The following is a 55,569-nucleotide window of genomic DNA, read 5'->3' as shown; positions in this document are numbered from 1 at the left end:
CGTCTTCCCTGGACTGACCTATCCCCTCCCTACCTCCCCACCTACACCCTCTCCACCTATCTTCTTTACTCTCCATCTTCGGTCCGCCTCCCCCTCTCTCCCTATTTATTCCAGTTCCCTCCCCCCATCCCCCTCTCTGATGAAGGGTCTAGGCCCGAAACGTCAGCTTTTGTGCTCCTGAGATGCTGCTTGGCCTGCTGTGTTCATCCAGCCTCACATTTTATTAAACATTCCTCATGTTGCCTGAGTTTACTGGTATTTAACTGAACCATCCCAATTAGGAGGTTCTCAGATTCCATTAGCAGCCTGACCTGATTCACTGGTGTAGAGCTGGATGAACAAAGCAGGCCAAGCAGCATCAGAGGAGCAGGAAGGCTGACATTTCTGAAGAAGGGTCTAGGCCCAAAACATCAACTTTCCTGCTCCTCTGATGCTGCTTGGCCTGCTGTGTTCATCTATCTCTACATGTCATTATCTCAGATTCTTCAGCATTGGCAGTTCCTACTATCTCTGATTCACCGGTTTCAGCTGAGGTTGCAAATGGGCCTAGAATTGGAACTTCCTAACAAATTGTTGCCTCTTTTTAGGAGAGGGAAAGGAGGCTGTAATTTTGAACTGGAATCCCACATCTCACAATTAGCCTTTATGTCACTTTCCTGATCCAATTGATCTTTCATCATTTTTCCAATGATTTTAATCAAGATAAGACATTGGAGTCAGGAATGCCATTGATCTGAATGATGGGTTTTAATCAGCCCCCACAGGGGGCTAAGGACCATTTCTTTTCCCCAGGACCCCACAACACACCTGCCCTGTTAACAGATTTAACACCTGGAAATTGTCAAGAAATACAAAAATCAATAAGAAGGTGCTTCCACAGGTAAACAGAAGTAATGCGAGCTAAAGTGAGCATACGATCCTTGGAGAATTGTTAATGGGGTACACAGAAACATCAGATCTTTTGAACAAATATATTGCATCAGCATTCATGAAGGGGGACAGTAATCATTCTAAAGATACCATATCAGTTAGGTGCTGGTGGGAGGAATGGTCTTCTAACATTCTCTATTTTGAGTGCGAGCAGCAGCGGAGGTAAGATGGACCCGGAAGAGTGCAGCTAAGGTAATGCAGTTTATTTTTAAAATTACTTACCGGTAGCGGGCAGCGGTGTTTTTCTCTTTCACAGAAGGAGCGGGAGCAGCAGAGGAAGTGACGAGGACCAGAGGGGCAGCCGGGAAGGAAAGCAGTGACCATATATATCAGCAAGGCGGTGTAGGAGGGAGGGCTTCAGATATGTAGATAATTGGGATGCCTTCTGGGGAAGGTGGGACCTGTACAAGAAGGACGGGTTGCATCTGAACTGGAAGGGGACCAATGTCCTGGGTGGAAGGTTTGCTCGAGTAGTTCGAGAGGGTTTAAACTAGTATGGCAGGGGGGTGGGAACCTGAGCTGTGTACCGGAGGTGAGAGTTGATGCAGGTGAGGCAGTAGCAAGAGGTAGACCAGCTAGTGGGAAGGATTTTCCTGGGAAGGAACCAAGGGATCAGTTAAAGTGTGTTAGCTTTAACGCAAGGAGTATCAGGAATAGAAGTGATGAACTTAGAGCATGGATCAGTACCTGGTGCTATGATGTTGTGGCCATAACAGAGACATGGGTTTCTCGTGGGCAGGATTGGTTGCTGGGTATTCCAGGGTTTAGAACATTTAAAAAGAATAGGGAGGGGGGGAAAAGAGGAGGGGGTGTAGCACTACTAATCAGAGAGGGTTACAGTTACGGGGAGGAAAGGGGACAGGCAGACAGTGCAGAGATCCCCTTACCATCCCCTTACCCTTACCATCACAGCTACAGAAACTTCCATTGTTGAGGAAGATCTGCCTACTGAGTCAGTGTGGGTGGAAATTAGGAACAGCAAGGGAGTAGTCACCTCGTTAGGGGTTTACTACAGGCCCCCCAATAGCAGCAGGGAGATTGAAGAAAGCATAGGTCGACAGATTTTGGAAAAGTGTGGACGTAGTCAGGTTGTTGTAATGGGTGACTTTAACTTTCCTAATATTGATTGGAACCTCCTTCGAGCAGAAGATTTGAATGGAGCTTTTTTTGTAAGGTGTGTTCAGGAGGGTTTCCTAACGCAGTACGTTGACAGGCCGACGAGGGGAGAGGCCATTCCAGACTTGGTGCTCGGAAACGAGCCGGGGCAGGTATCAGATCTTGTGGTGGGAGAGCATTTTGGTGATAGTGACCATAACTGCCTCACATTCTACATAGCTATGGAGAAGGAGAGGATTAGGCAAAATGGGAGGTTATTTAATTGGGGAAGAGGAAACTAAGACGTGATTAGACATGAGTTAGGAAGCTTGGACTGGGAGCAATTGTTCCATGGTAAGGGCACTATAGACATGTGGAGACTGTTTAAGGAACAGTTGTTGCGAGTGATGAGTAAATACGTCCCTCTGAGACAGGCAAGAAGGCGTAAGATAAAGGAACCTTGGATGACGAGAGCGGTGGAGCTTCTTGTGAAAAGGAAGAAGGTAGCTTACATAAGGTGGAGGAAGCTAGGGTCAAGTTCAGCTAGAGAGGATTACACGCAGGCAAGGAAGGAGCTCAAAAATGGTCTGAGGAGAGCCAGGAGGGGGCACGAGAAAGGCTTGGCAGAACGAATTAGGGAAAACACAAAGGCATTTTACACTTATGTGAGGAATAAGAGAATGATCAAAGAAAGAGTAGGGCCGATCAGGGACAGCATAGGGAACTTGTGTGTGGAGTCTGAGGAGGTAGGGGAATCCCTTAATGAGTTTTTTGCTTCTGTCTTTACGAAAGAAACAAACTTTGTAGTGAATGAAACCTTTGAAGAGCAGGTGTGCATGCTGGAATGGATAGAGATAGCGGAAGCTGATGTGCTGAAAATTTTGTCAAACATTAAGATTGACAAGTCGCCAGGCCCGGACCAGATTTGTCCTCGGCTGCTTTGGGAAGCGAGAAATGAAATTGCTTCGCCTCTTGCGAAGATCTTTGCATCATCGCTCTCCACTGGAGTCGTACCTGAGGACTGGAGAGAGGCAAATGTAATTCCTCTCTTCAAGAAAGGAAATAGGGAAATCCCCGGCAATTACAGACCAGTAAGTCTCACGTCTGTCGTCTGCAAGGTGTTAGAAAGGATTCTGAGGGATAGGATTTATGGCCATATGGAAGAGCATGGCTTGATCGAATACAGTCAACACGGCTTTGTGAGGGGTAGGTCATGCCTCACAAACCTTATCGAGTTTTTTGAGGTTGTGGCTAGAAAAGTTGATGAGGGTCGAGCTGTGGATGTGGTGTATATGGACTTTAGTAAGGCATTTGACAAGGTTCCCCATGGTAGGCTCATTCAGAAGGTCAGGAGGAATGGGATACAGGGGATCTTAGCTGCATGGATACAGAATTGGCTGGCCAACAGAAGACAGCGAGTGGTAGTAGAAGGAAAATATTCTGCCTGGAAGTCAGTGGTGAGTGGGGTTCCACAGGGCTCTGTCCTTGGGCCTCTATTGTTTGTAATTTTTATTAATGACTTGGATGAGGGGATTGAAGGATGGGTCAGCAAGTTTGCAGACGACACAAAGGTCGGAGGTGTTGTTGACAGTATAGAGGGCTGTTGTAGGCTGCAGCGGGACATTGACAGGATGCAGAGATGGGCTGAGAGGTGGCAGATGGAGTTCAACCTGGATAAATGCGAGGTGATGCATTTTGGAAGGTCGAATTTGAAAGCTGAGTACAGGATTAAGGATAGGATTCTTGGCAGTGTGGAGGAACAGAGGGATCTTGGTGTGCAGATACATAGATCCCTTAAAATGGCTACCCAAGTGGACAGGGTTGTTAAGAGAGCATATGGTGTTTTGGCTTTCATTAACAGGGGGATTGAGTTTAAGAGTCGTGAGATCTTGTTGCAGCTCTATAAAACTTTGGTTAGACCGCACTTGGAATACTACGTCCAGTTCTGGTCGCCGTATTATAGGAAAGATGTGGGTGCTTTGGAGAGGGTTCAGAAGAGGTTTACCAGGATGCTGCCTGGACTGGAGGGCTTATCTTATGAAGAGAGGTTGACTGAGCTCGGTCTCTTTTCATTGGAGAAAAGGAGGAGGAGAGGGGACCTAATTGAGGTATACAAGATAATGAGAGGCATAGATAGAGTTGATAGCCAGAGACTATTTCCCAGGGCAGAAATGGCTAGCACGAGGGGTCATAGTTTTAAGCTGTTTGGTGGAAAGTATAGAGGGGATGTCAGAGGCCGGTTCTTTACACAGAGAGTTGTGAGAGCATGGAATGCGTTGCCAGCAGCAGTTGTGGAAGCAAGGTCATTGGGGTCATTTAAGAGGCTGCTGGACATGCATATGGTCACAGAAATTTGAGGGTGCATACATGAGGATCAATGGTCGGCACAACATTGTGGCCTGAAGGGCCTGTTCTGTGCTGTGCTGTTCTATGTTCTATGTTCTATTAGCTTGGGCTTGACAGGCTGAATGGCCTGTTTCAATGCTGTAAATCCATTGTAACAGTTTGAAAATTTCACAGAACCACATACCTCTCCATTTAGTTTCCACTTCCTTGTAATTTTTACAAACTTGCTGTTCTGTTTGATAGAGATGGACCTTCCACTGTGGTTTCTCTATTGAAAAATAAACCTCTCCTTATGCTTACATCCACCAGTTTATAGTGTTTCCCATTGACCACAAGTTGGACTGGAGCTGCCAGACTAACACTATTGTGAGAGACACAGGGCAGAAGCTGCATATTCTGAGACAAGTGCCTCATCTCCTGACCCTTCACAGCCTCCCTAAAACTGACAAGCTCCAGGTCAGGAGTGCAATGGAATAATCACTGCTCACCTGGAAGGAGCAGCTACAACACTGTCCAGCACAGAGCAATTCACTCGATTGAGGTTCCTGCTACTAGACTCCATTTCTCCTGCAGCACCTACTGCCCTGCAGCTGCAGAATGTACTGTCTACAGAATGAACTGTAACAAATCACTAAGGTTACTCCTTCCCTTACAACCTCTACCACTGAGGGGACCAGGGCAGCCGTGTCTTATGTAAAAACCATACCTTCACACTCCCCTCCCAGTCCCACAGCATCCTGGCCTGGGCACATATTGCTGCGGTCTTGTCAGTGTCATTGCCTTGGGACCCCTAAGACCATTGTGGGAGCACCTCCACTACCAGTAATGCAACAATTTCAATAGAAGGTCCTGCACCACCTTCTCAAGGCAGTTCGGGATGGGAGATAAGTGCTGACATTATCAGCATCGTCCATATCCTGAGACCAAATATTAAATCAGAACTGGAAATAGGAGAAGCTCATTGAGAAGATGATTTGAAACAAGTTAAACCACTTTCCCAAATCGCTCTGACCCATTTGGACATGCACATGAGCACATGAGAATGAGCACTGAACCCATTGCACTCCACCGAAACAATCATGCATAAGTGAGTAGTCTTGTATTAACAAGCTCATCGTGAAGTGAACCTGTGCTCTGACAGCCGCTATGCGAAATAGCAGGTTTTTCCACATTATATGGATACATCGCATTGCAAGACCATTCCTCTGATCTTTTGCAATATCTTTCATTGTGAAGTTTGATGATTAACATATTAAGTGTGATGTCTTCCAGAATGCAGAATCAAATTCCACTTTTATAAGTTTACACAAAGATATCCATTACCACCTTTGTCAAATGTTTGATTAACTTTCCAATTTATATAGATCATTGAACAAAATTAATGTGATAAGATGTATGTGGCTGACACTGTGCTCCATTCGAGCCAGCTCACTACAACCACAGAAATATGCAGTGCCCAGTTCAACAGCAGCACAGGTCTAAAGTGTCATTGTTACATTAGATCCTGTCTTTTTTCACTTTAAGTTTCACTGAGCATAATAATTTTATAAACTTCAGGTAAGTGTCAACTACCTTTCCTGGAATGAGCTGTCACATGCAGGCCAGTGCAGTTGAGGACAGCTAATTTCCTTCCCACATACCTGGCTGCAACAGAGGTGCACTCAAAACAACCTGATATCTGTACTGAAGTTTCCATTTCAGATGAAGCTTCTTATCTAAATTCAATTTCATGAACTGCCATTGTGCGATTTGAACTGGTGTCTCTGGATTATGCATTCGGCTCAGTAAGGGTGCACAGACATATGAAATGAGGCAGGAGGTTAGCACAAAATAATAGAGCTGATGCAGGTACAATGGGTGGAATGGCCATATTCAACACCTTAGTAATTCTGTGATCCTGGTTCTGTGATCCACTAATATAACCACATTAGCAATGTTCCCATATAAACAGTAAACGTTACAGTGACCATGGAAATCTCTAATTTGGTGTGTCTAGTTTTGGTTTTTTCTTAATATTCTTCTATCATTGTCAGGACACTTGTGAATTCAAACCATACTCCAGGCTTTAAATACATTGTAAAGGCTGACATTTCAGTGTGTTGAGAAAATGCTGCATTGTCAGGGAACAGTCTATAGAATGAATCTTTGCATTTCCGTTTCTCTCTGTTCTCTCATACGGATGAGAAAGATTCCACAGTATGATCTGATGGAGAGCTGTGGATTTCTCCAGGTGTCTGGTCAACATTTATCTTTCAACCAACAGCACAGAAATTAAATAAGCTCATTGCTTCATTCTCTACAAAACAGCATCAACTTCACTTCACAAATAACCATTGGCTGTCCAATGTTTAGGATTGTCAGACATGTGCAGGTTCTTCCTTTCAAATTTATGACAACCCTACACCATTGCAATCCACTCACTGTTTTATGAAATTATGGGAATTCTCCAGACCTTGGCTGAGGTACTCAAATGAAGCCAGCTGCAGCATCAACATTGTTCTCTTAAATGCCCAGCGAAAACTGTTTTTCATTTCAGGAATAAGATCTAATGTCCAATCAGCAGTTTCTGTCCCAATTATTTACCATAAGCAAAGAGAAATAATTGGTGAAAATAGAATAAAAATAGTGACTGAAGATAATTAACCCCTATATGGTCAGCTACTCTCTTACTTCTTGTTGCTTAATCGTGAAGCATTCCTCTGCTGAATCCTGACCAAATAGAACTATGTAAGACCTATGAGCAGAAGTAAGCAATTCAACCCCACAAGCCTCGAAATCTATCGATCTCCTCCTTAAATTAATTCAGTGCCCCGACATCCAATCCACTCTGGGATAGTTAATTCCATAGATTCACAAACCTTTGAAAGAAATAATTTCTTCTCATTTGCATACCCCTCAGCCGAAATCTGTTACCCCTCTTTCTGGATTGCTCCATGAGAGGAAACATCCTCTCTACATCTATTTTATCAATCCCTTTGGCATCTTGTACAACTCAAAGAGGTCTCCTCTCATTCTTCATAACTTTAGTGATTATAGGCCTACACTGCCGAATCACTCCTCGTAAGGAATGCTATCCTTCTTGCCCCATTCATTATTACACATTGGCTCAATTTCCAGCAATCAAAACATTGATTCAGCAAGTCAACCAGAACTGTAAAATCTGCACTTTGAGCTGGCGCTAAATTTACTCACAGTCGGCTTTTCCAAATTTACTTGTTTTTTTTGTCAGTGAGCAGGGTTACGGTCAGGGTTAGAGTTACATTTTGTGCAGGATAGTTTTCCAGGCACTGGAGAGCAACTGGACGGAGTGGTATCTGTCCATCCATGGTGGTCATGGGAAGGGACACGGCAAGATTAATTTGCCTGTGTTTGGAATGACTGAGACAAGGTATTAATATAACCTTGCAGTTCTCATTGAGAAATTCAGTGATAGGGAAAAAGAGAGTGAACAAGGAGGGAAAAATATGTGAGAAACACACTTAAGGACAGGGCAACTTGTTGTGATGACCTTGTTGATTATTGTAGTGTGGATCTTTGTGGCTTTCAAAATAAATACCAAACAGAGCAACATTTCCAGATCAGACCTAATTATATTTTAACTTCAAGGTCCAAATAATAACTCACTCGTTTGAAAATCTTCCAAATTTGAGATCATATTTTGGATGCAGTGGTAGCCATTTACAGGCTTGTTATAAATATTTAAATGTCATGTTACATTTTCAAGCAAAAATGTGTAGAAAAGAGTTATTTGCTGATTTAGTCACAACTATTCAATTGACTGTAACGGAGGTCACTATTTCCAGGTGAACATTGCGACGGAGATGTAATGACTTATTTGCTCCCTACCTCCCGAGATCAGAGCATCCAGGTGGCAGAGTCTGAGGGATTTCTGATTGTGCAATAGAATTGCTGCTAAATGAAGTGGTGAAATGAAGTGTTACAATTCAGGCAACTTCCCAATATTCTAAACGTTTGTTAGGTTAGTTTGTTAGAACCTCCAACCACAATTTACAAACATGCCCCATTTCTATTGCCAGTCCTCTGATGGGATTGTTAAACCTTCTGTCAGTTCTCTATTGAGCTTAAAACCCTTTGGGGTTTTTCACAGTAGAACCAACAACATTATGGTGAGGCAGTGGGAGAGATTTGATGGAAATTAAGACCACTTGTATTAAAGAATGAGAGGCTTGACTTGTGAGAAAAGCTTTAGGCCTGTCGTTACAACCAGCAGGGTTAAGAGATTTAGAGTCAGCCCACTGACCTGCACCAGAAATCTGTGAGAGCAGGAACCAGACGAGGGGAATAATCAATATACACACTGATTGTTAGAATGTGACTCATACTCCCTCTCAATTATCTGTTTTGTGGCACCACTTCTTAATTATAGTCAGTGATTACTTAGATGAAGGAATGAAGAGTCATATTTCCAAGTTTTCTGCCAGCACCGTAAGGGGGTAATGGTGCATATGGTGATGTCCCTGAAGGAGTGATCCAGAGACCGAGGCAAATGCTCAGGAAACATAGACTCAAATCTCATTTTCTGAAATTTAAATTTGGTTGATTTGAATGAAATGGGGAATTGAAAACAAGTTTCCATTACAGTGACAATGAAGCTGTCATAGATTGCTGTTAAACCCACCTGGTTCCCTAATGTCCTTTAGGGAAAGATAACTGCCATCCCTACCAGATTATGTCAACATGTGACTCCAGGGTCACACCAATGGGGATGACTCGTAACTACCACTGAAATGACCAAGAAAGATGCTCCATTAGACCATGAGATACAGCAGCAGAATTCAGCCAGCAGGCCCATTGAACCTGCTTCATCATTCAGTTGTGGCTGACATATTTCTCAGTCCCATTCTCCTGCCTTCTCCCCATAACCTTTGACCCCCTTACTAATGAAGACCCTATCTTATCTCTGTCTTAAAGACACCGAGTGACTTTGCCTCCACAGTTTTCTACCAAAAATGAGCTCCACAGATACACCACCCTCAGGCTGAAGAAGTTTCTCCTCAGCTCATTTCTAAAGAGTTACCCCTCCAGTGTGAGGCCGTGCCCGTGGGTCCGAGTCTATCCTACTCATGGAATAATGTTTTAACCACATTGAATGTATCCAGGGCTCTTACTATCCTGTAAGTTTCAATCAGATCCCCCCCTCAATTTTCTGAACTCCATCGAGTACAAACTGAGAGTTCTCAACTGCTCCTTAAACAACAATTCCCGGGATCGTTCTTGAAAACCTCTTTTGGACCTCTCCAATGCCAGCATTTCCTTCCTTAGACACGGGGTCCAAAACTGTACGCAATATTCCAAACAAGGTTAGACTACAGCAATATACAGTGTCAGCAGTACTTTCCTGCTCTCGTGTTCTAACCCTCTCAGAATGAATGCTGACATTGTATTTGCCTTCCCAAACACCAAATGAACTTGCATGTTAAACTTTAAGAGAATCCTGAAATCTGACTCACAACACCTTTTTTGCTTAAGATTTCTGAAGATTTTCCACATTTAGAAAATAGTCTATGCCCTTATTCTTCCTATCACACTTCCCGGCATTGTATTCCATCTGCAACTCCTTTGCCCACTCTCCCAGCCTGTCCAAGTCCTCCTGCAGGCTACCTGCCTCCTCAAAAATACCTGTCCCTCCACCTGACTTCCAGTCATCTGCAAACTTAGCAACCATGTCCTCTGCTCCTTTGTCCAGATCATTCATGTAGAATATGGATAGTCGTGATCCCAATACTGACCCCTGTGGAACTCTACTTTTCACAGCAGCCACCCTGAGAAACAACACTTTATCCCTATTCTCCACCTTCTGCCAGTAAACCAATCCTCTATCCATATCAGTACCTTACTTCGAACATGATGGGCTCTAGTATTATTTACCAGCCTCCTGTGAAGCACCTTGGCAAAGGCCCTCTGGGACAAAGCATTTCGGGAATAGCAACATTGACTTTAACCTCAGCTCTACGTTCCTGCTACCCCCAAAAATCTTTAAATAGCCCATCTACCTCTGCATTAAAAATATTTAAAGATTATCCCACTGTCTTTTGAGGAAAGGAAATCCAAAGACTCACAATCTTCTGGGGAGAAAGAAAAATCCTCATCTTGGTCTCAAATAGGTGACCTCTTATTTTTAAACAATGTCTCCGAGTTCGAGATTCTCTCTCAGAGGAAATGTCCTTTGCAAGTCCACCCTGTCAAAATCTCTCCAAATGTTATATGTTTCAAATAGGAGGACGACCTTAGAGCAAAAATATAGACTGTGGGAGAATAACTCAAAGATGATGATGAATAAGAACATAGGAATAAATTATTGCTGCTGGTTAGATCTACAGCAGGCCTGATTGAGTACCAGGTCTTGTTGAGGAGGGCGAACAGTAACAAGTTAAGGGTGAGCTTAGTACTTTCTTTCCTCTAAGTCTGCTAGTTGTTAAAGGAGCAGATATGGCAGTCAATGGAGTGGCAGGCTCCTCCTGTCAGGTGCGGGAGATCAGCGAGTAGTCGACTATACCTGGGAGCTATGTCGGCAGGAAGTGTTTCCAGTTGCAGCTCCTCTCAGATGACATAGATTAGTTGGATCAGCAGGTGGACATACTGAGGAGTATACAGGAGACAGAGAGTGTGATCGATTGCAGCTTCAGTGATCACCTTGCAGATGCAGTCAGGTAGATAGGCAACAGCTAGGAGAGATAGGCAGGCAGTGCAGGAGTCTCCTTTGGCCATCCCCCTCACAAATAAGTCTACCATTTTGGATACCACTGGGGACGGCCAGCCTCTCAGGTGAAAATAGCAGCAGAAGTCAGGAATTTGGCACTACATCAGGCTCTGCACTAAATTCCAAGCAAGCAATTGTGATAAGGGACTCTAGTCTGGGACATAGACAGACATTTCTGCAGCCGTGAGTAAGATTCTAGGATGGCGTGTTGCCTCCCTGGTGCCAGGGTCAAGGACATCTCACAGCAATTGCAGAAAACTCTCAAAGGAAAGCTGGAGTGTCCAGAGGCCATTGTTGGTGCCAACAAGATAAGTAGAAAAAGGCATGAGGTCCTGCAGATTGAAGATAGGGTATTTGGCAGGAGGTTAACAAGCAGGAACTCAAGGGTAATAACCTCTGGATTACTGCCACTGCCACGTGCTGGTGAGAGTCGGAAAAGGAGGAAAGCACAGATTAATGCCTGGCTGAGGAGCTGGTGCAGAAAGCAGGGATCCAGATTTTTTGGATCATCAGGATCTCTTCTGAGGCAGAAGTGATCTGCACAAGATGGACAAGAGGATATGAGCGTTGAGCTCATATTGCTCTGAACCCTTACTGGAAGTTTGTCAAATCTTTAGTCTGTAATGTGCAGCTTTGTGAAGAAACTGAAGTCTGAAGACTGCCCTTGACCCGGCTTCTCTTCGACCAATCTGTCATGAACCCAAACGTGTGGACGTTGGCATCAAACCACACTACAAAAAAAACACTGGATTCTAACCACAAATCACTTCAAATCATCTTACTTTAATGGTGGAAGTAATTAGAAGTAGTTTGTGACATTTCTAGAGGATATATAAAATTGTGGCAATTGAACACAATGTAAACAAATAGCGACATCACCAACTTTGCACCTGTAAAGGGTTGAACTAAGTGTGTTTCAATGATGGAAAACTAGAACTAAGGAGGTTTGGTGATCCAGGTCGATAGATCATTAAACTGTAACAAACAAGCGATGGAGATAATGTAAAAGCCTTCTCGAACAGTGACCTTTCCATCGAGGGGTTTTGACTTATTTTTATTCATTCATGGGGTGTGGGCGTCACTGGCCGGGCCAGCGTTTATTGCCTGTCCCTAGTTGCCCTTGAGAAGGGGTGGTGGTGCTGGGCTGCCTTCTTGAGCTGCTGCAGTCCATATGCTGTGGGTTGACCCACAATGCCAGTAGGGAGGGATTTCCAGAATTTTGACCCAGCAACACTGAAGGAATGGCGAAATATTTCCGCGTCAGGACGGTGAGTCGCTCAGATGGGAAATTGCAGGTGGTGATGTTCCCATGTAACTGCTGTCATTGTCCTTCAAGGTGCAAGTGGTTATGGATTTTGAAGGTGCCGTCTCAGGACCTCAGGTGAATTTCTGCAGTGTATCTTGTAGATAGTACATACTGCTGCTGCTTCACATCAGTGGTGGAGGGATTGGATGCTTTTGGATCTGGTGTCAATCAAGTGGGCTGCTTTGTCTTGGGTTGTGTCAAGGTGCTTGAGTGTTGTTGGGGCTGCACTCAGCTAGGCAAGTAGGGAGTATTCCATGATAATAAAATGTGAGGCTGGATGAACACAGCGGGCCAAGCAGCATCTCAGGAGCACAATAGCTGACGTTCTGGGCCCATCACAGTTCTTCCTGTGCTTTGTTCATGGTGGACAAGCTTTGGGGAGTCAGGAAGTGAGTTACTTGCTGCAGTATTCCTAGCCTCTGACCTGCTCTTGTAGCCACTATGTTTATGTGGCAGGTCCATTTCAGTTTCTGGTCAATGGTTACCCTAAGAATGTTGATAGTACGAGGTGCAGTGATGGTAACACCCTTGAATGTCAAGAGGTGATGGTTAGATTCTCTCTTATTGGAGATGGTCATGGCCTTGCATCTCTGTGGCGTGAATGTTACTTGCTATTTGCCAGCCCAAGCCTGGATATTGTCCAGATCTTGGTCAGAGACAAAAAGACTGCAGATGCTGGAATCCAGGGTAAACAAACAGGAAGCTAGAAAAACACAGCAAGCCCAGCAGCATCTGGAGGAAAGGAGCAGTCAATGTTTCTGGTAATACCCTTCTTCAGGAATCCTCCTTCAGCATTTAAACAGTATCTGAGAAGTTGCAAATGGTGCTGAACATTGTGCAATCATCAGCAAACATCCCCACTTCTGACCGAGATTACAAGGCTGTCAAAGTTGCACATCAGTTCTGAAGTTCCCTGCACAGTCCACAACGAGAGCATTGTTCTGCACCAACAGATTGAGGAAACCTATTCCTGCTGGCTGAGGAGTTTGGGCTGCAGAATATTATTTAAATTTGGAATTATATTACTTCAGGAGGTAAAATATGAAAGATATTTTTAAAAGTTGCCAATGTTTGAAGTGAGATTGATGGTTATTTGTTCAATCATTAACATGCATGAGCCAGGATTTTGGATGAGATCACATTGGGTCTCATTGGATCCAAAGTGTTAAATGCTGTCCTCCAGTTCCTAGATTCTTGGAAAAGGAATGAATGAAACTGAGAAAGATCTCCTGATTAGAAAGGAGACAAATGCACTGCAATTACTTTACCAACAATGTAGGCACTGCAGAATCGCATTTCTGCATTCACTGGGAGGCACCAAATTTCTTTCCTCATCTGGACATCCAACGGGAGCAAAACTTCAGATTTTCAAAGTATTTGTCTCTTTTCTTTTTAAAAGCTATCAGTAATTTTGCAAACAGCTTCAATCACATGTTCCTTGGAGTCAATAAAAGAAATCTCCCATCATTCTTTTGGTAACCACTGAGAATTTACACCTTCCAGCTCCCAGCCAGGAGAAATCATTTAACACAATTTGCTTCATCCATCAATACCTCAGAAGCAATGCACTCCCAGGTACATCACTTAGCCTGCTTCCTCACTTAGGTATTGACACACAAAATAATTTAAATCTTTCAAGAAAGTATTGAAAAGCCAAAGTCCATTTGGAGGAACCACTTTTCGCAATCTGTCAATTGTAGAACATGCTGATTTTTCTCTGTTTGGCTCTTATGTCCTCACAAATTCCTTTACCATATCAACAGTTCATCGCAATTTGCTTAACCCAGTTAGCTCTCATGTAGGATCTAGTTATTTCCTCAGAACTAAAATGTTTCATCCTTTAACACAAATAGGATATTTTTCAGAGCCTCTCCCTCTGCTCCATCATAACATTGGTGATTTCACAGGGAAAAAACCCAAAGGATTTTTATCTCCTAAAGGGAACAAACTAAATTATAGCAATTACAAGTAGGTCAGAAGAATAGAGAATAGAGAACTGGCAGTAGAGTTGGAGCACATTTGGAAATTGTGGTTGCAAGCTACAGTGAATTAATTTAACACGTGAAGGCACTGAAGTATTAAATGGTGGTGTAGACTTGACCAATTGAAAGCGTACTCCTGCTCCTATATTTCCATGTTCCTGTACAGTGTCCTTGAGTGAGTAAAATTACTCGAGGCACTCACAGCAGTGTTGCGCACACTGAGCCACACACTGAGATAGTATGAAAATGTCTCCTGGCCCGCTCAGTATCAGAAACCTAAGCTCATTGAACAGAAGCCATTTTGGAGGCTTGATAACACAACGAGCTTCTAAAACTGACGCCACCGAGCCCACTTTCTCACCCGTCATGAATAGTCAAGAAAAGAAATACTGGGCTTTTTAAAATTGGTAAGGTAACCATCGAATTGTTGTCAAAGTTAAGTTAGTTTGTTTCTGAATTTGGGGCAGGGAAGGCTGATGTCATTGGTGAACCAGTCTGACACCAATGTCATTGTCTCCTAAGTGCCTTCTGCTTAGTGTAGAAAGTCACCCCACTGTATCAGACTGCTGCCATTATTGGTTCAAGAAATAGGCCCATCACCACCTTTTAAATTTATGGAGGAGCAATAAATGATGGCCATGCTACTGGTATCCACATTAGAAGGCCATGTTATTCAAAACAAATCCCCATAACTCTCTGAAAGCCAAGCTTGTGCCTTAAGACTCATATCCCCCTCAGTAGTTTCAACCCTTATTATAACCTTTATTATCGCACAGTTTAGTGAAGCTCGAGAATCCACCCACTAAGGAATAAAAATCATTGCACGCTGGATCAAACTACAGCATTCTGCAATGAGCAGTTCATGAACCAATTCACTTGATGTCATTCTCTCTCTGCAACTATCAGCAGGCTCGCATCGATAAGTCAGAAATCAGTGAAGACAAGCACTGGAGCTCGTGAACCAAAACAGAAATTGCTGGAAAAGCTCAGCAGGTCTGGCAGCATCTGTGGAGTGAAATCAGAGTTCATGTTTCAGGCCCAGTGACCTTTCCTCAGAGGCTATTGACATTGAGCAAAATTGGACTTGGAATATTTACACCAATATGGTCCAGGTGGCACTCATTTAACTTGGTGTCTGTCTGTCCAGAGAACTATCTGGGCTCTCCAATCAGATTATGAAGGCAGGATGACATTGGGATTTAACAGGATTTTAAGAAGCCCATGTTAAGTGATGAATTATAACAAGAGCTCAACACTTGATGTGTGGAAATCCGTTGGTGCCAAAATCACATGGTTAGGCGCAAGGTTAGATTTTCATAACTTAACTGGAAGTCAATTGTTCGTAACCGAGCTTGAGCAATGTACTTGCCCAAATTCGTTTCTTCTTTTTTTTGGTTGGGCTGAATTAGTAACCAGTGAAAATCTATCTCAACCAAGGTTTCCGAACCCCTTGAACACTGGATATTTTCAAATGGAAAGTTAAACTTCAAAGTTTTCCACTGATTAAAAAGAACTAAAAATTCCAGGTGCCTACATTTTTTACAGAGATCTGCCAACAAAATCCATCACATATTATGTCGCAAAATCCAGCAGACATTAGCAGAATACTATCCATCTACTCCCACCCCATGTCTTCTATTGGACAGCCAGTTCTGTATCCAGACAGCCAAATTTCCTGAAATACTTACTTTCTGAATGAGGCTACCATGTGGAACCTTAACGAATGCCTTGCTAAAATCCATAGAGACCACATCCACTGTTCTAACTTCATCAGTGTGCGTTGTCACATCCTCAAAGAATTCAACGAGGCTTGTTAGGCATGAGCTGGCCCTCACAAAGTTATGCTGACCTTTTATAATCAAACTTTTCCAAATAATCATATACACTATCTCTCAAAATCCTCTCCAACAATTTGCCCACCATAGAAGTGAGACTGACTGGTCTGTAATTTCTAGGATTATCTCTTCTCCCTTTCTTGAACACGGGAATGACATTTGCCACCCTCCAATCTTCTGACACTACTCCAGTGGACTGTGAGGATGCAAAAATCATTACCAATGGAGCAGCAGTCTCTTCCCTCGCTTCCCATAGGAACATTGGGCATATCCCGTCTGGCCCACGGGACTTATCTATCCTCATGTTTTCAAAATTTCTGGCACATCCTCCTTCCTAACATCAACCTGTTCGAGCATATCTGCCTGTTTCATCCTGTCCACACAAATGTAAAGGTCCCTCTCATAGATGAAGCAAAGTATTCATTAAGGACCTCCCCGACCTCTTCTGACTCCGCACACAAGTTCCCTCCACTATCCATGATTGGTTCTACCTTCACTCTGGCCATCCTCTTGTTCTTCACGTAACAATAGAAAGCCTTGAGGTCTCCCTTGATCCTACCTGCCAAGGTTTTCTCATACCCACTTACAGGTCTCCTAAATCCATTCTTCAGCTCCTTCCTGACTACCTTGTAGATCTCTAGAGCCGTGTCCGATCCATGCTTCCTCAAACTTAAGTAAGCTTCCTTCTTCCTCTTGACTAGGTGTTCAACATGTCTTGTTATCCAAGGTTCCTTCACCTTCCCATCCTTTCCTTGCCTCAGTGGGACAAACCTATCCAGTACCAGAAGCAACTGCACTCTCAACGATCTCCACATCTCTATCGTGCATTTCACAGAGAACATCTGATCCCAGTTGGTGCTCTGTAGTTCTTGCCCAATGGCTTGTAATTCCCCCTCCCCCAGTTAAATCCTTTCCCATACTGTCTGCTTCTATCCCTCTCCAAGCCTATCGTAGAGGTCATGGAGTTGTGATCACTGTCACCAAAATGCTCACCCACCGAGAGATCTAACACTTAACGTGGTTCGTTGCCAAGCATCAAATCCAGTAGGGCCCCCCCTCTTATCGGCCTATCTACAGATTGAGTCAGACGTCCTTCCTGGGCGTACCTGACAAAATCTGCTTCATCCAAACTATTTGTACTTCGAAGGTTCCAGTCTATATTAGGGAAGTTGAAGTCACGAATGGCAGCAACCCTATTGCTTCTACACCTTTCCAAAATCTGTCTCCCACTCTGTTCCTCAGAGTCTGTCTTGCTATTAGGGGGTCTATAGAAAACTCCCAATAAAGTGACTGCTCCTTGCCTGTTTCTAACTTCCACCCAAACCGACTCAGAGAGCAAACCCTCCTCAATGACCTCTCTTTCTGCAACTGTGATACCATCCCTGATTAGCAATGCCACTCCTCCACCTCTTTCAACTCCCTCCTTATTTCTTTTGAAACACCTATACCCCGGAATATACAACACCCATTCCTGCCCCCATGTTATCCAAGTCGCCATAATGGCCATGACATTGTAGTTCAAAGTACTGACCCATGCTCTAAGTTTGGCCACCTTTAATCCTGACACTTCTTACCTTGAAGTAGACATACCTCAACCCATCGCGCTGACTGCCACTTTATCCTATCAACTGCTTATCCTTCCTTGTAGATTCTCTGCTTGCTCTAACTAACTGTAGACTGGCTACCCTACACTCTGATCTGTAACTCTCGTTTCCATCCCCCTGTCAAACTAGAATACAGAGTCACATGCAGGGGTGAGACCATGGAAAAACCAAACAAGTTAGTTTCTGCAACAGAGAATGGGAGACCAAAGCTTTGAGGTCGAAAGAAGTTGGGTGCAGCACTTTTGAGTAAAGTGTGAAGGTATTCCCTCATTAGAGTCACGTACCTAATGTGAAAACCCATGGAACAGATAGTAATCATAGAATCATCGAATCGCTACAGTGTGGAAACAGGCGCTTCAGCCCAACAGGTCTATGCTGAACCTAGACCATCCCAACCAGACCCAAAAGTTTCAGAAATAATTGGTTTGGAAATTGTCGGAGTGACAAGAGACAAGTAATAAGGGTACTGAGAAGATATGCTCATTAAGAAGATGTAGTATCCTACAAAGATCTATATTGGACTCTTCACTGTTTACCTTATTAATTAGCAAGTTAAGATCGGAGAGAAAATTACAATAACAACATTTCCTGATGACACAAAGATACATATGGATGAAAACATAAAGTAACAAAGAGGCAGTGATGGATAAAATTAAAAGCCAAAAATGTGCCAAAAATAAATAGCACAAAGATCCTTTTAGATCAATTGTTCAATGTGAGTTTGACAAAGTTAGATTTTTGTTTTTCCACAGTATTAAGTACCAAAATACTGTAAGAGTATTGTTACAGAGCTGAAGTGGTAGAGGGAATCAGTTCACCGGGCAGGCAGCATTTCATTGACATGAGCTCGAGGAGCTGATTGACCTCATCCTGCTTCTGCATTGTCAGTGCGGAGCTTGTAAATGTTGGAACAGGGCAGATGAAGATTATTCAAATCCTGGGCCATTATAATCTTCTTGATGCTGGCACTTGTTCACAAAAAATTCCCAGGGTTTACACTCTTTCTACTGATAATAAATTTTCATCAAAAATAGTGAACAGAGAGGTGAATTAATAAAGCAATTATTCAGTAAAACCTATGTGCCCCTAAAACTGGGCAGAACACATTCCTGGAATGAACTGACCAGAGCTGGAATACAGAGATAACACAGTGTGAAGCTGGTTGAACGCAGCGCGCCAAGCAGCATCAGACGAGCAGGAAAGCTTGACGTTTTGGGTTGGGACCTTTCTTCAGAGCTGGAATACAGTCAGGTTATTTCTAGTTAACTTGTTAATAACATCACAATGCACAACGTAATGGGAACACGGCACGTTCAATGGCCATGTTATGGTCTATCGGTAAGGCTTAAATCTCTGTGCAACTTGTTGGAGTTGAAATGCAATTTTATGGACACCTAGTGGTCAGTATAAATGGGAAAACACTCAAATATTTAAAAGAAGGTGATAATGCTCTCAAGGGGATTACATTTCAAGGACATAGTCTCTTTGTCATTTTCTAAAAGAGGAAATTTATTCTTAAGCAATATTCTGAAAGACACACAAGGCTATCTCACTTCATTCAGTGATCACCTCTTCCATTTCTCAATTACTAATGTTGCCAAAGATCCAGAGGGATGGCCTTCCTGGAAGATTGTGTCTATATATTGTGGAAGTGCACTTGGCATTTGGTGGAGCCATACTGAGGATCTCTCCCAGGTAAGACTGCTGAAATTAGGCCTTGTAAATGTAACTTTTCCTTCCAGTTGAGCAGTTGATTGTTCTATGGCACTCCTGACTTGAAACTTGTCAGTTTTGGGGAGGCTGTAAAAGGTCAGAAGGTGAGGCACTTGTCTCAGAATAGCCAGCTTCTGCCCTGTGTCTATAACCATAGTGTTCGTCTGACAGCTTCAGCCTAGCTTCTGGTCAATGGGGAGCATGATAAACTGGTGGGTGTGAGAATTAGGAGAATTAGATCAGTGGAGCATGTTTATTTTTCAGTAGAGAAGCCAAGGTGAAAAATCATTGTCCATTAATTGGAACAGCAAGTTTGTAAAAAAAAAGAGGCAGGGGAAACTAAATGAATGAACATGTGGTCATGTGAAAATTGTGAGTTAGTACAATGGATTTGCAGCATCAAAACAGACCTAGGGTCAAAGCTAGTGTTTATGCTCCACATGAACCTGTTCCCACCCTTCATTTTCTCACCTCATCAGCTTATTCTTCCTTTCCATTTTCCCTCAACTGCTTATCTCGTTTACCCTTAATTCCATCTCTGCTTGTCACCTCAACTGTTTCCTGTGGCTGTCAGTTCCACATTTTAAACATTTTCTGGTCAAAGTAGTTTCTCCTGTGTTCAGTCTTCAAATTGAGAAGTTATTCACTTTGGTTGTAAAAATAGAAAAGCAGAATACTTTTGAAGATATGAAAATTGTAAGCATTGACATACAATACTCATGAAGAGAATGCAGAAAATGACCACGCAGTGACAGCAGGCAGGAAGTTTATGGAATAAGAGTCTGGTCCTACAAGGAGAGACTGAGCAAAATGGATCTGTGTCCTCTGGGGCTGAGAAGAATGAAAGATGATCTGAGTGAACTGTTCAGTCTTCTGAAGGGAATTGATAAGATTGATGCTGAGAGACTATTTCCACTGATAAGGGAATATAGAGCATGAGGGCACTGTGTCAGAGTGAGCAGTTGATTATTTTGGACTGAGATGAGGGGAAATTGCTGCAATCAAAGGGCTGTGATTCTTTGGTATTATGCACCACAAAGGATTGATTATTGAATGAATTGGGACAGGTTCAGTGCACAATATATGTGTGTACATCCAGACAGACTGAGTATTTAGGGAAAGTGATTTCACCTGCTTCAAAGAAACAAGTTATTCAGCTTCTCCTCTAACGTGTGTTGCTCTAATATTTCTTCTCAGGCTGTAGTCAGTACTGCCACGGCTGGATTTGATCACTCACCCTGCGGTAAGAGGGTGGTCCGGGGTCTTTCATTTAAATGGCATCCCTTGTTTCAAATGGTTGAGGTTTTGATGGACAGATTTTTTAATGATTTCTCAGGGAATCAGGGAGACTGCAGACGATGATAACGTACAATTTAAGCCCAAGGTCATCCACAATTGCTTTAAATGACAGGACAATCTCAACGGGCCAAAAACAGAAGTTGCTGGAAAAGATCGCATGTCTGGCAAAATCTGTGAAGAAAAAGCTCAGTTAATGTGTCGAATTTTTAACTTATTTTTTAAAAATTTGTTCACAGGTTGAAGGCATCACTGTTCAGGGGTGGCATTTACTGACCATCACTAGTTGCCCAGTTTCAACCACACTGCTGTGGGTCTAGAGTCATATGTGGGCCAGACCAGTTAAGGATAGCAGGTTCCTTCCCTAAAGGGCATTAGTGAACCTGATGTGTTTTTCTGACAATCGTCAACGTGTTCATGGTCATCACTAGATTCTTAATTCCAGTGATATCTTATTGAATTCACATTCTACCACCTGCCGTGGCACGATTCAAAGCCGGGTCCTCAGAATGTTATCTGGGTCTCTGGATTAACAGTTCTGTAGCAATACCTCTCGGCCATTGCCTCCAATTCTGAGTTCTGAGGAAGGGTCACCGGATCTGAAACATTAACCCCGATTTTTTTCTTCACTGATGTTACCTGACCTTCTGTGCTTTTCCAGCAACTTCTGTTTTTGTTCCTGATTTACAGCATTTGTAATTCTTTCAGTGTTCAATCTCAATGGGCCTTTTTACTCGACAATCTACTCTACAATTACTCCCCACTTCTATTTTTTATTGCTTTCTCCAAACTGTCTATGTTTAAAGCACAAAGACTGGTAAGGGAAAGCTCAACAAGAAATACAGCCTTAATGAAAACAGATCAGGAGAAAGGGGTCAGGAAAGATTAACGTCCAAGAGGACATTGATGGCAAGGAAGTAACGAGAGTTATACAGCTGGAGTCTGAAGAGATAGTTCAATGTAGAGTGGGAGAAAACCTGACTTAAATGAACCAACAAATGTTTGCAGTAAAACAGGGGGAGCCGAATACTGTGTTGAACAGCAAGGAATCAAACATCAGAGCAGTTATTAGGAAGTGCTGCAGAATAATTAGGACTCACAATTAAAAATTGCAATGTAATATATTTAGAAATGATGGTGAGGGTAAAAGGCAAGTTGAATGAGCTGTATTTATTTGGGAAAAGTAGGCACAGCTACCAGCAGGACAAAAATAACATCCATATGGAAGGAGCAAAAGAATATTAAAGGATCAGCAAGAGGTGATGTCTGCACACTACCTACTAGGTTTTGGAAAGGAGGTCAGGTAAAAAAAACATGCAGACTGATTCAAATCCGTGATCTCTATCAGCCGAAGGAGTATGAGGCATATGGGGATATCCCACCCATTATCGCCAGCCATTTTAATTTGGAGAGAGATCACTGCTTCTTTTATTGCCAGTGGATCAAAATTCTGTAACTATCCCTCACAGCACTTCCAATGTCACTATACTGCATGGACTGAGCAGTTCAAGGAGGAAGCTCGACCGCACTTTCTTTGGAGCAGTTATGGATGGGAATAGACATTGCCCTCGACAGTGATGAACAAGGCCCATGAAGGAATCACAAAACAAATAGGGCATTCAGTAAAAATCAAACATAGATTGGTAACTATGGGGCATTTTAATGACACTGATATGAATTGACAGAATTGTCAATTATCAAAACAATAACTGTTTTCTCTCCACAGATGCCCTCAGACCCACTGAGTTTCTCCAGCATTCTGTGTTTGTTTCAGATTTTCAAAATTAATAGTATTTTGCTTTTACATCATTTATTACTGGTTTTCCATCTCAGATATTAGACTAACAATCTTATAGTTTCCTGTTTTCTACATCCCTCCTCTCTTGAATAGGGGTCTTAAATCTGTCTTCACAAACTGCCTGGATCTTTTCTGAACCAATAGAATGTGTTTACTATCTCCACGGACACTTCTTTTCAGACCATAGGATGTTTCCCATCAGGTCCAAAGGGCTTCGGCATTTAATTCAAATAGCTCTCCCTATAGCTGTCACAAGCTTTGTGTCCCTTCTTGCCTTTCATCTCTTGATTTTCAAATATGCGTAAGATGTTTTTCCAGTTTTTGCAGTGTTAGACACGAAATACCTGTTCAATGTTCTAACCATATCCTTGTACCTAATTGTTAATTCTCCATCTATATTGTCTCATGGAACATTGTTCACTTGAAATATCAACCCAGTAACACTGTCATCACGCTGCTACCTGAGCTATTGACGGGCTGATGCAGTCAATTGGCTGTTAGCTGAGGAATGCCTATTACAAGGGGACAATTTATATTCTGTCCACACTTGCTCTTTCCAATACTTAACAAAACATTTTGAACAAAATTAATTCGATAGATTTAATGGCATGAAGATTTTAATTCAGAGACTATGGTATTGAGGTATTTTATCTACTTAAGCAAGATAAAAATGCAAAAGATGATCGCATTTGATTGAGGAGGATAATATGTGCATTGTCCTTTTAACCAAATAATTTAGCAAAATTAACTCGGAAGAAATTGGAGCATTGTCCATTCCCTGCCTAAAGCCATTGGTTTTGCTCCATTAGGTTGCCCATCATGAAGCTCTCTCTGTTTCTGGGCTGTGTGGTGATGTCTATTCTGGCTGGAGCCTCAGGCCACACCTTTGATTCGACACTAGATGAAGACTGGAGGAATTGGAAATTAGAGTATGAGAAGCAGTACACTGAGGTAAAAGGAGAATTTGCTCTGGTACAAAATCTATTCCAAAAGTTCAGTTCACTCAGAAGGGGAAGTGATTCTGTAGTCTAAGTTATTGAAATTTCTTAGTTGGAGATAAAGTGGGAGAGGACCGTTCTCTTTTGGCTGGAACAGATAAGTGAAATGAAATTAGAAACACATTGATCCTGAAATTCCTATGGGCATCCTCCCAGTCTCTAACTTCAGTAAAGGACTGATGAAACTCACAATCAAAGAGCATGGACTTGTGGTGTCTCAGTTTACTCGGGTCCACTTGAGTTACCATGGAAACCACAAATACACCTCAAGAACATTCAAACTTATCCTAATGAATATATCGACAATGTCAATGTTTGCACCAATCAGAACACGTCCAAAAATTATGATTAAAATAGTGGAGTAAAGTATCTAAAATGTAAAACTTATGAGTGACATTTTTCCTCTATTATCCAACTCTGTCTCCAGAATATTTGTCCAAGAACAGAGATGTTGGACTGATTGATAAGGGCCACTGTATTTCCCACCTGGCCACATCCCTTGCTCAAAAGCTGTAGATAGTGATGACACCCAGGATAACAATAGCTTTCAGCTTCATGTTCTGAAAACAATCAAAATGATTTTTTTTCTGGAGATCTCGTGTGTACAAGTTGATTCATCTGGGATCTATTAGATACTAGTTATTGTGAAAGTGGCCATCATAGACCGGAGGTGAGCTTTCTGCCCCACTAGAACTGGAAGTTCAAACTAAGAGAACTATCAGACAAACAGGGATTGGTGTCTCTCATTGCACTGGGGGTGCCAGAGGGAGTGATGGTCATGGCTGGTACTGCAATCGGGAGTTGAGGCCTGAGCTGTGATGCAATGGAACTTGGTAAATGCTCAGGGTGAGGAAGATGGGGTTAACGTTTAGGAGGCTGTACCAGGAGGACAACTTGGAGGGTGACCCATTGAGAGAGACCTCCAATCAGTCTAAGGGGGCCTGTTAATCAGAGATAACTTTCTGCCCACCATCAGTCTTCTGGATTGGCAGGTTGGAGTGGGCCTCTCCTGCACCAAGGTGATGAGATTCCAAATTGGATATTAATTGGAATTGGCTCCAGTCACCCTCCTGCTGCAGGAGCCATGCAATGTCAGCATCACAGCTGGAGTAACTGTGCCTGGATTGAGGTATAAGGACAAGCCACCAGCTGGATTATTTGCCACCCAACTTCAAACCCATCACTGAGGGGTCATGAAACCGGACCCTCAGATCCATCTGTTTATGCCTCCAATTGCAGTGTCACTAAGACAGTGATACAAAATCAAATGGGTTTTGCTCTCTGAATGAGTGGGGAGAGGAGAGGAGAGGAAGGGACTGACTGCTACTTTTCAGATCTTATTAGGAGGATTGAAACACAATTGCAAAATGTTATTTCGGGTTTCTCACAGGGGCTATTGAAGCTACTGTATAAATTTATGAATGAAAGATCCTGGATCCGGAGCCTGATTGGCTTAATGTCTTTATTCAGGATGAAGAGACCTACAGGAGAATGGTATGGGAGGACAATGTGAGATACATCAAACAACACAACCTGGAGCATTCGATGGGGAAACACACATTTACTGTGGGAATGAACCAGTTTGGAGATCTGGTGTGTACAAGACATTTCATCTGCGATCTGTTCAATGCCAGTCATTGTGAAATTGTGAAACTGGTGTAAGGTTATAACAAGAAGCAGGAGCAGGAGTTGGCCACTTAGTCCCTCAAGCTGACTCTACCATTCAGTATACTCAGTGACTGACTGGATTGTGATCTTACTCCAATTTCCTGATTCCTTCTTCCCCACTCCGTGCTTCCACAACCCGGAGCTTCACTGTAAATCGAAAATCCATCTCTCTCCAACTCGAATATATTCAGTGACTCCAGCCTCCATGTCTCTCTCTCTCTCTTTCTCACGCACACTTTCTTTCTCAATGGAGTAGTTCTGAATGTAGAGTTAAGCCTTGTCTATTGACACCACACACATACACTCTGCACATTTCTTCAAAATTCACACCTACATGTTTACCAGAACCACACATGTGGCCAGAACAAGGGTTTGTTGTCAATTTGTGAATTAGCTGCAATCAAATCAACATGATAAATAAATAACATATGGGAGCGAAGCCTGAGGCTTGGCAGGGCTGTCTGCAAGAGACAAATGGTAATCAGAGAGCTGGGAGCTGTGTTAGGAGAGAGACAGAGAGAGAGAGAGAGAGAGAGAGAGAGAAAGGGGCTGTGCTGGGGCAAAAAGAGCAATGATCAGGAAGAGAGAGGGAGTTGTGAAGGGAAGAGAGAAATGACACTACAAGGGGTAAGGGGAGGTTGTCTGTGAAGGGATAGAAAGGGGGAATGCTATGAGGGGAAAGAGAGAGAGGGGTCTGTGAGGGGAAGGGGAGGGGGCAGCGAGGGGGAAGAGAAAGAGGGGTCTGTGAGGGAGTAGAGGAGAGGGTCCTGTGATAGCGAAGGGGAAGGGGAGAGGGTCCTGTGATGGGGAAGGGGAGAGGGAGGTGGTGGTCTACTCCATCCACATCACTGTCCATTCTCTGCCTTCTCTACGCAAATCTCCCAACATTGTGCTCTCTCTTCCATGTCCTCCCTCATCCTCTCCCCACTCCCTTCATTCAATGCCCCATCACTCCACCACTTGATCCCTCATTCATTCACACAATCCCACTCTCCGCTATTACTTCCATCATTTCCTTATCCCTACCCTCACTGATATGATACACCCCTGTGAAACCCCCAATCCTTCCTTCCCTCCCCCACACTTTCCCTGTTCAATCCCTCCCCCACACCATTCCCACTCACTTTCTCCCCCATGTGCAGCCCGCACTCCCTCACTCCCTCTCTCTTCTCATTCTCTCACCCTCACTCCTTCCTTGCTGCTTCCCCTACACTCTCACCGTTCGCTCCTTCCCACACTCCTTCCCCAACTTCCACCCTAGTCCCTCTACCACACTTGCTTACTTCCTCCTTCACTCCACACTGCCCACTTTCCTGAACTCCCCCACACAGTCCCTCCCTCCTGCACTCTCTGCCCCACTCCTTTCCTCCCCTCAACCTCTTCCCACTTGCTCTACCCCACCCTACACTCCCTCCCCAACCTTCACTTTTTGCCACAATCCTTCTCCTAATAACACCCCAATCCCTCCCCACTCCTGCTCAATTCCCCCCTCCCTGCCTGTCTGTTTCACAATCTTCCCCTGTCCCTTGTTCCACATTCTCCCTCATTCTCTCACTCCTTGCTTGCCCTCTCTGCCCACTTTGCCCCATTCTTCATTCTCCACACATTCCCTTTTGCATACTCCCTTCCACTCCAGCCATCCCCTCTTTCTCCCTATTCCCGCTCTCCTGTTTCCTCTTTCCCTCCTTAATTTTGATTCCAATTGCACACTTCTGAATGTGTCCTGTTGTTTCTCAGGTGATGCCACTGAAATTCTACATGTTGCATGGGTCCTGACCTCACATGTACAAATTTGGCATGGGCAAAAGTACTGGCCAAGTACATTTCTGCATTCCTGAGCATCGCAGTTGCAAACAGTGTCAGCAGAGACTGCTTTAGATTTATAGAATCTTGCATTGCTTCTCTATGCTTTACATTTCAAACCATTTTGAAATAACCTTCGTCAACTCTGATTTCATACCCTTGTATGTGACTTTACTTTATCCCACATTTCTGACCCTCAAACAGAATGTGAAATTACTTCACTGAATGAGGTATGATATGGTTTGTGATTTTTAACAAAGAATCTCACCTTCTTTGCAAATGTATGTTTCACAAAAGTGACTCTGCCTTCCAATTTACATCCATTTTCATCCTGTTTGCGCTTGTCAAACAGCCAATTCCATGGCCTGGGCCATTGCCCATATATCTGCAGTAATTTCCAAATATTAAGCATGGGACAGGTTCACCTACACCTAACCAAGAGACAATTTTCAAATGATGGGATATTGCTGACAGTAGTCAATACACCAGCCTCATGAGTCTCTCCCTGACCCTCACCTCACACAGTGGAGACAAAATGCCATCATTTGGATTAATGGTAGTTCAGAGTTCTGAGAAAACTCAGTGAAAAATTCATGAAAAACAAATTGCACTGTGGGAGTGAAATAAATTGAAAAGCGAAATGTCAGATCTGAGTACAAAATGGTGCCTTTCAGCTCTGTGAGGTTATCAACCCTCCTCCTGCACGTTGTCTATTCATAGGTAATGTTTTCATTCGCGAGACTTCTTGTATTTGATTTTCTAGACCAATGAAGAGTTTAATGAACTCATGAATGGATTCCTCCAAGTTGAAGTTGATAACTCGACTGAAGAGGAAGTTGATGAAGAAGATGATACTGAAGATGACGATGAAGACTTTGAAGAGAATGATGAGGAATTGCGGGGTGCAACGGTTGACTGGCGTAGAAAGGGTCTGGTTACTCCCGTGAAAAACCAGGTAACAATCAGCAGGAATCCTCCTTGTGATTGTGAATTGTCAAAATTAAGCTGTGAACAATGTCGACCTGTGGTGTGCCTGTCGGTGCCGAGAAAGAGGGCTGCGCTTCCGCTTTAGATCCTATTTACCCAGAATGCACCATTGCTGGGTGCCATTGACTGCACACAACTGGCTGTGTAATGGCCCCCTTTATTCCTCACCAACAATGTGGTTTAACTTCCCTCTCAGACGAATATTGACCCCTGCAACAGTCCATCATTTCCATCTTCCACAGCAGCATTCTCATTCCTTGGAGTCACATTGCTTGTTTGATGTCAATGTTTGTCCATTTCTTTCCCCTTGGTTTAAGGCTTATTAAGGAGGAGGTTGAGATTGTCAAATTTCACAAATTATTCCTACGGCCCACAGAGACACAAAATCGGAATTGTATTTCACCCTGGATCACAGGCAGTGGTTTATCACCGTGTGCCTGACTCCATCCTTCATCTCTCTTGAAAAAAATTCTGCAGTCAATGTTCTCCAACACCAAGGTTTCAGGCAGTGCCCTCCGAATCCTGGTACACAGACACTCACTGACCCCGTGTGATTCTGTGAAACTTCATCAAACAGACTCATAATATCAGTGTGAGGCTGTACTCCACCTGAAAGGAGATGGAAAAAGGATTTTATTTTTACATCAGGATAGTTTAGATGTGGTTCATGCTGTGCTTTCAGTGCAACTGGGGCCATCGAAGGACAATGGGCAAAGAAACATAAAAAATTGATCTCTCTAAGTGAACAAAACCTGGTTGATTGTGATTGGCGAAGCCATGGATGTCGTGGTGGATGGATGACAAGTGCCTTTCGATGTGTGATGCGAAATAAAGGCATCAACTCAGCTGCAACCTACCCATGCACAGCATGGGTAACTCACTTTTCAGTGTGTTTCAAATTCACCAGCTACAAAGTGTTTACAGCATTCATGGTGTTACACAGTGGAGCCTTGTAATGATCTCCGAAATCCCCATTCAACACCTCTTGCTCTCAGGCAATGTGAATGAAGAGTTATGGGTATTTGCATTCCTGTGTATTGCTGCTCACCATTTTGTGAGCCAGGATGTTGATGTGACAGTCAGCTAAATCATCAGATCATTCAGCATGTTCTGTACTTGATCTGGGGAATGCACACCACCCAGTACAACAGTTACTGCAGAAACACCATGATGGACAGGACTGAAGTGTTCGAATTAAAGGAAATTACTTTCGCCTGTCTGCATCTCTCACATTCCCCGAAAGGCTGTTTATTCATTCAAATATAAGTTGCAACTTTTACACAAAAAAAGAAATAATTTAAGTTTAGGATATTTATTCAGAATTGACTTGCAAACTATTTTCTAGACCACTCTAAGTGCAAATCTAGTTGCTTCGTAAGAGTGGTGTAAATACTTTTGGAATGGCATTTCAGCTGCAACTTGCTGCTTTGACATTTTGAATTTGGGGTGTAATTAAGACATAACTTACTTTGAATCTGTTCTGAAGTGAATATTTGTGTGAACTGCCTTTTGTGCTGATGCTGTTTCTCCAGCAGCCACTGTTTTTTCTATTATTGGTCCCTCCACGTCACAGATGTCCCTCCGTACTGGATGTCATTGTGATCAGCCTCTTGCAAGTAACACCCAGCTGCGTGTCTCAATGTCACACAGATTCAGCTCGCTCTCCAGTGCATCTTTCAAATCTTCCACCAGCGACTCCAGACTCTCATGTTGAAGCTCTTTGTAAATGACACCAATGTGTGTGTTTCATCCAGCAGAGTTGTGGTTTCTGAGTTCTGAGGAAGGGTCACCAGACCTCAAACGTTAACTCTGAATTCTCTTCACAGATGCTGCCTGACCTGCTGAGCATTTCCAGCAACTTCTGTTTTTGTTTCTGATTTACAGCATCCGTAGTTCTTTTGGTTTTTATTGGGATTGTTTCAACACTGTTCGATTTTCCTTTGAGGTAGCATGAGGAGCCAGGGCTGTGTAAGTTGGCAGGTTAAGGAAAAAAGTGAAATGTCACATTGCGTAGGTAGATGGGTTGCCCAGAGGAAATGTAGGAGAGGGAGGCGGGTAATGCAGGAGTCTCCTGTGGCTATCTGCATCTCAAACAAGTTGTTCAGGGGAGATGGATTTTCAGGTGAATGCAGCATTGACAGACAGGTTTCTGGTGCCACTCTAATGTAACAACAGGTGCATCAGGTTTCAAGCAATTGATTACGACAGAGAACTCTCTCCTCAGAGGCGCACACAGACATTTCTGCGGCCAACAACGAGGCATCAGAATGTTGTGTTGCATCCCTGGTGCCAGGAGCAAGGATGTCTCCGAAAGAGTACAGAATATTGTCAAAGGGGAGAGGGGCCAGCAGGAGGTCATTGTACACGTTGGAGCCAATGACATAGGAACAGAAAAGGTTGAGGTCTTGAAGAAAGAATATAGGAAATTAGACAGGAATTTAAAAAGCAGATTTTCAAGAATAGTAATATTGAGATAAGTCCTGGTGCCAATTGCTAGTGAGAGTAGGAATAGGGTGACAGAGCAGATGAATGCATGGCTAAGAAAGTGGTGCAGGGGAGAAGGATTTATATTGTTGGATTATTGAAATTACTTCTGGGTTCGAAGTGGCCTGTTTAAGAAGGATGGTTTGCACGTGACTTGGAAGGGAACTAATATACTGGCAGGGAGATTTGCTGGACCTATATGCGAGGATTTAAACTAGTAAGGCGGGGTGGAGCATGGGTGGTAACCCAGAGAGATAGTGAGGAAACAGATTAAGATCAGTCTGAGGCTACTGCAGTTGTGAAAAGGACCAAGTCAAACAATCAAGGCAGGCAGGAGCAAAGCAGAAAATGAGGTAGGGCTGATAAATTAATCTGCATTTATGTCAATGCAAGAGGCCTGGCAGGTAAGGCAGATGAAGTCAGGGCATGGTTGAGAACATGGGACGGGGATACCATAGCTACGAGAGAGGTGTAGCTCAGGGATGAACAGGGCTGGCAGCTGAATGTTCCAGGTACAAAAGGAAGGACAGAAACAGAGCCAAGGAAGGAGGGAAAATGGCATTGTTGATTAGGGATAACATTCCTGCTGTAGTTAGGGAGGATATTCTGGGGAGTGCATCCAGTAGAGTTATTTGGGAGGAACTGGGAAATATGAAAGGGATGATCACATTATTGGAATTGTACTATTGAACCCCCACAACCCTTCCCATAGTGAGTGGAAATTAAGAAGTAAATTTGCAAGGAGATTTTAGTTATCCAGGAGAATAATAGGGTGGCAATGGAAGGGGATTTTAACTTTCCAAGCATTGACTGGGACTGCCCTGGTGTTAAGCACTTAGATGGAGAGGATTTTGTTCAGTGTGTATCAGAAAACTGTCTTATTCAGTATGTGCATGTACCTACTGGAGAAGGAGCAAAACTTGACCTTCTCTTGGGAAATAAGGCAGGGCAAGTTACTGAGTGATCAGTGGAGGAGCACTTTGGGGCCAGTGATCAAAATTCTACTCATTTTGAAATGGTGATGGAAAAGGATAGACCTGGTCTAAAAGTTAAAATTCGAAATTAGTGAAGTCCGATTTTGATGGTATTCAACAAGAACTTTGAGAAATTGATTGGATATTCACAGGTAAAGAGAGAGTTGAAAAATGGGAAGTATTCAAAAATGAGATAACAAGAGCTCAGAGACAGCATGTAATAGTAAGAACTGCTGATGCTGGAGTCAGAGATAACACAGTGCGAAGCTGGACCACCACAGCTGGTCAGGCAGCATCAGAGGAGCAGGAAAGCTAATGTTTCATTTCCGGACCCTTCTTCAGAAAGAAGAAGGGTCCCAACCCGAAACATCAGCTTTCCTGCTCCCCTGATGCTATCTGGCCTACTGTGTTCCTCCAGCTCCACACTGTGTTATCCCAGAGGCAATATGTTCCTGTTTGGGTGAACGGTACCAGTATGCGTAAGGAATGCTGGATGACTAAAGAAATTGAGGTTCTGGTCAAGAAAAAGAAGGAAGCATACATCAGGTATGGACAGCAGAGGTCGAGAGAATCCCAAGAAGAGGAGAACGGCGATAGGAGTCTCCTCAAGAGGGAAATCAGGAGGGCAAAAAGGGACAAGTGATGTCTTTGGCAGATAGAGTTGAGGAGAATCCAAAGGGATTCTACAAATACATTAAGGACAAAAGAGTAACTAGGGAGAGAATAGGGCTCCTCAAAGTTCAGCAAGGAGGCCAATGTGTGGAACTGCCGGAAATGGGGGAGATACTAAACAAGTGTTTTTGCATCAGTTTTTACTGCGGAGCAGGTTATGGAAACTGGAGAACTTGGGAGTGTAAGTGGTGATATCTTGAAAATTGTCCATATTTGAAAGGAGGATGTACTGGCTGTCTTAGGTTGCATAAAGGTGGATAAATGCCTTGGACCTGATCTGGTGTACCCGAGATGTCATTGAATCCCTAACGTATGGAAACAAGCCATTCAGCCCAGCATGTCCACACCAACTCTCCAAAGAGCATCCCACCCGGGTTCAGCCCCCTAACCTGTAACCCAGCATTTCCCATGGTTAATCCCCAAGCCTACATATCCCTGGACAATATGGACAATTTAGCATGGCCAATCCTCCTAAATGGCACATCTTTGGACTGTGGGAGGAAACCAGACCATCCAGAGGAAACCCATGCAGACATGGGGAAAATGTGCAAACTCCGCACGGAGTCTCTCAAAACTGGAAGTGAACCCAGGTCCCTTGTGCTGTTGTGCAGCAGTGCTGAGCCACCATGCCATAGAAGTTGGTGGGACACTGGACGAGTGATTGTTGGGCACCTTGCTGAGATATTTGCATCATTGTTGCCATGGATGATGTGTCAGAAGACTGGAGGTGGGCTAATGTGGTTTCATTATTGAAGAAAGGTGGCAAGGAAAGATCAGGGAACTATGGACTGGCGAGCCTGTCATCAGTGATGGACAACTGGTTGGAGGGGATTCTGAGGGTCAGGATTTATGTGTATTTGTAAAGGCAAGGACTGATCGGGGATAGCCAACATGGCTTTGTGCATGGAAAATCATGTCTGACTGGCTTGATTGATATTTTTGACAAAGTGATGAAGAATCTAGATGAAGGCAGAGAGGTGGACGTGGTCGACATAGACTTCAGTGAGGAGTTTGACAAGTTTCTGCCTGGTAAATTAGTTGACATGATTCGATCACATGGAATACAGGGAGAACTAACCATTTGGATGCATAATTTGTTCTGAGGTAGAAACAGAGAGTGGTGGGGAAATGTTGCTTTTCGGACTGGAGGCGTGTGACCAGCAGTGTGCCACAAAGACTGGTGCTGGGTCCGTTGCTTCTCATCATTTATACAAATTAGTTGGATGTGGACATAGGACATTTGTAAATGACACCAAAATTGGAGCGTAGTGGTCAACCAAAACTGTTATCTCGAGGAAAACAGGACCTTGATCAGATAGGCTGATGGGCCAAGACAGATGGAGTTTAATTTAGATAAATGTGAGGTGCCGTATATTGTCAAGACAAATCAGAACAGAATGTATGAACGTAATGTTGAGGCGTGTTGCCAAACAAAGAGACCTTGGAGTGCAGTTTCATAGCTCCTTGAACGTGGAGTTGCAGATAGGATATTGAAGAAGAGACATTTGGTACTCTTGCCTTGATTGGTCAATGCATTCAATACCGTTGTTGGGAGGTCATTTTGCAGCTGTACAAGACATTGTTTAGGCCACTTTCGAAATACTGCGGCCCCCCCAGCTATAGAAAATATGTCATGAAACTTGAAAGGGCTCTGAAAGGCTTTACAAGGGTGATGCCAGGGTTGGAGGCTTTAAGAGATTGGGTGAAGCTGAATAGGCTGGGGTTATTTTCCCTGGAGCATCGGAACCTTATAGAGGTTTATAAAATCACAAGGGGCATGGATAGAGTGATTAGTCAAGGTTTTTTTTATTACCCAAGGGTAGGCAGCCTAAAACTAGCAGGCTTGGGTTTAAGGTGAGAGGGGAAAGATTTAAAAGAGACCTAAGGGGCAACTTTTTCACACAGAGAGTGGTGCGTGTATGGAATGAGCTGCCAAAGGAAGTGCTGGAGGCTGGTACAATTACAACATTTAAAAGGCATGTGGATGGGAATATGAACAGGAAGTATTCAGAAGGACATGGACCAAATGCTGGCAAATAGGACGAGATTAATTTGGGATATCTGTTTGGCATGAATGAGTTGGGCCGAAGGGTCTGTTTCCATGCTGTACATTAATCTGACTCTATAAAACACAAGCAAGTCTGCACAATATTTCTTCTGATGATGGTTTCCAATCTGCATGAGCAGTAAACTCACTGTAGGAGGGGGAATTAAATCCCACCTGCCCCAGCCGATGTTTCTGAAACTGCACCCATTGCAGCATTGATGAAAAGGTAACTGAGGGGCTCATTGTCCAAAATCTTCACACTAACAGACAAAAGGCATATTCTGCAAAATTCACCACATTTGTCAGGTCCCATTTTCATTTAAACATGAAAATGATGGTCGTGCCTTTGATGATCAAAATGCTCCATAGTTTCCAAGATCCAAGAGGCTGTTAAAGATCCTGAAAAGATAACACTGGTGCTTTAATGCATATCACGTGATCAAAATGAGTTTCATTTTAACATTTTCTTGAACACTTAGAGAGGAAGATGCAGATTTCAGAGAAACAACGTTGCTGCCAGAATCAAAGGATACAGACGTGTTCGAAGAAGAGAAAGAGCTTTAGCAAGAGCAGCGAAAAGGGTGGGACCAATAGCTGTCGCAATTCACGCAGGGCGAAGGTCCTTCCATCTTTATAGACGAGGTAAGAAACAGAAGCTGTGGTTCAATTGGATTATCCACTATTCTTTATAAATATTGAAAATCACACATCCATGCACACTTCGACACAATTATTTTATGAATGCTTTTCAATGTTTACCATGGAATTGACCAGACACCTTCCCCTTGTTCATGTTTTCCTCTACCCCGTGCTACATGTTGTCTGGTGCCGTCAGACTCCATGGAGTTAAAATGGGAACAGAATGGGAGAACCAATGGATTGTCTTTCTTATAGCATGTCATGCTTCAACTGATCTGAGATAAGTTGGAGAATGAGGGTTTCAGACCCGCAGGTGATGTGCTTTGATGTGGTAATGTGACCAAGAGCTTCTCTTTTAAAGGTATCCTGATATTGAAGCCATAAGACAGCACTCTGTGCTCATGTCCTTTCCTGGTACAAACAGCGTTACCTCACCTCCCTGATTCTGTCGGCTTCTGGCTTGTGATCGGTAATTTGCAGATTTTCTGACACTGGAATTATTTTGGGAATGTGAAATGAAGAAGGCAGTAGATGGGTATTTCAGGGCAAAAGAATCTCTGCATTTGTTAAATACAAAAAGATAAGTACAATACAAGAAAAAGGCAAATGTAATAAAAACAGTGCAACTAAAACAATTATACAGAAGACAATAGCTAAATACATGATCAAATTAAACACAGGTGAAACACTATTCGAAGCTAAAAAAAAAATTTTGCTTACAGACACTTTAATCAGGTCTCCCACCATTGGGGTTCCCTGCACTGTGACAACCCATCTCCCCCTCCCTGCGAGCTAGGTTGGAAACTTTGGGCTCTCAGGAGTTTCAACTCACCGCTGGGGAAAAACATGATTTGGAAGTATTGCTGGCCATTCCCACTTGCCGTACCCAGTGCCTCGATGAAGACTTTAGATGGTGTAGGCTTTCAGTCTGGCTTGAGTCCACTGATGCAGTACAATGTGTTTTAGGATTTATCAGGTACGTACTTGGCTTTTCTTACTTTGTGGTGGTTTTTGCAATCTGGTTTTCACCTCAGATGTGCCTGTGGCCTTGCGGTGTCAGTCCAGTTGGTGGTTTTTGGAGGTTGTCGGTTGCTGTTGGTTTGCCTGGTACAGAACAGACCTGTGTCAGTAGGTTTCGGAATTCCTGCCAGGATTCCTTTTCTGGAGATAGCGGTGCAGATAGCTTTCAGGGTGGTCGCTATTTTCAGGTGAGATTGGGGCTTGCAATTACACTAATTACACGCCTCTTATCTTCGTGTTAAATCTGTGCTTGCTTTGTGTTACTGATGTTCCCTTTCAGGTAGCTGGCTTCCTGATAGTTAAGAGTTTGTGCGAGTGTATTTTGATTAATGTTGAAGCCCACTATCTGTGTGAATGGATATTGATTTCAGTTGAAAGTCTGGTATCTGCAGAGGCCCCATTCAGTCTGTGCTGGGTGGTGTTAGGTCTGCCTGATTGTTCTTTTAGAGTCGAGGTGTGAATTGGATTTTCGGGCTGAACAATGGCTCCATGCAGCTGCCTCTGTAGAACATAGAACTGGGCTGTCCACAATGTTGAGCCAAACATGACGCCAAACGAAACCAGTCCTTTCTGCCTGCCTTTGGTCCATGTCCCTCCATTCCTTGCATATTCATGTGCTTATCTAAAAATCCCGCAAATGCCCCTATCGTATCTGCCTCCAACACCACCCTGGCAGTGTGTTCCAGACTCCTACCTCTCTGTGTAAGAAGACTTGCCCGTCATGTATCCTTTGCATTTTCCTCTTCTAACCTGAAATGCATCCTGCCGAGTATTAGATGTTCCAACTCTGGGAAGAGGATTCTGACTGTCAATCCTCTCCATGTATCTCGTCATTTTATAAACTTCTATCAGATCTCTCCTCAGCCCCTGACGCCCCAGAGAAAACAATAGGAGATTTTCTAGTCTCTCCTTATAACTCATACCCTCTAATCCGGGCAGCACCCTGGTAAACCTCTTCTGTACCCTTTCCAAAGTCTCCACATCCTTCCTGTAATGTGGCGACCAGAACTGAATGCAGTGCTCAAAATGAGACCTAACCAAAGTCTCATAAAACAGTGACACGTCACCATGATTCCTGCACTCAATTCTCCAACCAATGAAGCTCAGCATGCCTTATGCCTTCTTTATCACCCTATCTACTTGTGTACTTTAGGGAGCAATGGAGTGAAACTCCAAGATCCTTCTCCACATCAGTACTGTTCAGAGTCCTGCCACTAACTGTACACCTTTCCTTAACATTTGGTCTCCCAAAATGTAGCACCTCACTCTTACCCGGATTGAACTCCATCTGCCATTTCTCAACCAGTATCAGAAACTGATCAATATCTCGCTGAATCCATTGACAACTTTCCACACTATTCACAACTCCACTGATCTTTGTAATGCCTGAAAACGTACTAACCCACCCATCTGCATTGTTATTCAAGTCATTTCTCTACAGAGCAGAGGTCCCAGTATACATCCCTGTAGAACACCATAGTCATGGACTTCCAGTGTGAAAACCACGCTTCCATCACTTCTCTGGTCAAGTCAATTCTGAACCCAAATCACTGTGAATCCCATGCACTTTAATCTTCTGGAAGAACCTACCATGAGGATCTTGATCAAAAGCCTTACTAAAACCCATGTAAATCTACCATCATTGATCACCTTCGTCACCTCCTTGAAAAATTCAATCAAGTTCCTAAGACATGACCTGCCCCACAGAAAGCTATGCTGACTGTCTCTAATTAGGTTATGCTTTACCAAATGGGCATAAATCCTATCCCTGAGGATTCACTCCAATAGCTTCCCAACCACCAATGTGAGACTCACCAGCCTGTAATTTCCTGAATTATTTCTATTTTTCTTCTCGAAAAGAGGAACATGAGCTACTTCTGGGACCTCTCCCAGGGATTAGCGAGGAGACAAAGATCTTGGTCAAGGCCCCTGCGATCTCCTGTCTTGTCTCTCTCAATAACCTGGGGTAGAAATCATTGGTCTCTGGGAATTAATCCACTTTGGTGCTCTCCATGAGACCCAACGTAACTTCTTTCTTGATCTCAAAATGAGCCAGCATTTTCGCATGCTCCACAGAATCCTTATTATCCTCGATATCCTTCTCCTGGGTGAATGCCAATCCAAAGTACACATTTAGGATTTCATCCACATTCTCTGCCTCCAAGCACAAGTCCTCTCCTTTATCATTGAGTGCTTCTAGCTCCTCCCTCGTTATCCTCTTGTTTTTAATGTATCTATACAATGCCTTGGGATTCTCTTTAATTCTACTTGCCAAAGTCATTTCATGGCCCATTCTTGTTCACCAGTTCGTTGCTTGAGTACTTTCCTGCTTTCCCTGTGTTCCTCATGGGCCCAAGTAAATTCACAACCTCACTTGTTATCAAAGGGCCCCTTACCTTGCCATCCTTGAACTCCCTTCCTTACTGGAACATGCTGGTCCTGAACTGTCCCCAACAGGTCTTTAAATAGTTTCCACATGTCAAATGTGGACTTGCTGGATAACAGCTCCACCCAATTAACACTTCCTAGCACCTGCCCAATGGTGACATAATGTGCCCTCTTCCCAATTAAGTACCTTCCCGCAAAGTCCTTACTTATCCTTGCTCATGGCTTTCATAAAACTGAAGGAATTGTAATCACTGTTTCCAAAATGTTCTCCCACTGAAAGGCCAGTCGGTTGACCAGGCCCATTAACCAAAACAAGGTCTAGTTTGACCCCTTCTCTAGTTGGACTATCCACATACCATCTCAAGGAACCCTCCGGGATGTACTTAACAACTTCTGCTCCAACCAAGTCCCTTGCTCTCAGGGAGACCCAATCAATATTGGGACATTACTCACCCAGTGGGACAGCCCTGTTGCTATGGCATCTTTCCATAATCTGCTTACATCCTTATTTCTCAATGTCCCAGTGGCTGTTGGAGGGCCCTATAGCATAATCTTATCAGAGTGATTGCATTCATCTTGTTTTTGAGATCTACTCATATTGCCTCAGTGGATAAGTCCTCCAGCATGTCCTTTCTGAGCGCTGATGAAACATTCTCCCTGATTCGTAATGCGACTCTTCTACCTCCTTTACCTTCCTATCTCATCCAAAACAACAAAACTGCAGACACTGAGCAGCCAATCCTGTCCCTCTTTCAATCAAGTTTCTGTGATGGCCACAACGTCATAGTCCAATGTACTGAATCAGGCTCTAAGCTCATCTGCCTTCCCTATTATACTCTTTGAACTGAAATAAACACGGTTCAGCCCGTTGATACCATCGTGTTCATTTACGCACCTCTGCCTGTCTTTTCTTTCTGATATACTGATCTTAACATCTACCTTTCCCTCAATCCCCCCACTTGCTGACCTGCTGCTCTTCTCCCCGGCCCGTTGGCACTCGAGTTTAAACTGTCCTGAGTAGCACTAGCAAACTGACCTGTGAGGATATAGGAGCAACCCCTCCCTCTTGCACCGGTCTCCCCTGCCCCAGAAGAGGTCCCAATGATCCAAGAACCTGAAATCCTGTCCCCTGCTCTAGCTCCTTAGCCATACATTCATCTGCCCTGTCTTTCCAATTCTTGCCTCACTAGCACATGGCACTGGTAGTAACCCAGAGATTACTACCCTTGAGGTCCTACTCTTCAGCCCCTTTCCTAACTCCCTGTACTTATTCTGCAGAACCTCATCCCCTTTTTCTACCGATGTTCCTGGTACCAATGTGCACCACAAACACTGGCTGCTCGTCCTTCCCCTTAATAATTTCATGCAACTGCTCAGCGACGTCCTGGGCCATCCTGGAATCTTGGCAGTGGCCATAGAAACGCCTGTCTGTGCCCTTAACTAACAAGCCTCCTACCACTTTGGTCACTTCAATCTTGCCTGACCTGGTGCCTGTGTATCTTTCCCAGAGCAGAGCCCAGCTGTCTTTTAACTTTCAAAAGTTTTTGAAAAGTCCAGGATTTTGGTCCAGTATTTCAGTTGGTAGGGATTTTCGCTCAATCCTGCAATATGGCAGTGGGCATGAAGTCTGCTCCAATCTGGAAAGATCAGCCCCACAATCAGCTTCACAGTCACTGATTGCTATCCCTGGCCTCCTCTGAGGATGCAGGGCTGTGTCCAACGGATGGCAAAGTTCTGTGAGCAGCATCTTTAGGAAGAGAAGATGATACACTCACTGTTCCTGGGTTAGGTGGAAAGAGGAGAAATTCTCCTGGAATTCCCTAGCCCTCTTGCTGAGAGCCCCCACCGATCCAGCCGACCCCACCTCACCACCAGCAGTTTCTCTTCTTTTCTCAATCTCCTCTCATGTGACAGCTCAAGAGGACTTGCAAAATTGTGGCCAACAGGAGGGCAGTTACCTGCTCAGATCTTCTCCATGTGCAGGACCATTGTCTCTCGACTTCACCAACTTTAACCAACACGGCAAATCTATTAAGCACTCCCACAACATAACACAGAGGAAAGATTGATCAGCAACAAACTGCAAAATGGATAGTGATCCCTCAAAATAGTACAGTGTGGAGTTCCTTTCGAAACACATCTGTGTGTGCACATGTGTGTGTGTGTGTGTGTGTGTGTATGTCTGGTTAAGCGAATGTGTTCACTCACATGGCATCCAACTGACATTCCACACTGACAGAGAACATGATTGGTGCCTGCCCCTGACTCCCGGACCCTCCCCGAGATGTGACATGTTTTCGTCAAGTGGAAGGAGGGAGGGTGTGTATAGAAGAAAAGGAAAGGTCTGTGAGGGGGCGGAAGAAAGAAGATTAAGTGACAAAAGGGTTGACAGAGCAGGGGCAGTGAGATTGGACATGGGATATTTGAAGGAGTAAAAGATGTGTTTCGAGGAGCTGTGAATAGCAGAGGGAGGGAGAAAAGTTGATAATGTGACAAAATGTGACAAAAAGAAAAGGAAACAAGGTTCTGACAGAAAGAGTGTTTCCCAGAAGATGTTGCAGAGGAAAACATGACTTAGAGTAAATATCTGTGGGAAAGGGATAAAAATTAAACACGTTACAGACTAAATGGGCTAAAGATAAATGTTTCCTTACAGGCGTTTACTATGATCGCAGGTGCAGTCAGCGTCTAAACCATGCAGTGCTGCTGGTGGGATTTGGAAGAGAAAGGGGAATGAATTATTGGCTTGTTAAAAACAGGTATGGACTTCATTTTTTGACGTTATTCATTCACAGGATGAGGGCATTATGGTGGTTCGCATTTATTGCCCATCCCTAATTGCCCAGAGGGCAGCTAAGAGTCAACCACATTGCTGTGGGTCTGGAGTCACATGTAAGCCAGACCACGTAAGGATGGCAATTTCCTTTCCTAAAGGGCATTCGTGAACCAGATGGGTTTTTATGAGAATCGACAATGGATTCACAGTCATCATTAGATTCTTAATTCCAGATATTTATTGAATTCAAACTCCACCATCTTCCGTGGTGGGATTTGAACCCACGTCCCCAGAATGTTATCCGGGTCTCTGGATTAACAGTCTAGTGATACGCTCTTTGATTGGAAGAATAGGTTCACAGACTATTTTCTAAATGAACAAAGGTTTCAGAATTCTGCAGCACAAAGGGACTCAGGACTGAGCCCAAGTTCAAGATTCCCTGAAGGTTAACCTCTGTCTTCAGTTGGTGTCTCGAAGGCAATGCAATATTGGCATTCGGTTAAAGAGGGTTAGAACGCAAGAGTAGTGATATAGTGCTGAAGCTGTACAAGGCTCTGGTCAGACCACATTCAGAATAGTGTGAGGAGTTTTGGGCCCCATATCTAACAAAAGATGTGCCAGTGTTGGAGGGGTTTCAAATGACGTTTGCATGAATGATCCCAGGGGTGAAGTCCTTGTCATATAAGAAACAATTGAAGAGTCTGGGTCTGCACAATGATAGAGTTTAAAAGAATGAGAGGAGATCTCACTGAAGCTTTCAGGAAGCATGGACTGGGAGCAGTTGTTCCATGGTAAGGGAACTATAGACATGTGGAGATGGTTTAAGGAACAGTTGTTGGGAGTGATGAGTAAATATGTCCCTCTGAGACAGGCAAGACGGGGTAAGATAAAGGAACCTTGGATGACGAGAGCGGTGGAGCTTCTAGTGAAAAGGAAGAAGGTAGCTTACATAAGGTGGAGGAAGCTAGGGTCAAGTTCAGCTAGAGAGGATTACATGCAGGCAAGGAAGGAGCTCAAAAATGGTCTGAGGAGAGCCAGGAGGGGGCACGAGAAAGGCTTGGCAGAAGGAATCCGGGAAAACACAAAGGCATTTTACACTTACGTGAGGAATAAGAGAATGGTCAAAGAAAGAGTAGGGCCGATCAGGGATAGCATAGGGAACTTGTGTGTGGAGCCTGAGGAGGTAGGGGAAGCCCTAAATGAGTTTTTTGCTTCTGTCTTTACGAAAGAAACGACCTGTGTAGTGAATGAAACCTTTGAAGAGCAGGTGTGCATGCTGGAATGGATAGAGATAGAGGAAGCTGATGTACTGAAAATTTTGTCAAACATTAAGATTGACAAGTCGCCAGGCCCGGATCAGATTTGTCCTCGGCTGCTTTGGGAAGCGAGAAATGCAATTGCTTCGCCACTTGCGAAGATCTTTGCATCCTCGCTCTCCACTGGAGTCGTACCTGAGGACTGGAGAGAGGCAAATGTAATTCCTCTCTTCAAGAAAGGAAATAGGGAAATCCCCGGCAATTATAGACCGGTAAGTCTCACGTCTGTTGTCTGCAAGGTGTTAGAAAGGATTCTGAGGGATAAGATTTATGACCATCTGGAAGAGCATGGCTTGATCAAATACAGTCAACACGGCTTTGTGAGGGGTAGGTCATGCCTTACAAACCTTATCGAGTTTTTTGAGGATGTGACTAGTAAGGTTGATGAGGGTCGAGCTGTGGATGTGGTGTATATGGACTTCAGTAAGGCATTTGATAAGGTTCCCCATGGAAGGCTCATTCAGAAGGTCAGGAGGAATGGGATACAGGGGAACTTAGCTGCTTGGATACAGAATTGGCTGGCCAACAGAAGACAGCGAGTGGTAGTAGAAGGAAAATATTCTGCCTGGAAGTCAGTGGTGAGTGGGGTTCCACAGGGCTCTGTCCTTGGGCCTCTACTGTTTGTAATTTTTATTAATGACTTGGACGAGGGAATTGAAGGATGGGTCAGCAAGTTTGCAGACGACACAAAGGTCGGAGGTGTCGTTGACAGTGTAGAGGGCTGTTGTAGGCTGCAGCGGGACATTGACAGGATGCAGAGATGGGCTGAGAGGTGGCAGATGGAGTTCAACCTGGATAAATGCGAGGTGATGCATTTTGGAAGGTCGAATTTGAAAGCTGAGTACAGGATTAAGGATAGGATTCTTGGCAGCGTGGAGGAACAGAGGGATCTTGGTGTGCAGATACATAGATCCCTTAAAATGGCCACCCAAGTGGACAGGGTTGTTAAGAAAGCATATGGTGTTTTGGCTTTCATTAACAGGGGGATTGAGTTTAAGAGTCGTGAGATCTTGTTGCAGCTCTATAAAACTTTGGTTAGACCGCACTTGGAATACTGCGTCCAGTTCTGGGCGCCCTATTATAGGAAAGATGTGGATGCTTTGGAGAGGGTTCAGAGGAGGTTTACCAGGATGCTGCCTGGACTGGAGGGCTTATCTTATGAAGAGAGGTTGACTGAGCTCGGTCTCTTTTCATTGGAGAAAAGGAGGAGGAGAGGGGACCTAATTGAGGTATACAAGATAATGAGAGGCATAGATAGAGTCGATAGCCAGAGACTATTTCCCAGGGCAGAAATGGCTAGCACGAGGGGTCATAGTTTTAAGCTGGTTGGTGGAAAGTATAGAGGGGATGTCAGAGGCAGGTTCTTTACGCAGAGAGTTGTGAGAGCGTGGAATGCGTTGCCAGCAGCAGTTGTGGAAGCAAGGTCATTGGGGTCATTTAAGAGACTGCTGGACATGCATATGGTCACAGAAATTTGAGGGTGCATCCATGAGGATCAATGGTCGGCACAACATTGTGGGCTGAAGGGCCTGTTCTGTGCTGTACTGTTCTATGTTCTATGTACTGTTCTATGTTCTATGATACTGTGAGGTCTGGATAGAATGGACATGGAAAAGGTGTTTCCTCTCGGAGGAGAGACGAAAAGCCAGGAACAGAGCCACAGAGTAAAGGGACAACACTTTAGAAACAAAATGAGGATGAATTTCTTCAGCAAGAGGGTGGTGAATCTGTGGAATTCCTTGCTGCGGAAACTGTGAAGGCCAGGCCATTGAGTATATTTATGACAGAGGTAGGTAGGTTCTTGATTCATAAGGTGATCAAGGGTTATCGGGATAAGGAGGGAGAATGGATTGAGAACCATTTCAGCCATGATCAAACAGTGGACCAGACTTGATGGGGTGAATATTCTGCAGCACTCAAGATGTTAAAAATTAGAGATCCTTTCAGCTAGTCATTAATAAATCCAATCAAAACCTCAGGAGGAACCTCCTTACTTCGAGGAGGGTGGTATTGGAGAAACTGTTACAGCAAGGAGTGGGTGAGCTGAATAATACAGATACATTGAAGTGGAAGGTGGATACACACACGAGGGTGAAGGAACAGAAGAGATATTGACAGGGTTACAGGAACGGAGCTGGGATGAGACTCCTGCAGACATCTGCCAATGACACAGAGCGAATTCCCTGTCTCTGTGCTGCAACCTGTGTATCTTTTTAACCAACATGAAACACTGATTATCTCGATGAGAGGGATTAACAGCAGAGCTATCTCCGATGATATCAGGGTTGGAGGGGATGGTAACAGGATTGGGTGAGGTGGGCTTCCTCAGCTTTGGATTGGTTGGTAGATTGTTTGAATAAGGAAGTGCTGCTCACTGAGTAACACCCACTCCCAGCTCACTACCTCTGAGTCAGAATCTCACCATTCAAGTCCTGCCCCATTACCTGTTGACATTAAAAGGAATGTTCATGACACAATCAAACAGGGTGATAATCCTCTTGACGATCTTTACACATGCCCCCACTATTCCTCAAATTATAAATGTGGGTCAACAAGGATTGGGAAACCTACATCCACCATCACCATTCACTTATAGGGTCTCCCCTAAGCCCCACATTGAAGTTTGGATTGAATCCACACTCACCGTGCAGACCAGCACTTTCAGTCTGATGTCACAAGGAAGTGCTTCCAAGCACTGAATCTCACGTCATATTTCACAACCTTTACTGCAGTAGTCTCGTTGTATTCAGCTATCTGGTTCAAATAACTCACGTGTTGAACAGAATCTAACCCCTCTCAATCATTTCAACAAATCCCAGAGTAAAACAAATTCAGTTCTCCAAACCTGTCTCCATAACGGAAGTTTGATTTCAACACATCATTTTCTTTTCTTATTTTCAGCTGGGGAAAGTCATGGGGTGACCGCGGTTATATCAAAATGGCTAAGGATCGACGGAATAACTGTGGAATTGCCAATTATGCAGTTTATCCAACTGTGTGAGGAGGGAGGTGTTAAACCAGAGCTTCATTGAACTCCACTTGAAAAAACGATGGGAACATTTCTGCTGATGCTGACTCCTTCAACATTATCGCTTTAACTCCCTGCTGCAGTTCAACAAGTTAAATAATGACAGCTTCTGCGTATTTCTATAGTTTTACATAACGGTCACTGTCAGCGTGTGTTTGATACATGTAACCATAGTAATATCTCCAGCTTGTGTACAGACAATGACCTGAATGTACTGTTGATGTCGATCAATATAATAAACATTGCCAGCAATCACTTTGAGAGTCGGTTTATTCAAAGGAACAATTTCATAATGCTTTTCCACGGATGGGAAACAGGTACAATGGGCCACCCGGCTTCCTTCTGCACTGCAATTATTGTGTGATTGTGTGAATTGTTTAATTTAATTGGAATGATGTTCTAAAAATGATGTGTACAAACAGAAAACATGTTACAGAATTGGCCGTTTTATGACACAAGTATAATTAATAGCTACCACTGAGGTATTTAAAGTTTAATTCAATAGTACTCACCCCAAAACTCTCCTTAAGAAATTAGAGAATGAAAGGCACTGTGACTGTGTGTTGGTAGTATTCACAAAAATTAATTACTTAAATGCACAATTGAGGTAAATAGCACCGATTTCATTGCCATTACAGAGGCATGACTACAAGGTGACCAAGATTAGCCACTGAAGATCCATTCCATTTACAAATATACAGAAAATGCCTTAATCTTACCCAGGTCACAACCCAGTGAAATTAAAGACGGTCCCATTCATGATTCAAGTGTATTCTCCCAGCGATTTTATGACTCTTATAATGGGAGTGTACTTCACATCGAAGTAAGCCATTCATGAAAAGAGGGTGCTGTTCATAAACATCCCAGATTCAAAATTGTGTTGTGTAATGAATAAAAGTTTTGGAAAAATTTGAGAATAATCAGAAGTGCTCCAGAGCTTTGTGCCATGCAAATGTTGCAGCTTGTTTTCCAAAATATAAAGACAAGCCTGGAGTCTTGACAGCAATCTGCGCTGAAGTTCAACCCTTCTGTTGCGAGAGCCCTGCACATATGAAAAACTTTGAGGATAAACATCTTTCAATAATTACCATTTTGAAATTTTTGGACTATTTAGGTAAAGTTGATGGAAAGATATATCAGAGCAATGACTTAAGTAGTTCAAATTGATGGGAAACCTCTCTGGCTATGTTTGCAGGTTTCTTTGATGGGGTCTCTGGTGAGTAATATATCATTGTAGATAGATGGGGTCTCATAGACTCCAAATGGCCACACTTTACAACAGGACAATATAGGTACATACGGTACAATCCCTCAATGTAAGTTGAAGTTCTCAATTCATACTGGGAAGGTCAACATTTCTGGATGGTAAAGCAGGAGATATTTAAATATGCTGCACAGTTTCATAATAAGTTGCTGGCTTTCAGTCTCAGTGCAATCAGGTGATAAATCAGGTGTTGACTTTCCATCTGGTGAGGACAAACACTGCCTGGAACATTACTTCAGTTTCCCTCCCTGGGCCCTGCCCTGGTTTAATCACAGTTTCCCACTCACCGCAAGCAAAAAACAGAAAGGTGAGCTGGATCGGGTCTAGGCCCAAAAAGTCAGCCTTCCTGCTCCTCTGATGCTTCTTGGCCTGCTGTGTTCACCCAGTTCTACACCTTGTTATCTCATCTCCTGGTTTGTCTGTTTGACAACAGCACTGTGTCAATTCACAAATTATGTTTCACAGTGTTATGATCCTCACTGCTTTTATGATTGGATGAGTTAAATACCAGGGATAAATCTGGCTTAATAGCTCACAGTTTTATTTTTAATTTAACATTGTTATCTTTTTATGAAACTTAAGCACATTTGGTTTTGACAATAAAGCACAATTTTATTACATCTCCTGCCAAACCTAGCACTTTGCAGTTACTCAATGTCCTGACAAACTTTCCAAACTGTATAGAATCAGAGAAGCCCCACAGTGTGGAAGCCTGCCTTTTGGTTCAAAAAGTCCACACTGACCCACAAAGCACCCTCTCCAGATCCATTCCCCAAACATCTAACCTCCGAACATGACAGGCAATTTAGCATGACCAATTCACCTAGCTTGTACATCTTTGGACTGTGGGAGGAAACTGGAGTACCCAGAGGAAACCCACGCAGACACGGGGAGAACGTGCAAGCTCCACGCAAACAGGCACCTGAGGGTGGAATCGACCCCAGACCCCTGGTCCTGTGAGGTAGCAGTGCTAACCACTGAGCCACCATGCTGCCCCCCAAAAATCTAAATTGACCCTTGCAGGTTCAACTTAATTGCTTCTTTTCACTGATTTTCCTGTGAGATGTGAAGTATTTTCCTTGAGTATTCACACGATTGAGAGATTACACTTTCTCATGTTTTAAATAAGCAGCAGCATCCAAAACCAAATACATCTGGTCTGGAAGTTTTCACAGACTGAAATCTTTACAGTCAGGCAATGTATTCTCTTAACTGCTCTGCTAAACCTTCTTTTCCGGGGAAGATTATATTTGCGTCTGACTTCAGTTAACTCTCCTTTGATCTGAACCCAAAAATGTTTGAACTGAGTTCCAAAACACTTGTTCATCCTTAATTTATTTTGCTCACTCACAGGTCAAAATGTAAACAAACATCCAATCGCACTCCAGATCGACTCACAGTTCTCTGACACTGTGTTGAAATCACGGTTCCTGAAAGATGGACCTAATTGTTTTTTGAACCTCTTCACAAATGTAAACCAGCACCCATATGTGGAGAAAGTAAGAACTGCTGATGCTGGAGTCAGAAATAACACAGTGTGGAGCTGGAGGAACACAGCAGGCCATGCAGCATCAGAGGACCAGGAAAGCTGACGTTTCAGGTCAAGACCGTTCTTCAGAAATTCTGAAGAATTTGTCTTCTCATTTCTAGTTCTAAGTTATGTGATGTTGGTCTCTTTAGCTTTGCTTCTTGCTTTTCAGATCTATGGTTACACTGTGTACAGTTGTAAAGTCACTTTGTTTTCTTCATTTCTCTATTCTGTAACTAAGAATTGCATCTGGGTAATCTATACCGAGGATTGTTTCATATGTTGGTAACATTGTTACATTGCAACTAATCTTGTAACTGAGGAAGCTATGCCTAGGTACTTTTGTACCAAAAGTGGTGCTGTTCGTGGAGAGTTATAAACTTTTCATTCTACTCATTTGACTACAAGTGTCAATAAAGCTGATTTATTCATTCAGATGGTGTCTACATATAAATCACACTTCTTTGATCATGTGGTGAACAGACTAGCATGTGATCTTCTATATGCCATGGAATGGCATACACAAGTGAACAGGGGCACAGCCCAAGGCCTCTGTGATGCCAATAGAAGTGACTCCAGTTCATTCAGGCATGTACCCATTCCTTGGCATCCTTACCAGCATGTTGTGCCCTCTTGTGGACACTGCAGAAATTAGCATTATCTGGAGAGAGACAATGACTGACAGAGACTCAAGATTCACCAGAACTAAAGCGAGTTTGTAGGTTTACAAGCTGTGATGTCGGCTATACAGTAGATTGTTCCTGGACTGAGACTGGGCATGGTATCACAAGGAAGTTTGAGTGTGTAATCTGGAACATTATCAGTGTTGAGTTTTACCAAGTTGGATATAAACATTTTATTTCAAATGTACAAATTGTACGCTACATGAGTCTTAAATCCGCTACAAAGAATTCAAAACAGCTTGTATACTTTGGGAAAATATCGACTCCTAGTCACTGAATAAAGAAGAATGTTATTTAAATCAACCACTCACACCACGTTCTCATGCCTGACTATGACCAATGTGGAAAAACAATTTCAATGAGGAAGCAGGTGATTCATTTTCAGGTAAAGAAGTTCTAAAACTGTAGGTGAACCCTCCTTAACTGTTCCTACACATCATCATGACAGCAACAAATTTCACAACCTAACTTCAGCAAGGTGTTCGATAAGGTTCTCCACAATAGGCTATTGTACAAAATGCAGAGGAATGGAATTGTGGGAGATATAGCAGTTTGGATCAGAAATTGGCTTGCTGAAAGAAGATAGAGGGTGGTAGTTGATGGGAAATGTTCATCCTGGAGACCAGTTATAGTGGTGTTCCGCAAGGGTCGGTGTTGGGTCCACTGCTGTTTGTCATTTTTATAAATGACCTGGATGAGGGCGTAGAAGGATGGGCTGGTAAATTTGCAGACGACACTAAGGTCGGTGGAGTTGTGGATAGTGACGAAGGATGCTGTAGGTTGCAGAGAGACATAGATAAGCTGCAGAGCTGGGTTGAGAGGTGGCAAATGGAGTTTAATGCAGACAAGTGTGAAGTGATTTACTTTGGTAGGAGTAACCACAAGGCAAAGTACAGGGCTAATGGGAAGATTCTTAGCAGTGTAGCGGAGCAGAGAGATCTCGGTGTCCATGTACACAGATTCTTGAAAGTTGCCACCCAGGTTGACAGGGCTGTTAAGAAGGCAGACAGTGTTTTAGCTTTTATTAATAGAGGGACCGAGTTCCGGAACCAAGAGGTTATGCTGAAGCTGTACAAAACTCTGGTGCGGCCGCACTTGGAGTATTGTGTACAGTTCTGGTCACCACATTATAAGAAGGATGTGGAAGCTTTGGAAAGGGTGCAGAGGAGATTTACTAGGATGTTGCCTGGTCTGGAAGGAAGGTCTTATGAGGAAAGGCCCCTTGAAAATGAATCGGACTTGGGGCTGTTTTCGTTAGAGAGAAGAAGGTTGAGAGGTGACTTAATTGAAACATATAAAATAATCAGAGGGTTAGATAGGGTGGATAGGGAGAGCCTTTTTCCTAGGATGGAGACGGCGAGCACGAGGGGGCATAGCTTTAAATTGAGGGGTGAAAGATACAGGACAGGTGTCAGAGGTGGTTTCTTTACTCAGAGAGTAGTAAGGGAATGGAACGCTTTGCCTGCAACAGTAGTAGATTTGCCGACTTCAGGTACATTTAAGTCGTCATTGGATAAGCATATGGATGTATATGGAATAGTGTAGGTTAAATGGGCTTGAGATCGGGATGACAGGTCGTCACAACATCGAGGACCGAAGGGCCTGTACTGTGCTGTAATGTTCTATGTTTCACATTTAACAATCACGAGTAGGATTCCTTCTCATTGTTATCTAGTTCTTCACTTCAGTCACCAAATCTCTTGCTTGCCAGTCAACCTTTGCATGTTTCAGATCATCATCACTTTCTTCATCTTTACTAGATTCATCTTCTTCAATCGAATTATCAGCTTCAAGTGGGAGGAATCCATCCATGAGTTCATTGACCTCTTCAGTGATCTAGAAAGTCAAAGACATGGAGACTCATTAATGAAATGATTGGCTTTGAATGGAGATCATGCAGGAGGAGTGTTGATAACCTCACAGAGCTGCATTCCACACATTCTGTAAGTTTAGCAAAACGGGACATCAAAGCAGCACTGACAGTCCATCCTCATGTGTAATGTTTGACTGAAATAAAGGGATGGAGAAAAATAACATGAATTCCTTATTCCACAGTTCAGTGTAAAGGTGAATGAAGAGCCTGAAGGTGATAAAGCATTCATCTCATCTATTGTACGACAAATAAAATAACAGCACATTTATACGTGCCCTGCATTTCACGTGGAATGATTGGGTAATCTTCTCTGATCATTAAAATCTTTCAGAACATTTTCACCAAGAAGGGAGTGGATTAAACATTCCTCATGTTGGCGGAGTTTACTGGTGTTTAATTGAACCATCCCAATCAGAAAGTTCTTAGATTCCATTAGCAGCCTGATCTGATTCACTGGCGTAGAGCTGGATGAACACAGCAGGCCAAGCAGCATCAGAGGAGTAGGAAAGCTGATGTTTTGAGCCTAGACCCATTTCTGAAGAAGGGTTTAGGCCCAAAACATCAGCTTTCCTGCTCCTCTGATGCTGCTTGGCCTGCTGTGTTATCCAGCTCTACACTTCGTTATCTCAGATTCTCCAGCATTGGCAATTCCGACTATCCCTATGCTGTAAATGACTGTTGTTCCAGTACTGATCCCCGTGGAATCTCCTCTCATCATAGCTTGACAACTCAACAAAAAACCCTGTCCCTACTTGCTTTTTGTTGCCCATTTGCCAAGTCTCAGTCCATGCCAATACCCTGCTTCCAACACTGTGGGCTCTCATCCGGTGACTTGACCTTCTGTGAGGTACATGGTCAAACATCTTCTCAAAATCTTAATGCAATACAATGGTATCAATGTGGACTTCACCAGTTTCAAAATCTCCCCTTCCCCAACTGCATCCCTAAACCAGCCCAGTTCGTCCCCTCCCCCCACTGCACCACACAACCAGCCCAGCTCTTCCCCCCCACCCACTGCATCCCAAAACCAGTCCAACCTGTCTCTGCCACCCTAACCTGTTCTTCCTCTCACCCATCCCTTCCTCCCACCCCAAGCCGCACCCCCATCTACCTACTAACCTCATCCCACCTCCTTGACCTGTCCGGCTTCTCTGGACTGACCTATCCCCTCCCTACCTCCCCACCTATACTCTCTCCACCTATCTTCTTTACTCTCCATCTTCGGTCCGCCTCCCCCTCTCTCCCTATTTATTCCAGTTCCCTCTCCCCATCCCCCTCTCTGATGAAGGGTCTAGGCCCGAAACGTCAGCTTTTGTGCTCCTGAGATGCTGCTTGGCCTGCTGTGTTCATCCAGCCTCACATTTTATTATCTTGGATTCTCCAGCATCTGCAGTTCCCATCATCTCTGCAATACAACTAATGGTTCCCCTCTATCCACTCAGGTTAAGACTTTCTTGAAAGACTCTAAATAACTAGTTAGGTAGAATTTCCCATCCATGAATCTTCCTTCATAATTGATCCCAATACTTTTTCAAGTATCAATGTGAGCCAAACAGTCTTCAGTTATTTGTTTTTTGCCTCCCTCTCTTTTTGAATAAGGGTCTCACATTTGCTGTTTTCCAACCCTCTGCCTTTCACCAGAACATAGGCATCTTTTGGAAAACTATAACGATCTCTGTGGCCAGCTATTTTCAGATCCTATCATGCAAGCCATAAGGGCAAGAGGGCCTTTGTGTCCTTAGCCCCATTAGTTTGATTAATACCTGCTTCTTTAAGAATGGTGATAGCATTTATTTCCTCCCCACACTCTTTAGTCATCGTGGAATGTTTGAAATATCTTCCACCGTGAAGATTGATATAAATTATTTCTTCAGTTGCCCTGCTGTTTCCTTGTTCCCCAAAATTGACTTCCCAGATTCATTTTCAAGGGGCTTATGTTCACTTTTACGTTTTGTCTATTTAAAGAAGCTCTTATTGTCAGTTTTTTTTAAAATATGCCTGGCCAGTTTGCCCTCGTAGTTTATTTTCTCTTTCTTTACTATCGTTTTAGTCCTCCTTTGCTAGATTCTGCATTTATTCCAATTTTTAAGGCTATCCTTTGTCTCTGACCTCCTTATATGCTTTTTCTTTCAACCTCATCAGCTCTGATCAACTGAATGACAGAGTCAACTCCATGACCTAATGGCCAAATCTTTCTCCTGTTTCTTTATTGCTCTTAGCAATTTTTATAGAAAGCATTTTATTCAGATGCATCACGCATTGGTATGGAACAGCCCTGTTCAAGACCATAAGAAGCTGTAGAGTGTTGTGAACACTGTACAGTCCATGGTGCAAAGCAACCTTCCATCCATTGACTCGACCTACACTTCTCACTGCCTCGGGAACACAGCCTACATGATCAAACGCCCCTCCCACCCTGGTTATACCCTCTTCCAACCTGTTCCATTGGGCAGAAAGTGCAAAAGATTCAAGAACAACTTTTTCCCCGGTGCTATTATAATTCTGAAAGAACCTCTCAAATTTCAAATTTAATGTTGATCTCACTGTTTGTGCATGTTCTTTGCTGCCATAACATTGTATTCCTTGCTCTGTTCTATTACCCTAAACACTTTGTCCCGTGTGATTAGCCTGTACTGCACACAAAACACAACCTTTCACTGTGACTGGGTACATGTGACAATAATAAATCAAATCAAATCCAGCCCAATCCAATCCAATCCAATCCAATCAAACCAGTTTCATAATGACCAGAATCTAATAGATCCCAGACAAATTATCTTGTACACACCAGATCTCCAAACTGGTTCATTACCACAGTTATATGTGTGTATCCCGTTGAGTACTCCAGATTGCGCTGTTCGATGTATCGCATATTGTCCTGAAGCTCTCCTCACCCTGAACAAAGACATTAAGCCAATCAGACTTTAGAATTTCATTCATAAAATCAGAGAACAATTTTAAAATGCCTGAAATAACATTTTTCAGTTGGGTTTCTATCCTCCCATCCATACCAGTGAAATTTCACTCATTCCTCCACCTATGACCCCATACACATGCACAGACAGAGTAACATACATTTGATCTCCCAATCTGAGAGCATGACGCTGAAAGTGAAGGAGGAATAAATAGATGTATGAGATTATGGGTCTGGTTTAATGCCCTCTCAGTGATGGGTTTGACGGCGGTTGATACAATGGTCCAGCAAGCTGCCTGACCTGATGCCCCAACACAAGCACAATTACCCATGCTGTGATGCTGATGTTGAGCAATCCTTGCACCAGTAGGGCAACTGAGGACAATTTAAATTGATATCCACTTTGGAATCTCATCACCTTTCTGCAAAAGAGTCTCACCTTTACTGGCAGTGCATTCCAGGCCCACACCACCCCATGTGGAAAATTTTCCCCCACTTCTCCCTTAAACTTTTTCCCTCTTGTCTTGATTCTGTGCCCTCTCATAATTGACCTTTTCACCCGAGGAAAAAGCCTTGGATTACCCATCTTATTTATGCCCCTCCTCATACCTATTCAGAGACCACTTTGGGTGGAGATGGGAAGAACACAACCATCTATTTTTAGAGGTAAAAAGAGCAGGGAAAGAAAATTCAATCGACAACAAGTGTTAAGGGTGGGAGAGCTTGACAGTAAGAATCAATTTCACCTCAACCTCTTCCATGGGATGTAGGGATAACCGCCTGGGCCTGCATTTATTGCCCATCCTTTGTGAAGGCGGTGGTGAGCAGTCTTCTTGAGGCGCTGCAGTCCATTTGCTGCAGTTAAACCCACAATACTGTTTGGGAGGCAAGTGGCAGGATTTTGAGCCAGTGAAAATGAATAAATGGAAACACATTTCCAAGTCAGGATGGTGAGTGGCTTGGAGGGGGAATTGTGATTGGTGGTCCCACATCAGATCTGTTGCATGTATCCGGCACAAGACAGAAGAGTGAACGTAACATCATAGAATATCAAATCTGATTTGGCCTTGAGAATCATTATTTGAACTTTGCAGCTCATTTTAAATAAAGGTAATTATAAAGGATTGAGTTGGCCACAAAGGATGGTGAAATAACATGCAAGGTAAGACAATAAGTAAGCAGTGGCAATGCACCCTCTGTGACTAACTATGGAACTTGAAGATGATATAAAATTGAAAGAAAATTATGACAGTCTCGGAAAATTAGTCAGAGGGCAGGAGATTGCAAAGATTTTATGGAGGCTTTTTCCGTGCAAAGACAAAAGTGTTTTATCACACTATCTTCCCAGACTCACCTCATGACCTATGTACCACACTCCTAAGGCTCTTCGTATTGTCCATCTCGCCAGAGGAAGAAGACATTGGCACTTTAGGAACCTGCCTATCTACCTTCGAATTTTTTACTTTTGGGTCGAGTGCTGACGGTTCTGAGCTGCCCTGCACGAATTGTGTAAATTGCCGCAGACATGTCACACACCAGGAAACTGACACCCCTCATTACTCACAGGAACCTGGATACCTTGGTGGATGGGGATGGGCACACGGTCACTGCTGATGGAGCATACCCTGAGATACTAGTAATTGATATCGAAGACGGATGACCAAAAAAAGCAAGCAGTAAGCCAGAGTTACCAGGTAACCCCACGCTGACTTCTACATAGGGAATTGCTGCCATCCAGTTTCTACCCAGCGTAGTGGGGAATCGGAATCTGCAAGTAAATGACACAAGGCTAACCAAGAATGAGATGTTCATCTGTGCCACTGCATGCAAATGGGTCTCTTGCTGCATGTTCATGTAAATCTCGTTCTACACTGTTCCTTA

General features: G+C 43.5%; 1 protein-coding gene across 1 annotated transcript; it reads left to right on the top strand.

The window, feature by feature from the left end:
- The first annotated feature begins 19,463 nt into the window (after nucleotides 1-19,463).
- On the top strand, nucleotides 19,464-45,681 carry LOC132206070 (procathepsin L-like). Its single transcript, XM_059638488.1, has 8 exons — nucleotides 19,464-19,514; nucleotides 23,436-23,577; nucleotides 25,095-25,217; nucleotides 27,859-28,050; nucleotides 28,736-28,954; nucleotides 34,739-34,901; nucleotides 40,963-41,065; nucleotides 45,300-45,681. Exons 2-8 carry the CDS (start codon nucleotides 23,446-23,448, stop codon nucleotides 45,397-45,399), a joined length of 1,032 nt encoding a protein of 343 aa, XP_059494471.1. The 5' UTR covers nucleotides 19,464-19,514; nucleotides 23,436-23,445; the 3' UTR covers nucleotides 45,400-45,681.
- Nucleotides 45,682-55,569: the final 9,888 nt, after the last annotated feature.

Source organism: Stegostoma tigrinum, chromosome 30 (genome assembly GCF_030684315.1).
Source record: "Stegostoma tigrinum isolate sSteTig4 chromosome 30, sSteTig4.hap1, whole genome shotgun sequence".
Lineage (NCBI taxonomy): Eukaryota > Metazoa > Chordata > Chondrichthyes > Orectolobiformes > Stegostomatidae > Stegostoma > Stegostoma tigrinum.
This window is presented reverse-complemented; position numbering and strand designations above follow the sequence as displayed.

Excerpts from the sequence above, each read along its gene's own strand:
- LOC132206070 (XM_059638488.1), top strand. The coding sequence starts at position 23,446 with ATGAAGCTCTCTCTGTTTCTGGGCTGTGTGGTGATGTCTATTCTGGCT. Across the intron at positions 23,578-25,094 it reads ATGAGAAGCAGTACACTGAG|GATGAAGAGACCTACAGGAG; the intron begins GTAAAAGGAGAA and ends GTCTTTATTCAG. Across the intron at positions 25,218-27,858 it reads TGAACCAGTTTGGAGATCTG|ACCAATGAAGAGTTTAATGA; the intron begins GTGTGTACAAGA and ends TTGATTTTCTAG.